General features: G+C 31.2%; 3 protein-coding genes and 1 pseudogene across 8 annotated transcripts; 2 read left to right on the forward strand and 2 right to left on the reverse strand.

Annotated features, from left to right (window-relative positions):
* Positions 1 to 1,137: 1,137 nt before the first annotated feature.
* On the reverse strand, positions 1,138 to 9,414 carry LOC126741541 (cytochrome P450 4d2-like). The gene is made up of 8 exons (XM_050447998.1): positions 9,197 to 9,414; positions 8,900 to 9,100; positions 3,660 to 3,845; positions 3,113 to 3,459; positions 2,985 to 3,053; positions 2,648 to 2,819; positions 2,390 to 2,563; positions 1,138 to 1,364 (listed from the first exon to the last, which is right to left on the reverse strand). The coding sequence occupies exons 1-8, from the start codon at positions 9,366 to 9,368 to the stop codon at positions 1,195 to 1,197; spliced, it is 1,491 nt and encodes a 496-aa protein (XP_050303955.1). The 5' UTR covers positions 9,369 to 9,414; the 3' UTR covers positions 1,138 to 1,194.
* Positions 9,415 to 9,865: 451 nt separating this feature from the next.
* On the reverse strand, positions 9,866 to 31,301 carry LOC126741180 (glutamine-dependent NAD(+) synthetase). 6 transcript variants are annotated; one of them, XM_050447526.1, is made up of 17 exons: positions 31,137 to 31,301; positions 27,297 to 27,458; positions 26,891 to 27,043; positions 26,320 to 26,422; positions 26,155 to 26,263; positions 25,837 to 25,998; positions 25,411 to 25,535; positions 22,230 to 22,433; positions 20,702 to 20,852; positions 15,825 to 15,993; positions 15,614 to 15,764; positions 15,198 to 15,345; positions 14,969 to 15,078; positions 14,464 to 14,657; positions 12,016 to 12,163; positions 11,871 to 11,957; positions 9,866 to 10,279 (listed from the first exon to the last, which is right to left on the reverse strand). In XM_050447526.1, exons 2-17 carry the CDS (start codon positions 27,440 to 27,442, stop codon positions 10,184 to 10,186), a joined length of 2,256 nt encoding a protein of 751 aa, XP_050303483.1. In that variant the 5' UTR covers positions 27,443 to 27,458; positions 31,137 to 31,301; the 3' UTR covers positions 9,866 to 10,183. The 6 variants fall into 6 exon arrangements, with proteins under 6 accessions (XP_050303483.1, XP_050303484.1, XP_050303485.1 ...); XM_050447527.1 differs by having other exon boundaries at positions 27,297 to 27,453; positions 31,137 to 31,299; XM_050447528.1 differs by having other exon boundaries at positions 27,297 to 27,453; positions 31,086 to 31,282.
* Positions 31,302 to 32,047: 746 nt separating this feature from the next.
* Positions 32,048 to 37,345, forward strand: LOC126741390 (uncharacterized). The gene is made up of 3 exons (XM_050447785.1): positions 32,048 to 34,298; positions 34,383 to 34,967; positions 36,774 to 37,345. The coding sequence occupies exons 1-3, from the start codon at positions 32,048 to 32,050 to the stop codon at positions 37,343 to 37,345; spliced, it is 3,408 nt and encodes a 1,135-aa protein (XP_050303742.1).
* A 12,952-nt stretch (positions 37,346 to 50,297) lies between these two features.
* LOC126741391 (protein mab-21-like) lies at positions 50,298 to 54,957 on the forward strand (annotated as a pseudogene).
* The last annotated feature ends 17,132 nt before the right edge of the window (positions 54,958 to 72,089 follow it).

Genomic DNA, 72,089 nt, shown 5'->3' on the forward strand with positions numbered 1-72,089 from the left:
CTATAGATACTGAAAATTTTGGATATACCAAAAAGCTAATAATGGTTTTTTAAAGATAATCTTTATCACTGTATATGGGTAATATATATTACTGAGAAAATGGACATTAAAGGTAGGTTTCTAAGTAAGAGTTTCTAGTAATTAAATCTTTGCATATTTTAAGCAAAGTACTGAACTGTCATGCACGTATATATGAGATACGATACATAAATATCCAGTCTAAAGGTCAATTAGAGAAGTGAACACAAAAAGAAGGAAAATATGTTTTACTTAAAAGCCCTATTTTCATATATGAAAAATAATTTGATGAATGATGGAGGTTTACTTCCCCATTAAAAGGCTTAAATTTAATTTATAATATCGTCTTGCATTAAAAATAGTACATTTTTTTTTAAGTTGCAAGAACGTTTCCTGGTAGGTGCTTTTGAATTTATTCTTGCTTAAATGTTTTAACTTATCTATCATTCTTATTGAAATAACTGAGATGATTTGATTATTATAATGGCTATTATAGTGAACATATCAGATAATGTTTCGCGCATATTTAGGGAATTTTTGAATGATTGATTAGGCTATAGTTGCAGAAATGAGGATTAATAAAAAATGAGATAGGAAAAGAACTGGGAAAAATGTATTGAAATTCTCTTATAAACTGCTACTGAGCAACTATATAAAACCGCAAATCAGAGCTATTCCTTAATACTGCGAATTGTATGTAAGAATGAAAGAAAACGTTTCAAGTTAGTAAAGGGAAATTAAATAGCCGATATTAAATAAATTTCGTTGAAGATATACTAAAAGTAAAAAAACATTATTAGATATACTAGAGATACAGATATACTAGATATACTAGAGAGAATTTTTTTTATCTGAGTTTAGTTTGATGTTATTTGTTATATCAGTTTACTTACATGCTGACCACGTATGAAAGGTATACTTACGCTACAAGCTATAAATATTATATGTTTCAAATATTATATTATATTTTCAAAATATTTCCTAGTAGAATCACTTTCCAGTTGATTTTTGAAACTAAATTAATGTTTATAATTTTCTTTATATGCCTAAAGTTAGCTTTATATTTCTAGAATGTTCTACAAATATATTAAAGCTTTTAATCGTTGATAAAAACAAAAATTTATTAACAATAAATGGGATTTGTACTTATTTCGGTTCTATAACATACAACTATTTTTAAATTGACTGTTGGTGCCTTTTTCTTATAGATATCCAAATTCCGCTAGAAGGGTACAGTACTAACTTTGGTTTAAGCGTTAATTTCTTCCCTGGTATTTTCAGTACCTCAAAATGTCTTATAATTTTCGATATGGCCGTCTTCATTTCTAGCATCGCAAAGTTTTTACCTAAAATTAATAAATGTGATAAGTCACGAGAACTGTTTATTAATATTAAGAATCGATAAATAAAGTATATAATAAATGTTTTGTCCTATGTTGGCATCATCATAACATACACCAACACGCTATGGATTATCACCTAAAGATATAGAGTGAAACATGTAGCTGCAATATATACTCGTGGTTTGTTTAATGGAGACGTTAAAATAAAGAAAAGCAGCACCAGTTAATCGCCGAAATCATTCCGGATCCCCAGTTTTAACTTAAAAACTCAATTCTGTTAATAAAATGAACGATGAAGACTTCTGTTATGCATTTTACTGTCTGCGTTTTAAAAGTGTTTACATTTTTTAAGTATTTATAGTCTCTTGTTACCTACTTTAAGATTTTTGAAAAAAAATAAATTTTATTTCAAAGACTTTAAATTTCTAAATCCCTGATATTTGAATCTATTTCTTTAAAGCAGTTGAAGTCATGATTTATTCCTTGCAGCTATTTCAGGCCTTTTCTTATTTGCTTCATATTTCTATAGTAAGTTCCAATTTTATTTCGGTCATTTATATTTATTAAATAGTTTCTTCCTGGTATTTAAAGCCTCTTTTCTAGAGGAATCTGAATCTGATTGTTACAAGCAGTTATTGTATCCGAGGACATCTAAGGTCATTTTTTATATGTTCAAGATATTTAAAGTAGTTTTCCATTTAAATTTGCATGAAATGCATTTAAAGTTATTTGCTCATGTTTTTTGATTCAAATGTTTTATATTTTTAAATGTGAGGAAAAACGATGGGAAAATGAGTAATTTAGGTAAATAATTTAAGCATCTTAATAAATTAGGCCTATTTGATGATACTATCATGAAGAATAAAAACTACAATTTCTTTACCACATAATAAAGAAACTTAAGTTAAATGACCACTAAAGTACGGTGCATTGATTTAGCTTGATTTATCAAGTATTTTCCTTTAGTTTATCTCTGCTTATATTGACAATTTATATATTATTCTACATTATCATAAGAGGTAACTTACCAAGACATTGTCGTGGTTGAACTCCAAATGGTAGGTAAGTAAATTCGTCAATTTTATTTTCATCAGCGAAACGTTCCGGAATAAACTTCTCAGGTTCCGGAAAATAATTTGGATTATGGTGTAAAGCATGAAGGCAAACACTTATATTGAGATTTTCCGGAATTTTTATATGACCTGTGAATGTTAAAAAAAGACATATAGTTTGCAGTGTGTGTAAATTAATATAAGTTCTATACAAAAATTGATTAACATCCTTACCAAATTGTAAATCTTTTTTTACTTTTCTACCTACAGCTGGTACAATAGTGTGTAACCTTAGGGTCTCTTTGATAACCATTTCTAAGTACTTCATATTATTTAGTAATTCATACGTAATTTTCGTATTATTGCTTTGTTCCATTAGCATTCGTTGTTCCATTAGTACCTTTTTCTATACATTAAGAGAAATAGAAAGCTTTTGAAAATACTTTTTTATTAATATAATCTATTTAGTCGAATTCTTTACTGAATTGATACATACGTTAACACATGCGAATGACGATCAAATAAGCTGAAAAATTCAATTATATTTATTAGTATTAATTTCTATACTTACTTGTATTGCAGAATTTTGAGCCAACTCATACAGTGCTAAAGCCATTGCTGAACTTGTTGTATCGTAGCCCTAAAATATGACTTTTATTTAAACAATTTAACATGGAAATTAATATTTAAACCACTTGCAGCAAACAAAAACGTGTTTACTTCCTCCCTTAAGTCAGAGCTACTCATCCTTTTTCCATCAATGTGCAATTCCATCATTGAATCTAATAAATCTTTATTATTATTAAAATTTTGTGCGCCCTTTTCCTTTTTTTTGTTTTTAATTATGTCTTCTAGCACCCTGTCGATAACTCTTAGAGCTGATTTCTCCTCTTGGTAATCTTTGGTGAAATGGTAAAAAAAGTCAAATTGTTTCGTTGCTGACACCATCCTTCTTTGTACCATATCGCAAATTGTTTCTATGCTTGTTGCGTAAGTCGAGTTGGTTAATTGTTTTTGAGAGTTTAGGGGAAACCCCATGGCAGTTTCTAAAAAATAAACTATATTAACTGAATATAAATGCTTTCAACTGAAAAAAGATTAATTTATAAATATATTGTCACTGGAGCTGGCAGTAAGGATCTAATTTATAGCGAAAGAGCAAACATCACTTTAACTTAAAAGGGGATCCTAAAACCAAATCCGTATGGCTTATTATTCTAAAATTCTTTTACTTCGGTATACTTGCCATAAATAACATCTGCAGTGAACTTTTTCATGATCGGATGCATGTCAACATTCTGGTTATCAAGCTTTTCTAAGACATCGATTAATACCTCTGTCTTTTCCTCAAAAATTTCAATAAACGAGCGTAGAACTGAAGTTGATGTAAAACTAGCAGTTAATGCTTTTCTTCTGGATAACCATTTATCTCCTGGAAAATTACAAAAAAAAACATTAGACGAGTGCTAAGAAGAATATTCTACCAACCCGTCAATTGGTGCTGTATGTCTGATACCTGGCGCATTCGCCACGGTATCAGGAATTAGTACCTGAAAAATACGAGAGAGGTTCCGGTACTATTTCCTAGACTCCTGTTGGGAAATAAGTGAATAAACTCAAAGGCGTCAAACTATCTAAAACAAGCGTACTAAGATACAATAGTCTATTACATCACAACTTAATCCTAGGAAAATACAATGTCTAACCGAAGGCATCAAATAATAAGATGTTTGAGGAAACCAAGGCACTGAAGTTCTCATTCAAAAACATTAATCCAACTTTCCTGGGTTCACTTTTTATAATGCATTCAGTCAACAATAATGTAGTTTCAGGTTAATATCGTACCTCCCTTGAGGATACTGACTACTCTCTGTTCTCACGACCTGAAAGGAAGACACAGACTTCTTGTGCAGGGCCTGACTCATCCTCCATAAAGGAAAATCTCGTCAAAGACCCTCTACCATTGAAAAGGAACAAACTGGGAACAATTATAGAGCTTTGAACGGGACACTTCAATATAATTGGTGTTATGAAGGAAAATTACGAAGGCTCAACCTGCCGCTTTTACAAAAAGGATCCGGAAGCTGCCAGACACATACATGAACTTAATAAATATACCTGGACTGCTAATGCATATGGCCTCCATACCGAAAAATGACTACTGCCTCGTGGCCGCCATTTTTATGTGGTTGTGTCCTTTTGATGTTGGTCACTTTGAACATTTCCAGTGTTGCCAAACAAAAAATATATTAAATAACGGTAACGAAGTTGACGACACTGACGTTTAACGTGTGAGCTGTTACGACAAGCTTGGGTTTATGGTCTGCATCAGGAGATATAGGTTCCTCCTTATTTAATACATGGATAATATATCAGCATCCTTATTTAAACGTATTTGGTTCACTGTTTCTTAAAACTATATAAACCTTTACTTATTACAAACTCTTATAATATCACCTATATTTTAATTTTTATAGATGGTTGTATTTATTAATGTAGAAACTCTGTTTATAGAAGGAAAGTAGAAGTTGTCAAGTAAAAATAGAAAAGAAAAACTTGTTCTTTACTAAATTTGTTAACACAAGCACAAGTTAAATGAAGATCATTTCATGGTATTAGGATTTATAAGATTCAAATTTATCAGAATAATAGAACAAATATTTTAAAGTGTATGTATCTATCCCAGATTAATTGAAATTTTGTCTCATTTTAGGAGAGCATTTCTTATCTTTCATAAATTTTAATGAAATTCTTAAAGTATAAAAAAAATACTCAGATCTAATAACGCAACTATCTTATCGCATCTATTTTTAACTAAATGAAACTTTTTATTTTGTTTTTTTTTTAAATAACCTCCCAAAAACGTTAATTGTTTTATTTTTCTACAATTGGCACACCTGAAATTTGCCAGAATGACCAATATCGAAAGGACACAATCACGGAAAATAGCGGTCACCTAGTAGTGGTCATTTACTTTTCATTGAATTGGAAGTCCAGGTATATTTATTAAGTTCGTGGACACTTATAACAATTCAGCAATAAATATTCGGTACACACTATATAACTCAGAATAAATAAATAACACAGTAGCAAAGAGCATGTATATACTGGCTAATGCAAGACAGCTAAGTGTTAGGCTAGGTAGAATAGATGGATAATGCGGTGCAAATATTTGAAATTATATTGAATTTTTGACTGTTTTTGTTCGACAATGTCAAACGTCTTTTATCTGTAAGATTGCTTGGTTTCATTTGCTTTGCCTTTCTAATCATATTTGTTAATCCATTGATGCTCAGTCTCAGGTTGACGTTATAGATATCAATATTCGAAGATTTTGATAGAATTGATCACTAAATTTTGTTGATTGAATTAAAACGCTATGGCTTTTCATCCAGGAAAATAAATTTGCTTCACTCAGGATATTTTGCAGCATATTCACGTGCCGCAATAGAAGCATTTACATTGCGCAAAACACTGAAAATACACGGCGAGCATGTCTTAAGCCTCGGCACTAGTGTCATTTTAACAATGTCATATCCTGAATTATTATGGATACAAATTCACGGTATAAATGACATTTACCCACGTCATATTTAACTTTCTGGAAAAAAATTAAAGGGGCTTCAAGTGCCTCGATATAATTTTGTAAAATTCTTGCAAGGAGTTCAAGAATGCTTACCCACCATTGGCTGTAACTGCCTAAAAACTACTTTTTTGGAACAAAATTCCATGTAAACTGTATTTTTAGTCTTGCAACAATTTTTTTTTTTCGTTAATCCTGGAGTAATGAATATATTCCTGTCCTGGAAAAAAATCCAATTGGACAAAAGTGTGTGGAACATCGGCGCCGAACATGTCAATATCTCCAGTAGACCATATTCCACGAATATCCCAAACAGTACGTGAAAAGAATATTCAATTTTCAACATTGAACCTACAGGCGATAAACTCTCCCTCCCTAACCCCATTTAACATCCTTATCTCCTTGAAAAGTAATTTTTACATAGATAAGCCTAATATAGATTTGAATAAATTTTTAAACTCTACTTTTCAGGCGAAATACTGGAATAGTGAATTTGTGACAAGTATATTCCCGAAAACAAAGAAAAACACAAAGTCACGGTCTCACAACATGTAAGACTGTTTTACATGTTGTGAGACCGTGACTTTGTGTTTTCCTTTGTTTTCATCAATTTTGTATGTTGGTCTCTTAGATAATAATGGATGAGATTTTTGGACAAGTATATTACTTTTCTCTTGGCAATAATTACAATTTGATAAAAGTGGGTAGAACTATGGCGCCCAACATAGGAGTATCTTGAATACGCAATACTCCACAAATATCCCAAACAGTATAAGAAAAGAATATTCAATTTTTGATATTGAAATCATAGGCATTAAATCCCCTCTTCCCGAGGATTGGATATCTTAAATACCAGTTCTGCGCATTAATGGAGAGAAATACTGAAGGTGGAAAACCTTTTAAGCGTCACAATACAACTATCGTCGATTTACGACTAAGCTATCTTCTCTACTTTAACTGATTACTTAATCCTATGATATATACATTTATAGAACAGATCTAAATATTAATAAATATGTCATATTAATTAATAACAATTATTCAGCACGAAATCTGAAAGTGCTATAAACCTAAGACCCTTGGAACAAAAGATGCCCTAGATATTTAGCAATAACTATACTGGTATATTGTTTATGCTAATGCATAAAATATCCATTGCCAAAATGCCATTTCGTTACAAACCATGTCAAACTACGTTTTTTTAATAACCTGCCTAAACCTGGTTAACTTCCCACTTTAACCAGACCAATACTTAATTTGAACAATACTTAATCTTTGATATTCTAAAAAATAATTTTTAACGTCGATTATCGATACAATTGCTAAATAGAACTGTATTAAAAATTTGCATCGTCTATACACAGTAATGTAGACAGGCACTAACGGCTTTTACAAAGAATGCAAAATATACAAAAGCAGTTCGGAATTACAACTAATAATGTGTTATTTGAAACCATGATGTGTAGATATATTTGGTTTGGAGGGAGTTCAATTTCATTTACTCTTTTTTAATCCTTAAAAGCGCTCTAATATTGTTAAAATGTCATTAATAGTATTTGGTAAATCTAGTTATAATACAACTTAAAGAAAGTCGAAACGAAACCAATGATAATCGCCCTGGAGGTTTTAGCACTTTAACAACAGATGAAAATGTTGAAACAATGAAAAATTGATTATTGCTCAAACATGGTGATCTTCACCAGATCTTGTCCCTTGAAACTTTTTTTTTTATTTCCGTTAAGTAAAGTTCCCTCAAAGAGCAGACGTTATAAAGCGAATCGCTAGAGAAATTGAAGGTTATACCAAAGACCATCTATAAATAACATCGAGGATTATTAAATTGATTAAGAAAAGTTGCAAAAAATTATTATTCAGAAGAGAACAACATAAACGTTAATAAATAAATCAATATGGTTGAGTGTATCAAAACTGACTTTGTTTATTTAACATACCTGAAGATAACTGTTTGTTTAAGAAAAATTTTGGTAACAACTAAAAACCCTTCAACAGCCAAAAGTATTTTTAAATTTAACCAAATCAATAATCACTTGTGTGATTATTAAGTGACGATTTTTAAAATTTTAATAACAATTTTTAATTTAAACGATGGAATTATGGACCAATTATTTAAAAAATTTCACGTAGTACTGGATAAATGTAAAAGTACTTCACCTTAAGCTCACATTTTTCGAAGAAACTGAGAATCGAATTATTGATCTTTTAATTACGGCCCTTAGTGGCCAAACTTAATTTATTTAATTTAACAAACATACTTTTCAGCATTTTCTCTTCACTAGTTTTATGATTTAAAAAAAAATCCAATGATGTCAGATTGGCAGTTCTGGAGATATAGCCGCGATCCAAGCTAATAGTTAAACAGCCTGTACATTATAATAACTTTGATTAGCTGTTAGTTGTGTTTAAAATTTATTTTTTGATTTGTATTTTGTTGTAGAAGTTTTTTTTTTCTTTTTGTTTTGGTTAAGTTCAGTAAATTCTTCAATTTTGACAAAAAAAGGGAAATTACCTTCTTTCCTTACCTTCCTTGGAAAAGTTAACATGATAACATTCTATGAAGGGGTTTTTCCGCCATTTTGCTGCGGTATGTTTATTAATTTAGTAATTTTTATCAGTTAACATGTAAAGAATTTCTTATATTGGGCAAGCTTCCTGTTGGAAATAAAGCCTTAAATTACAGGCTGAGGTTTACTCGAGAGCCAAAGCTGGACGATCCACAAGAAGAGAAAAAGGTTTATGTAAATACCAAAATAAAGTATAAAAATATTTCCTTTTTTGTACCAAGCGGTGGTTTTTATTTGTGGTTTTCTACGTTATTTTATATAAAGACTATATAGAGCTTATTATAGCGAAAAATTGGCCTATTTAATGGTTTTTATGCTTACCATCACTAGTTATAAGTCCTTCGCCAAGCCATCCTTTTAAATATTGATAAAATTTAGCTTTTCCCACGTACTTCTTATTTTGACATAAAAATTTTATAAATTCCTTGCTTGCCACCGCAATGCTTGGCTTTCTTGGACCTATGTATAGTCGAATAATACCTCCGTATTTAATTAAAGATCTGGTGATTTTTTTAAGACCCTCTGTAAGTTAAGTCAAGGGAAAGTAATACAATAAAAAATAGATTCTCTAATTACTATTACACTATAAACATAATTTTAAATTTAATATAAACTTACCTTCGGGATCGGCATAATCAAGAAGATGGCCCAAAATTGGAATGTAGGGCGGTGCAGGAATCTGATTCAAGTGAGTGTAAATTATGTAAAAGTGAATTATTAATAATATCACAACGCCGAATAAAATACAACATAGCCAAAAATATAAACTCATGCCAAATAGAGTCGCCATAATAATTTTTCTTTAACAATTTTTTTTACATTTCAATACTTAATAAATGGATGGCTATAGCTAGTTTTTTATATTTTAATTGGAAGTTTTTATCGGCACATTTTAGATAAAAGGCTTATTATTAATGTGCTTTTAGAATGCGCGTATATAGGTTGACTAATAATGTTGAACTAATTTTAAAGCCAATATAATTAGTTTTGTATTTTCTGTCATAAAACTATAACATTCTAAACTATTCTGTCATAAACTTAAACATTATTTCTTCATGTTTTTATTTAACTAAAATTTTTATTACTAATAACGTTATTGCGAATTTAATAAAGCATTTTACAATTGTTCTTTACGTTAAAAGCGTGTTAAAAAAATGGGAATCTATGGCAGAAACTTCAAGTAAACATATTTTCCTTTATGTATTATCCATCGGTAAAGATCTCCAAGACTTAAAAATTCAAGCTACTGTAAATTTTCCTTGGTTAAAAGCAAACTACTCTGGTATATACAATTGCAAATATTTTTATTTCAATTAATTGGACGTATTTTCACAAAACAGTATAATAGCACATATCTATAAAATATTATTAACATAATTAACAACGATATTAATAAGGATGTGAAATAGCAGGTGTAAAATACATACTCACTGATATAAGGTTACTATAAGCTAATTTTAGATAACAAGACTTAAATTACATTTTTGTACAATACAAGTGACTACATACAGCACGCATTTGGGTTACGTTATTTTACTTACAGCCATTATTTTAGTACGTATTTCATTTAGATTTTCGTATATATTGAAGCTAAATGTTATATTTTTATTTACAGTTTCTTAGAAGTTGCCGAAAGAAGAAGTAATAATGCTGCTTTCTTATTGATTTTTTGCCAGCAATTGGAATTGACCTTGATATTTTCTATAAAAGAAATAAAGAAATTGGTGCAAAGTTCTTATAATAAAATAGAAGCAGAGTTTCTAAAACTTAAAAAAATATATTGGCAAAGATTTTTAAAGTTTTCAGTATACTTCATAAAAATTAGATAAACACTTATTAAAAAAGAATTAAAAATCAGCAATCACTTAAAGATCAGCAATCACTAATGAGCAATGTCTCCGAAGACTTAATAAAGGTTAAGCAAAGGTGCGATGCTAACCTCCTATCCTTTAACGTTGGCGAAACTAAGCTATTAAGCTTTAAATTTACCTGTATCTACCAAATATAATTTTTATTTAATAATATAATAATAATTATGAAAAACACCACCATACTCAATAATATAATAATAGAAGCGAATAACCAGGAATTAATTTATTTAAGCATAGACATATTTAACCATCTTCCAGTGCTTATAAAGAGCGCTGAAACATTTACAAGTTTTAAAGGCTCAATCGGAAAATTCTTAAAAAGGAAAGTATTTTATAGTTTGTAAACTTTCTTCCTCTTTTTACATATAGTGTAAATTTGTAAGTACCTTTTTTAATGAAACAATTGTGTATCGCGAATTCCAATATATGAAAGAACTTTTACGTTTCAGATTTTTGACTTCGTATTTTTACTTTTACATAATTTTTTAAAATCTTTACTAGCCTTTGTCAATAAATATGATGTAATTATGATAATAAAGCATGTTTTGAATTTGAATATAATCCAGATGTATGTGTAAAAATGTTAAACAATATTGCTGGGATGTTTTTATAGTAACCTCAAATATACCCTGAACATCGTTGTGATATCCCAAGTCAGATATGGTATATACGTGACACATATAAATATGCCTTTTAAGAGCACACACGCAATGTGCGTTTCGCATTTTTCTTGAAAATTAATAGGCTTAGAGCGTACGTTATTAAGTCAAAAATCACCCTCTTAAATATTTACACTCAATGAAAAAACATCCTGTATTATTTATGTTAAATAAAGAAGAGCTACATGCGAAAAGCATATTAGTCATGTATTTCTTTCTTCATCTTTCTTTCATTTATTTCTTACTAACGATGTACTTATAAGTTGAGAATTTTCAACAATATTAAATAAAAATGTTATATTTTATTTACCTGCTGGCAAAAAATTAATATACTTATATTTAAAACAGAATTTTAAATAAAAAGTATGTTTTAAGCTTATTATTTAATATAATATAACTAAATATGACAAACTATTTTTAAATTAAGTTGAGGTCTTAATAAAATATGAATGCTGTACTAGTATTTCCTAGTCTTATCTTATATGTTGTCTCATAAGCAATGGACGCAATCATGGTGAACAGCAGATTCTTGAGGTTCGTTAAACATCTTTTAGTCCAAGAGTTTTAGGGAATGAATGTGTGTCAGCAGGACAGATAAGTTTTGTGCGTAAATTTGTTACACTAATTAACTACTTCAATTTAACAAAAATAAGTAACATAATCCATTATACACTAAATTTCACTAACCGAGCGGGTGCCATTTGCAGCGAGGTCAACAAAATAAACTTGTAATTTTATTTAAACAAAAGCCCTATACTATACCGTTACTCCAGTTCTTGATTTACTAGGTTTCTTTGATAAGTTATTGCTGCCTGAAGAGCTTCTCTTGACGCTATTCAAATATTCTAACTAAATAACAAAGATTTATTTCAGTAAAATAACTTAATATTAAAATATAATTAATTACCTGTTTATCAATAGCCCTGAATTGCCAAGACCAATTGGCTCTAATTAAGAAAGGTCTTAAGTCAAATCTGTTATCATCAGGGCTGTATGATTCCGCATGGTATGATGGTGTCAAAACGGTCATTTTATGTCTGTTAATGGCATAACATCTATAAAAAAAAAAATATGATTTTTTGCATGCTATTTATATTAGTCGAAGTCGAAGCCAGTAACTCGGTACTCAAAAATATCGTCAAAAATTGAATTTTTGGCAATTTTCAAAGTGCGTTAATTCCACCAGATCTGCTCATATTCGGTCATAAATAGGTAGCCAAAAAATTAAAAATCCCAAACTTGAAAGCCGGTTTCTCTACACCTATGAACGCTCTCTTCATAATTCCGATGGTTATCGCTCTTTTATTACCCGAGTTCTGGCATTTTAATAAGCTAATTCAGTTGATTGACACATTGTATAGACAATTAGCTGATAGGTGACGCTCCGTGAATAAACAAACCATAGGGTTAAGTCGTTAAGACCTCGAATCCATTAGAAAGATGTATGCCGAAGGATCTCAGAGCAGGAAAAAACTAGAAAATACGCATAACTAACAAAAAATTATTACGCATGGTAGATCCAACAAATTATTTATAGAAAATCGGCGTGATAGGGGTTGCGTTGTAGCTCTCTATGTGCGGCAAATTTTTAAAAGCTTTGTAGTTTTTACTGACCTTGTCTTTTCTGATTACTTGGAGTGTTTGTTAAGGTAAATATAGGCAAAACTATTTTTTTGTATATTATAAGCTGTTGCCTAGAAACTGGGTATTTCCCTGACATGTGGATAACTTCTTTCTTAAAACCATTAGACCAATTTTAATCATCCGATCAGTTTAATCTCTACAGTTTTAGAAAAATTTATACAGCCGCAAATTAATGACTTTTCAATTTCTATAAATTTTACTTCTGATAATTTTTATTTCTGATAATTTTTATCTTCTAAGCATCAGCTTCCAAAAACAAGTAATATTCTTAGCTTGCATCCTTTTATAGACGAGCAAGAAATTTTGAGAGTTGGAGGGCGGCTGTCCAACTCAGAATATTTAATTTCGAAAAAATATCCTATAGTGCTCTCTTCAAGTAATGTTTTATCTAAATTAATTATGCACTACGAGCATGAAGGGTTTATTACATGCAGGACCACAATTATTGTTGTCACACGTGCGAGAGACTTTTTGGCTCATTGCAGGCCGTAATCTTGCACGTAAAATAGTTCACAACTGCGTAAAATGCTGTAGATACAGTCCTCAATTCATTCAACCAATAATGGGCGATCTACCCACAGCAAGTGTTGCCTTTTATAAAGGTAGGGGTTGATTATGCAAGTCCTTTCCTGGTAAAGGACCGACGTGGACGCGGATGTAAGATCTTAAAGAGTTGGGTTGCTGTATTCGTATGCTTAAGTACACGTGCTATACATTTAGAATTGGTTTTGTCACTTAGCTCTGACTACCGCACTTATAATGCTTGACTTTTCCAAAGCATTTGACACCTTAGATTATCATTTGCTTTTAGCAAAATTGACTTATGGCTTTGACGATGTTTCTCAAACGTTTTATGGATTTTACTTATCCTACAGAAAGTAAATGGTGGTCTTGGAAGATAAAACTTCTTAAAATACCACATATGTATATAACATCTAAGAGTACCTTCAAGATCTGTTTTGGGATCTGTCTTATCTCTGATGTATGTTTCTGATTTGTTTAAGCTTGTAAAATACTGGCAGATCCAGGGTTTTGCAAATTTACCATTCCTTTCAAAGTGTTTGTGGGTATGCGCCTTAAATTACATGTTTCTACTGTCATTAAAAAGTCAGAATATACTTTAAAGCTTATTCACTTAAAAAAAATATGATAGAGTTTCTGTAAAAATATGTCAACTTGGCAGTTTTTAATCATAAACTGCTCCCTACCTGCGTGAAAAACTTTACCTTTTTTCTTTTAAAACAAAAAAACTTTTTAAATTGTAGGTATTTATTATTTTATAATTTATGATTATTATGGGCCTGGATAGACTTACTCTTATCTTTGTTTACTTTTTTATTACTAATAGTGTTACCAAATATACAAAAAAATAAAAATCTCAATTTTCGAAGGCTGATTTCTCGACACTTATGGGCGCTTTTTCCATAATTCCAACAGATTTTTTTAAATTGTTGTCCTTCTAAATCAAATAAAACCTTCCGCAAGGTAGTAGCTTCCATTAGCTGAAATCTGGCATCTTTAGAGGCATTCCTTTAAATCTACTCATAACCTGGTATTTTCGCACAGTATGAGACGCTAATATAGTTATAAAAATATTATATTTTTATATTATTTATTATATTATTTATTATTATAGTTTGATATCGACGAAAAACATTTGTCAGTGAAAAAAATTGTCCAAATAAACTGAACAAAAGAATAATTAACTTACCTAAAAAAATGCTTTACTTTATCAGCCACTTGCTTCGGTGAACAACTGTTCGTCCAAGTTTGAACTAGCTTACAATACATCGAATACGGCCCACAATTACTAATTTTTCTCAATCTACCGAACTGGCTTAGTTCGTCGTAGGTCATGCCCATATCTTGCTCGTCGGTTTGTGCGATTTTACCTTGTACCAATGGCTAAAAATAAGTTACGCTCGATACTGATTTAATAAAAACTGTCTCACTATAAGTATTTAAAGAAACTAATGGGCTAAAATATGTTTCTCAATTTAAAAAAATAAGACTAGTGCTTTTTTTGGTTAAAATAATCGATTTTGTGCCCAGCCAAATACCAAAAAAATATTAAGGGAAAGCTTTTTATTTTAAATGGATCTTTTAAAATATATGACAGTTGTTAATATTATCATAGAGTTAAAATGATGTGCCAATTAAAAATATATATTACACGGTAAAAATTAAAGGTAAATCAAGTTTTTTAAGTAAATTACCTCCAATTCTGCAGTAGGAGGAGCGCTATAAATTTCTCCCAAAACTGGAATATTAAAATTATCTTTGGCGTAAGAGATGAACTTTCGAAGATCAGTTTTAGAAATTCCTCCTAAAATTAGAACGGTGTAATGAAAAGATCAGAAAAATTTACAAAAGTGCCATACATTCCTTAAGTTCTGACTTTATCAATATTTTTTGTGTGTATATAAATAGGTAAAATTTTCTTACCAATAGGATTTATGTCGGCACTGGAACAATCATATTTTGTCATATAACCTCTTAGGGCTTCATCTACGTTAGCAGAACCAAGAACTAATAGACCTCCGGGTCTTCCTCTGGCCCATAATACCAATTGAGCAAATAGATAACTTAATACCTAAACGAAATAAAAACCGTTGAATTTTTTTTTATTGAAAAGATGAATTTTAGAAGACTCTGATTAGAAAATTGGAGGATCACAAAAATTGCTGAAAATTCAATTAATCTTCTTAGTATTATAGTGGGAAATCTCGAATGTATTAATATATTAAATATTTTTATATCATAATTAAATCACTTGTTCATTAAAGATAATAACTAAATATTTGTAAATTGTCATATTGATAATTAAAATCCTCTATAGATTGTAAAATAAATAATCTTACCATACGCAATCGTGCCTGGATATTCTGCAAAGCCATATTCTGTCTATCACAGCCACCATTTGAAGCAAATTTAGGAAACAACCCCGTAATAGTACTGAATATTTCTAGACAAGCGCTTACGGCTTTGTCGATGACTATATTAAGATGGTAACTAAAAACAAATTCCCAGTTTACGATTAAATCTCATAAAAGGTAAACCTTAATAATATACCTTCCTATGGCAGCAGCTAAACCACTTGCCCTACTTTTGGTTTCTTTAGAAGAGTTTTCGGTTCCCATATAGCAGGTCACTAGGATTCGATTGCATAGTTCTTGAGGAGATTTTGGATTATATTCGGCATCAGCTGTTATTCTTCTAATATCAGCCAATACTTTTGGATCTAAATAATGTTAATAAATATATTTTTAATTATTTTGTTTGACTGTTTAATAATAATTAATTAATTTAAATTAAGTATTCTTTTTTTGCTAGTTAAGAGGTATAGGCTGAATTTTTTATTTAGATTAAACATATTTAAACGTTAAATCCTAGAAACATATTCTACATTTAAAAGTACTATTACTGACTTAGCCATGTACCATGGTCAACGCGAGCTAAGTGATACTGTTTTTTTTTTTAATTTTCAAAATCTTTTAATTATTAACTTTTACATCAACGTTAGAAGTTTAGAGTATGGAAACTAAACTGCTTTTTATTTTCCAGTATGCCGTACTTTGCCAATTTCTCAGTATGCATTTATAGCAGTGTGCAAGACTATATAAAAATCAATAAAAATATTTTGGTTAGGGAAGATAATTTTAAATAAGAATTTATTGTAAATTATAATGTACTATAAAAGCTATTTATTATTTTTAGTAATACAGGAATATAAAAATATTCCTCAATAAAAAAAATTATATTTTAGCAGCTGTGGTTTGTTAATATAAAATTAGTCCTACTTCTTCGGTTTTCTATAATGTCCTTCTTCATATAAGTATGTTGTAAGTCTAACCACAAACATCAATTATTTTTTAGGGATATCAGTTGATTAAATTTATTTGCTACGTATATTCAAGACTTATCATTAGTTGGGAAGAACTATTAATTGTAGCTACTTCTGATCCAATATCCGTACCACATATTTTGGAGTACAACCTGGCCTTTTGCGAAATGTTCGTTTTTAAATACAAGGCCATACTCAGTTATTTAGAGTCTTACTTGGCGAAATATTACCTTTTCTGTCACAGTCTCTAAATTTAAAAAAGAAAGGAAATAGAAGAAAAAAATAGGAGAAAAAGAATAAGAAAAGTAGAAAAACGTTCACCATATTTTGACAATAGTAGGCCCATTTTAAAAAAAAAATCCTACCTATATTATGAAACTTAACTGATCACATATCTCCCTATGTTTACGTATTAAATTATAGATTTTAACCTAAGTATTTTTGTTATTTTTAAATGTTGTTTATAAGATTTTCATTTATAAAATAATACTGACCAATATATTTATGTGTACCTATATTAGTGTCGTACACCTGTATGTACTTCCTAAACTTTTATTTAATAAAAAGATTAGTTATTGGAAATATAACTATCCTATACTGTAAGGTACCCTAGAGTGAAATTAATAAGAATCGATCATTGAGAAAAACAGAATGATAGAAAGCAAAATGTTTTAATGCCTTGATTTACTATGTAAGGAAATACAAAATCTATCTTTTTTATTGCCAATACATTTTCACTACAGATAATATGTATTGACTTAGATCTTTAAAGTGAATTACTTTAAAAATATAAATTTAAAAAACTATAGTTAAGAACTGTAAGTTACTCTCTTTGTTGTTGTTATTTTGTTGCGCCAGTCTGGTGGCTTAATTAAAAATACAGGGTTATCCTGTATATCACAATGATATTTAGAACTAACTACATGGGCTGTTAAAGCATATACAAGAATATTACACAGTTACAAAGCATAAAACTTCTATATTTCAGGGATTGTTTACTTATAATACTATTTACTTTTTAATTTTATTCCCAATAGGATCAAGTCAGATCCATCTTTAACGACCTTTAAACGTAAATTTAAAAGTTAATGGTTTCACAAAGGAACCAGATGTATGTTAACGTGGCTGTCACCTTCTCGTATTCTAAAATAGTAAATTTCATTTCAGTAAACTAACTGTATTTTCTTATATTTTAAAATCATTATTTACTTCTATACCGGAATTTTATAAAACTTTATTTATTTTATACTGTTAGTATTAAGTTTCAAATAAATTATACGACTTAAAAAGCTGCTTCTGCTATTTACGCATTTTAAAATAGACTTAGCTATAAGTAAATTAAAAATGCTTTGTAAATCGTTCTGAAATTAAAATACTTTTATTATTTTTATTAATTATTTTGTTTTTATAATTACTAAAATAGTCTAATCTTTTACGTAGTAAATGTCCTAATAATAACGTACATTTTAATTGTGAAATAAAAGTCAGAACTTATTTTAAATTGAATGTTACTTATATTTTAATATAAAGCTAATACACTGCAATTAACCGTGAAAAACAATATATGGTAAATGGTCGCCTCGACTTTAGTGACAGACTCTTATTCATTTTCAGAAATTGTCAATTTTATTTTAGCTTTGGCCCAATACGCTAATAACACGTTTAATTTGGTTTTTCAACTGTGACTTTTTAATGATTATTAGTGTATACGAGTGATTTGAAGTAACCCCAAAGAAAGAAATCACAAAGCGTTAAATCGCACGATCTTGCGGGCCAGTTCTGGTCTCCATTGCATGACATGACACGACCGGGAAACATTCCTGAATAACAACTGTATGTGACATGTCGCATCAGCCTGTTATTACCACATGCCTTTTAGATCCAACTGAAGCCATAAAAATTAAATGACCATGTTACGATATTGTTCGCTGTTCACACTTATTGCATTTTCTGCCCAATTTTTTATGTTTTTTACCTATTGTGGTAAAAAAAAAGCCGAGCAATTGAAAATGTGCGTTCTTATTGTGCTATTGGGACACCCTATATTTGAAGGTAAATAAAAATCGAATATTTAAGGTACTTAAGAGATGATAGGCGAAAGATAAACGAAATTTTCAACTAAATGGTTAGCCATAAAAAGCATTTCGATATCTGATATTGTGTACAGTGCATCCCAAAAGTTATGTCTAAATTCATTTAAAATTCAGGGGTGTGTTTGGAAAAAAAACGCTCGGACCCGTCGATTTTTATTTCAAGTTGAGCATTTTTGTACGTAAAGTTTGTATATACAGGGTTGCTCAAAAATAAATTACGACCATCAAACTTAATTTTTTCAAATGAAAGCACTTTTTTTTAAATTCATCTTTGAATTTCGCGTGGAATTCTACGTATGTTTCATGCATCATACCTAAAGTCAACAGTTATCGAAAAAAGACGATTCATGTAACAAATAAAAAAAGAACAAAAATTAAGTTAAATGTTCAAAATGGTTGCCATTCACGGCTTGACAATATTCAAGGCGATCAATAAAGTTTCGTTGCACATTTTCAATCATTGTCGGAGTTATGGGGCGCACTTCTCTGCGAATTCTCTCTTTCAAGTCGTCTAGATTATTTCGCCTATTAACAAATACCTTCGACTTGAGGTATCCCTACAAAAAAAGTCCATTGGTGTTAGGTCAGGCGACCTAGCAGGCCATTCGATGGATCCCCTCCTTCCTATCCAACAATTGGGAAAAGTTTCATCCAAAAATGTACGCACAGTGGCAGCATAGTGCGGAGGAGCGCCATCTTGCTGGAAAATGAGTTCTTCGTCAGGATAGTCTGGGTCCAATGGATTTGGAAATAAAGCTAGTAATGTTGGAACTAATTCAAATTAGAGAAAATAGAGATACACTAGTCCCGTTAAAGTCTGTTCAAAGAAAAAGGGAACTATTACTCTTCCGCGCACTATTCCACACCACACATTTAGTTTTTGAGGGTACTGGGTGTTTACCTCCATCATCCAATGCGGATTTTCTGTTGCTCAATATCGAAAATTTTGTCTGTTCACACTACCATTCAAACAGAACGTGGCTTCATCGGAAAAAATAATATTTGTTACTAAATTATTATTTAGATTGCACATGTTTTGTAAGCGTTCACAAAACTCATTTCACCTATCGAAATCGTCATCAAATAACTCTTGCACAGGAATAACTTTATAGGGGTGATATTTGTGCTTTTTAACTATTCGGTGAACTATAGATTTCGTCATGTGTAAATTTGCCCCAATCTGCGACAGAGGAGTGCATGGATTTTCTTTCAAAGGAAGCAAAACGTCAAGTTGTTTATTTTCATCTGGAGCAGGACGACCAGATTTCAGCATCTCAGCAGATCTCTAACATGGCCGAATTCTCTAAATTTAGCCTCTATTCTACTCACAACCTTTTGACATATCGGATTTCATTGAATAAGTGAGCAGCTTTTCTTTGAGTACGTGTTCTATCACCAAACCCAACCATGCACAGAATTTCTTTTCATTCAGAATTTTTTTTTCGTTCCGTTAACTTTACCATTGTGAAAACCGCAACTTTGCTTATACACTTCACACTTGACAATATCTGTTTGGTGTACAACTGTCATGCAGTTTCTATGAAATAACACGGTCATCAGCCAACAATAAAAAAACACAAATAAATGGAATTTTGCTCTGTATAAAAATTCTCGGAGATAAGGTGATTCGTAGGTGAACTTCAATAATAATGTTTGTTCGTCTTTTTTTCGATAACTGTTGACTTTAGGTATAGGACATGATGCATGAAACATACGTAGAATTCCACGCGAAATTCAAAGATTAAATAAAAAAAAGGTGCTTTCGTTTGAAAAAATGAAGTTGATGGTCGTAATTTATTTTTGAGCAACCCTGTATATACAGACTTCACGTACAAAAATGCGCAACTTGAAATAAAAATCGACGGGTCCGAGCGTTTTTTTTTTTCGAACACACCCCTGAATTTTGAATGAATTTAGACATAACTTTTCGGATGCACTGTATGTATCTTACCTAACATAGTTAAGTAACATACATATATAAAGTTCTTAAATTAGTATACCCGAATACTAACCTCGGCTCTTTTGTATATTCTCCAAAATTAGTCTACACATGGAATATACAATCACGGCAGTACTTGACGAATCTATACCTCCACTTAATGGAAGAAAAAAACCACCTTGGCCTGATCGTCTTAGATAATCCCAAAGCCAACAAGCTGGACCCTAAAACCGAAATAAGTTCTGGTTTTATAGGGTTTATATCGAGGTTTTACTATTTAACTTAAAGACAATATTAGAAGTTAATTGAACAATATATGCATTAATTTAAAAATACACACATTTTTTTGATTTAGAGAAAGTTGAAAATATGATCTTATCAATATTTTGATGACCATATAAGTAAAAATATAATCATCTTAGAAAATTAAAAGGCTAGAATTAGTATTGCCGTGGAACTATGGGTCGTTTGTTTGTTTGCAACATCCCTGACACAATGATGCCTAATGCTTATGTAGAAATGGCAAAAAAAACACTCTTTAGAATATTATAAAAAATTGTCATTTATTTTGACAGGCGCAAAACAATACTATTCCTCTTTAATAAAATATGATAAATGAAATACTCTATAAAAAAGTCAACGACATTGCAACGCCGCTCGATCGTATTGTCAATTCCACCAATACAATCTTTACCAGTGACGTTGTCAAAAAATATTTACATGATAAATATTTATTATTAATAGATTATGTTTTAAATTATAAACAATATTACCGTTTATAATTTTTTTTTTGCATTTGTTTAACGTATTTCATTAAAGTAAAGCTACTTATCTAATAAAAATAATAATTGTTATAGAAATTAAATATTTTATATTTATTACAGATTTCTTAATAAGTTTTTGTTATTCTACGTTTATGACGACGGTTGTCCCTTGATATGAGGTTATGACAATATCGGTATTTAATTGTGAAAAGATCGGCTTAAATGGCCTTTTTCCATGGTGCGGCACAAGTTTTTACTATCGTAACAATTCACGAAAACACTGAAATGACTCAACCTTCTTCCTTTTTCAACCAAAAATTAAAGAAAAAAATACAGAACATCACAAATGCCGAATGTAAACACAAAGCCGTTTGTCAAGATGACATCAACTTTGAATTTTTTTTACATTCAAATTTTTTGCAGTGGTTTTAGGAATAAGAATGTTAATAATTTTTTTTGCTTTGAAGGTTTATTTTTGCGCTTAGAATAACATATATCTAATTCTACTTGTTATTTTTAATCCAAAATCTAACATCAATAAATTAAATTAACATTATGTTAATATATAGCTGAAAATTTCCTCTTTTGAAAATGAGTGTAAACTTGACAACAGAGAATCGATAAATATGTTTGTAAACAAAACACCCCTCTTGCCCCTAAGCACATGTTGAACTCAAACAAAGTTGTTGTTTACTAATTCTAGCCTTTCAAAGTTCTAAGATTGTCATACTTCACGAATATAGCTCAAGATTTTTAATTTATAAGTACTTTGTATTTGCCAAAAACAAATCATTATATGTATCTTTGAATATAAATGACCAAAGTATATTTAATTACCAACGCGATTTCTTCTTCAGGACTAAGAGAAATCAAGTCAATTGGTTGTGCAGTGGGTAGTGTAAAATCATTTTCCGGAGATAATGAGAAGTCAATTGATATCCTCGGATAACTTGAACTACCTGAGGCTTGATATGCGTAGGATCTAATACTGTTTCTGTAGCATCTGATATCTTCCAGGTCTATTGTAGCTGTAATAACTTCCTAAAACAAACTAACTATAAATTTCTGTTATTATTTTATTTCTTTTAATTTATTATTTAAGAATCCTCTTAAGTTTTTTTACGAAATATATGTTATAAGTTTTTAGAATTGAGAATTTATTGCAGACTCAAATTTCAGAAATACATAATTAAAGGGTGCAGTAGGGTCTGATCAGGTTATTTTGCCCTTAGAATAATTTCTAGAACTTTTACGACTTTTACGTGGCAAAAAATGCTTATCATGTGGAGTCATAATTTCGATATGGGATTTGTTTCTGGTGATCATGTGCCCATTATCTATTTAATACAGTATTTGTCCTGCAAAAAAGAGCACTTTGTAGAGTGAGGTGTCGTGAATCTCGTCGGCATCTTTTTGTGCAAAATAAAATGTTGACCCTATGGTGTTTAAAAAAGTACAAGCAGGAAATTGTAGGAGGCAGTTTGTTTAGAACTCGTCTTACATACACCCTTCAGTTTCCCATTGGTCTGAATGTGTAGACCAAGTGAGATGATGTTTTATTTACATCTTCTAAGAAAATGTTTAATCACCTTCCTCTTTGAATAAGAAAACTTAACTCATCAGATTTATTTATATATTTACCCAACATTGTCTAACAGGAAATTCCTAATAATAAGACATTTGCTTAACAGATAAAAAGTAATTATACATAACCAATAAATTGCAAAAACTAAATACTTTAGGCAGCTTGGGTGAAAAATAATTGATTTGACTCAGAAACAGCCGAAATTTTAAGCTCACAATTTCAGAGTATACCACAGGCAAGAGAGAATTAAATGGAGAGTTTAATGTATAGAAATATTTAATGGTTATAAGGTCATAATCATTACAGCAACTATTTTGCGTTTAAATGTAGCTATAGTATCAATAAACAGGTCAATATCATTATTGCTGTGTAAAATATTAAACCATGAGCAAGCTCGATATAAAGGTGTATTTCTTGCTAAGTTAGTAGTGTTTTCTAGTGTGTATAGGAGAAACAAAAAACTTTAAGTCGCTCAAAAGATGAGGTGCATCAATTTTATAGTTGCATAGTTTAAATAAAAAAAGCTGGCTACTCAGAATAGCGCAGTGTAGAAGTAGTGTATGGTCATACCCCCTTGGAGGGTATATTCCCTCAATTTTGAAGCATAGATACTTTAAAAACTCGCGCTGCACATATTCTAGTCTATCTATATAGACATTCGGCTTGGGAAACCACACCAGTTCTGCATAAAGTAATTTAGACTTAATTAGGCCAATATAAAAATTAAGACTGTACTACCGTTTAAATTCTCTTTTTAATCTGATTATGAAAGATTTACCAACTTCATCGATGTGTTTGTTGAATGTCAGTTTGTTATTAACTATGACCCCTAGATCCCTCATAGAGTAGACATTTTCTAGAGGAGTATTACCTAACCAAAAACTATGCTCAATTTCATTGCGAATATTTAAGAGTGACATACACTTACTTTTTTAATATTCAAAGGTAGTTTATTATTGTACACCAGTGGGCTAAAGCATCAATGTCTCTTTGCAGTAGATCACAAGCCTATTTAGATTCTATTATGCGAAATATGTTTAAGTCATCTGCAAATAAAAGGCACTCAGACATAATGAAGGGCACCACTCAGTGTGGGATAACAATTTGACTTAAAGCCATTGAATTTAACAAACTGGGAACGATTTTTCAGTTAGGAGACAAAGAGTTATACAAGGCCATGATGGAAACCCTTAGATATCATTTTTTCAATGATAAGACCATGGTCCAACCTATCGAAGGCCTTTGAAAAATCTGAATACACATCTAATTGTCTCCTATGTCCTGTAGCTTTGTATGTTTTTTGTAGAAAACACGTGACGTGAAAATTCATGACGGTCGACCTTCTACTGAAGAAACCATGTTGTTTTAAAGAAATATGACTTTTTTAGTTGAAGAAATAAGCTGTCATAGATACACATTTCAAAGGCCTTCGAGAAGTTCGACAGTATGGAGGCAAGTATATAATTTTCAATATTTTCTGTTGCACCGCCCTTATTTATTGGCGTAATTTTAGAAGTCTTCCAAACATCTGGAAAAGTGTAAGTTCTTATAGCAAGATTGAATATTAGGAGCAGGGGAGCTGTGAAACATTGTGCATGATCTCGAAGAATAAAAGAAGGGATCAATTATCACGTCTAGCTGTGTGTTTGTTTTTAATTTTTGCAGTGTAGTCTTCACTTCATTTTCAGTTATAGAGTTTATTAGTATGTTATGGGAGCTGGAATCCGGGCCAAGGTATGTAGGCACTGGATGCGACAAGTCTACGTACACTCTTAAAGAAGTCAGCAAAACCACTGACAATGCATTGGGGTGTTGTAAAAGAGGACCGACTCAGAACCACCGAAGCAGAAATTCGGGGAATGTTTTTCCTTTGATTAACGTATTTCCAAAATTGTTTGGGATAATTTTTCACAAATGACTCAGTTTTTTTTAATATAGGATTTATAGGCATTATCAATTTTAATTGAATGAAGTTTATTTTTCCTGTATATTTCATGAAGTTTTTCCTTCTTTCGCAAATTCTACGGTATTTTATTTTATATTTATTGTATTTAAGGAGAGGCACTGTTTGGTCGAGTAGGTCATATAGATGCTTATAGAAAAGGGATATTGTCAGATTGACATTAGACGCAGTAGTTAAAAACTACCAATTGGTCTCCGAGAGGACCAATTGGCATTTAAAAAGATATTTGTAATTAAGGCATATTATACTCAAGACGAGTTTTTAAATGATATGCTGTCCTGATTACCAAACATGTATGTATGATTAAGAAAAAAAATATATTGTAACTCTATTTTGCTTTCTGATATCTACTAATTCTAAGTTTTACTGACTTAGATTAAATCGGTCTTTCTCAATAACTCTGTTTATAGCAATAAAGCTACTTTTTGAATTTGAATTATAACAATTTTGTTAGTAGGTATAGTACTTACAACTTCATCCAATGAAAACTGTCTGGTTCTTGACAATATATCTCCATTTAAAGTAATTGAAGAAGTACCTTCAAAATATACTCTTCCACCATCACAGCCTCTCAAATTACTAAATACGTAACATCCTAAAATTGTAATCAGCTTTATTCCTAGTATAAATACAAAGAAACTACAAACATAGGCAAACATTGAGAAGAAAAGTAACTGACTATGGAGGTGTTAACTCTTTTCTTTGCTAATTTTTTGATTCTATATTCCTATGGCCCATTCTATACCTTTAAGTCTTAAATTGGTACAATAAACATACATTTCCGAGATGTCAAAATAGGGTAGGTAAATATAAGTATTCTTTTTTGTCAATATATAATATAATAGTATAATATATTTATTTAGTAACGTAATAACAAAAAATATAATTAGACTTACCTCCACATTTCATGGTGGCAGTTTTTACTAAGTCTGCTAAAACATAATTCTTTCTTAAAGCTGTGTGGCTTCCTGAGCCATTACAAATAATTTCGACTCCATCTAATGCCAAGGGTATATGGGCACTATCTGGGGACCAAAGTTCTTCACAAATTTCAAATCCTGAAATAAAAATTTGTATATATACAAGAAAAAAGGGCATTTTTAATCGCACATTTTGAACATCTTAACTCACATTAAAATACAATTGTTAATGACATATAACATCCAGTTTTACATATATCATCATTGTACCTGTAATAATTAAATTATATTTACCTATGCAAGTATCCAAAGTAGATATAACTGCATCACCGATAGGTACAACTTTTTGTCCCGTAATCTTTGAAATCATTCTGGGTAAATAGAAATCTTCTGTTGTTTTATCCTAAAATACAATAATGTAAGTTAAATGTATCTTCCAGTAAATGCCGGACCTCTTACTTTTTTCCATGGTGCAAACCATCTACCTTCTCTGTAGTTACCTCCTCCTGCCAAGGTTTTTTTTGGACGTATAAGTAAAATTTTTTTATTAAGGAAGATTAACCTGAAAGAAAATTTTAAAATTATTTCTTAAATAATCAAACCTAAGCAATAAAAATCAATAAATTTCCCTTAAACATTCCTATAAGGTATAAGGAAAGTCATGAACAAAACATAAATGTGGTTGACTTATGCCAATGTAAAAGTGAATTTCCTAAAAGAGTAATATGTGATTCATAAGTTTAAAAAAATGTTTTTTACATCTAATAATCATCTACAAAATAGTTTTTAAAAACCATTCACAACAAATCTAATAAGTTTAAATGTGAACTTACTGTTAATTAAATAGCCATATAAAAAATTTTAATAAATCACTTCAGAGTCAAAATACTGTGATATTTAGGTGTGTTCGACTGGTAAATTAAGTCAACGCTCTAATAGCTTAACTTTTCCCTTCAAAAATCAAAATTTAGTTACATTAGATAAATAATAAATTATTACACAAAAATACAAACATTTAAAAGAGAGTTACCTGCAATTATAAGCAACATTTTTATGCATGATAGGCATTCCAACATCAATAAGAATGTCTTTACATAATGGAGCAGTTAAGAGTTCTCCAAGTACTTCCCACGAGTGAAGATAGGTATCACTTTCGAAAAAATGATCCTCGCAATTATATCCACTAAAAATAAACCTTCTATTAATATATTCCCTTTAAAAAATAAGTTTTTAACATCACACAACTAATTTAATCTAGATAACTAAAACTGGACAATATAGAGTGGATTATTACATATATAAATGCGTTAGGAACTTATGAGTTAAGAAATTGTAAGCTTGTTCAAGTACTTTAATAATGATGGCAAGTTGTTAGCTTGTTTCTTATTTAAACATTTAAGTTTATAAGAGGTTAAGTTCAAGTTGGATTGCTATACCATATCTCCAATTCTGGTCCAGTTCTAAATGCAGCACCCATCTCCTTTGCTTCCAAAATTGATTGCAAAATTCTGTCCAGGTTACCCTCAAAATCCAGGGCCCATTGGTTGAGGGTGGCAGAGGCAATTGTCACTTTTCGCCCCATTTTACTGCTACCTTACCTAAAGATATTAATAATTGCAAATTAAATATACTTACATATGTTATTAAATTATAAATACATATCCAAAAGATACAAAGCAAAAGGATCCATGTTTTTAAGAAATCAAATAATACAATTTTAGGCTTGTCTATGTATTTAATTTATATTTTTGGACATGAATTGTGTACATTTTTAGTTGAAGTTTTGAAATTGCATTGTATTTTTACTATATTTTTTAACATAAGACATTTTCAGAAACCTTTCAGTTTTTTATTAATCCAACTTTATAATTTGGCTTCAAAACATTAAACTAAACTAAATTTATCATGTGTAAACGTCAGTGCAAATTAATGTTTTACTTTTTATCAAATTTTGCTTTGTTAAAGTTTAATTCATCAGGAGATGCATTAATTATAAATTTTAAATTATAAAGTGCACGAATTATAGAACTTTATTTAACATAATACACATGCAGTGGTTAGATCTTGTGGTGTGCACACTCAGTTATTATGAGGCATACAGGACTAATTTATTTTAACACCTTGTAGAACTCAGCAAATGCTTTTGTAAGGCTCTGGGTACCTAAGCATGACTTTGAAATTGGACAAGGAAGGACAATCTTGATTTTTTTTAAATTTTAATTCAGTTTTGAATCTACTTTAATGGAAAGATCTTGTGGTGTACACCCTCAGTTATAATAATACATACAGGGTGTCGACTAATCCCTTTTACACATCACAGCTCAACAATAAACAGTTTTTTCAGGCCAATTCCCTGGAGGAAGGTTTTCAGGTCCATCCCTTGTACACAGACTACTCTAAGACCTTTGACAGGGTCAATCACCAAGTAGTATATAAAATAAAGAGGATAGGTGTTAATGAATTCTTGCTGCTGGATTAAATCTAATTTGATAGGTAGAACTCATGTTGCTCAAATCCAACGTTATGAATCTAGAGAGATTCCCGTGCCATCTGTGTGTTACAGGAGTCACACTTAGGACCTTTGTTATTCAAATTTCAATGACTTCCCTCAATGTTTTTAATACTGTTCATTGCTTCTTTCTGATCATGACTTGAATATGTACCTGAAAATTGCCTGATTATTATGCTTGGCTGCAAGGTAACTTGAACAGGTTAGCTTATAAGTGCACTATCCTTCAGTAGTAGTCAATTATTATTGATTATTCTATATTAATAACAATGTCCTTAAATCTGTTTCACACATAAGAGACTTGGGGAGTATTTCTTAATCACTTTAGTCTAGACAAGCGCTTTGTTTACAACATGTTATAGAATAATAAAGCATATTTCATATCAAATCACTTTAAAGGCACGTCAAATGTTAGGCGTTATGGAGAGATGTTGTAGAGATTTTCAGAGCACTGAGTTCATTTGGCTACTTTATTATTCAATAATTCCCTTCTCACTTGAAATATTTTCATGTTCATTACAATATCCATATACAGAAAGATCAAGGAGGTTCAACACACATTCCTAAGACATATAGCATTCAGGATAAAGCTTCCTGGAATCAATTTGTGGAAATCTGAGAGACAAGATTTTGATGCTATTCTACATTCCTGTAACTCATATGTAACTATTGGAGAATATTGCAATCCATATACCTTCAAGGCAGACCATACACAAAGAAGCAAGTATGGCTTTAACTGAAAGAGCCAAGAACAGCAAAACTAGCAAACCAGCACTTAAAATCAAATCAAATATTTATTAATAAACTACATAGTATGTATTTGTACAAATGAAGATGTAAGTCTAATGGCTAGAAATAAATATAAAATAGTAACAACTTAAATTATTACACATTAAGATCAAAACACAATTCATATAAAAAATGACAAACAGAATACCTAAAGAGAACAAACTTTCATACAGAATCAGCAAATAAATGCAGGCAACAAAGTCAGACCCAAAAAAAAACATAAGAATGCAATCACAACATAATATCCTAATAAATAATTTACCAAATACATATATAAGTTTTATAATTTATATAAACATATAAGATTTCTTATATAGACTGGAATAATTAAAAAACTGGACCAATACCCCCTTTAAAAATATATATTATTATAGGAGGTATGGACTGCACAGAATAGTAGTCAGAGCCTCATCTGGTTCTAGAAAACCTGTGATAGTCTTTTATAATATTTCTAATATATCTGGTCTTGTAATGGTGTATATCTGAATAAGTTCTAAACTGTGAGATGTTTACTAAATGTCACTAAATGAATAATGAAAACTAAACATTGATAGATGAAGGCACAAGGAAATGTAAGTATAGAACTCCATGAGGTCTCCGAAGTACCGCCTACAACAATCCCTATACCCCAGCCTAACTATAGTCCCGATACATCTACGTTGAAGCTTAAAGATTTCCTGTGCATGTTGGCTCCATTTCAGGATTGCATAGCACACATTTGCAGAAAAGTACCACAGTAGCTAGACAAAATAGTGGTTAAAGATGTATTAGCTCTTAAAAACCTTTTCATGAAAAGTATTCTACTTACTCTGTCTGATCAGTGATATATATGTTTTCCATGTTAATTTATCATCTAAAATAACTCCTAGAAATGTCATGTGTAAGAACACACCTGGTATATTAAGTGAATTTCCTTTAAAGCTAAAGTTTAACTTGTTGATCTTTGATGCATTTACGGAAAGTCTATTGAATATAAACCATTCATGAATTTTTTTATGGCTCACCTATCATGACAACCCATTATGTCCAACACAGGATCAGAAGAAGAATACCAAATTGTATAATTACTATATACTAGTAGTGTCTGCTAATGTGATATTAGTATATACCTTTCTATTACATCACATTTGAATTCATGTAGGTAGCCAAAATCAGGGAATTTTTAATGTATGGATTAAAAATAATGGAGGGAAAGACACTCAGGACATGGGATAGTGTATTTTAAAGTATATCAACCAACATATTGGTGCTCCAGTAAAAGAATTAGGGCTATGGCTTTACTCATGAGGTGGACAGAATCTCAGCATGAAACTTTTTCTGCTATTACCTTATGCCCTACAGAACCATCTAACAATTGAAAGATTAAGAGTTTTGTTATCTGTCCACAGCTTCCTACCTAATGACTCTAGAGTTTAATGATGTTGAGTCGGCATTAAAAGTACAAGAAAGGCTATACACTGATAATACCTATAATGCGTAATGGCAAAGTGCCACAAAAAACATACATTTTTAATAAACTGCTTTGAAAAAAGTGATTTTTTTGTTTATGAGTTGAAAATTTAGTTGTTACTTTAAATTTCTAATATTAGTTTGTCTTCTTTTTCTAATAAAAAAGCTTACCACCTGGTTGTTATGTTGTATTGTATAACTTGTGTTATACTGACACATAGAGTTTACTTCATCTTAGGGTAGGTATACAATTGTGATTAAAATTAATTGAATTAATTCAATTAATTTTTTTTAATATTGTAATACTGAGGGTACTGGTAACTTCGGAAGCTTTAAAACTCTTGTACTAAGGCTAAAAAATGTACAGAAGTGAATTATGGATAATAGCCTATATAACACAGTGTCTCATAACTTATAGTCACTTGGTAAGACATCCCTGGGCCTGAGTCTAATGGAGACTTAACAACAAATAAAGTACCTTATTAAAACCCCAAACACCTGCACTAGAAGTATAAATACTGGAACTTACTTAATGATGTGTTAATTAACCGTTTTGGTACTTGATCCTGTAGTACAGAAATTCACAAATACTTTATACTGATATGCAATCTAATCTTAATAATATATAAACAAAATATTAAAATAATTTTTTAAAATTGAAATTGTACCACAAAAATGGGGTTATGTACTTGACAGCAGCGACAAATGAGACAAATCGAGGATGTCTTATGGTGCTTCTACGTGAAGCGATTTGCGACGGCGAATACGATAATGGCCAAATAAAATAATTGACTTAAAATAGTTAGGTACTTATATAAAAAGTTTCTCAATTTATTAATATGATTATTATATTATATAATTTAATAATAAGAGTATTAAATATGAGTTGATAATACTTGTCACGGACTCTTTATGAAATTTGTACTTGTAAACCTTTAAATACCAAAATCTAACTCTTTTGGGTTAAACGCGGCAACCGCGCTTCCCAGCCAGTTTCATACAGGCAAAATTTTGGCGTAACGATAAGCGTCATTTTTTGTACGTGTCTCACAATAAATCAAAATTTAAGTGGAAATCAGCTTGGTTTTATTCAAAAGGGTAAACGGGCATCCACATCTAATGGTCCTTCGGCCGTATGGTTATAATAACCTATGGAAACGTACTCTTTGGAGGTAAAAAATCGAAAATTAAATCGTCAAAGCCGGTTCAGCAGCGACAGTCGAGAGGGAAACAGGCAGCCATGTTGGGATGCAGCAGCAGTTCGGCCGCTATTTAGTATAGTCGTGGCCTGAACAAACTTACGATCAGCGAAACTGTAAGTCTTTTCCTTTTTACCGCTTCCTAACTCTTTGATTGTTGCTTTGCTTGTGCTGATAGTGTGGTAAGCTATCGTAAAATCGTAATTCACTGTTAATTTGTATCGATTAGCATTAGAAAAACATGTCTAATAGCGAGACAAATGGGGCTCCTGATGAGAGCAAATCGGATAATGTGGAATGCATGGAAAATGCAATTATTAAAAAATTACGTATAGAAAGAGAGCAAATTAAAGTTTCTCTTAAAAGATTTATCGTGTTTTTGGACAAGTTTAGTATCGACAAAATCGAAAACTTAGAAGTTCGTTTAAAGAGCGTAGAGGGCTCACTCTTGAGAGAATTTAATGAAATTCAAAGCAATTTAGAACTAAGAGATCCTGATGAGATGCAATTGACTGAGCGTGATGATTTTGAGGAGTTATATTTTGCGTCCGTGGGAAAAGCGATAAAATTAATTCGTGAATATTACGAGAAAAAAAATACTGTAAATGCCAGTGAGACGCAGAGCATGACGAATCAACCTCAGATCGCCCATCAAAGTGCATCGGCGTCAATGTCTCATTCCAAGGGTTTTCCGTCAATCGAGCTTATCAAATTTTATGGCGAATACGAAAAATGGAGCCAATTTAGAGATTTATATAAAACCCTTGTACATAATGATGAATCAATTGATAAAGTAAGGAAGTTTTACTATTTGCTCAGTTCTATCAAGGGTGATGCTGCTAAAATCTTGGAGTCTATCGAAATAACGGATCAAAACTATGATCTTGCGTGGAACCTACTAACGGAGCGTTATGAAAACAAAACACTAACTATAAAAAATCATGTTAAGGCCCTTTTTGATTTGCCCACGGTCTCAAAAGATAAGTATAGCCTTAGAAATCTAGTAGATGATTTCCAAAAACGATTTAGAGCGCTTAAATTGTTAGGTGAGCCAGTTGATTCGTGGTCAACACTCTTAATTTATTTACTAACAAGTAAGTTAGACTTTAAAACAGTAACGCAGTGGGAAGAATTTGTTATTAATAATAAAATATCGAATCAAGAGCTCAAAGATCTTTTAAATTTCCTCTCTGATAGGTGTAAATTGTTTGAAACATCTGATATTCAATTCAAAAAGGAGAAAAAAGATATTAATATTAAACCTTTCCTGCGTGATCGGGATTTAAATAACGATAAACGAAAGCACCAGGTATATACCGTTCAACAAAAAACGGCACAAAATGCAAAATATAACATAGAATGCATTTTTTGCCAAGGGAAGCATTATATATATCACTGTGAGAAATTCACAAATTTATCAATTGCGTCGCGAATCGAAGAAATTAAAAAATTAAAATTATGTTTTAACTGCTTGCGCTCAAATCATTCTTACGGCGATTGTATTTCCCAGGGTTGTAAGGTATGTAACAAGCGTCACAACACGTTATTGCATGAGGACGCAATACCTCAAAATATCGAAAATACAAATCCTACCGGGGAGCCTGGGCAAATAAGCAGAAAGTCTACGTTGTCGGTGAATCACAGCGCAAAAAATGTTGAAGAGGTTTTATTATCAACAGCACTTATTTTAATTAAAGATAATGATGGAAATTGGCAGCACTGCAGAGCTCTACTTGATAGTGGCTCGCAGTCCAATTTTATAACACGGGAACTAGCTGAAAGCTTAAAACTTCCATTTTGTAAAACAAATATCCCTATAACAGGTATTGGGGAGTCCTCAAAAAATATTTCACATCATGTTTTAAGTAAAATTAAATCGTTGGATAATAGTTATATCACGGACGCAGATTTTTTGGTTTTAGATCGAATAACAGATAAACTACCTTCACAGACATTTAACAAATCGATTGTAAATTTGCCAGACAACGTTGTGCTCGCTGATCAAACATTTAATGTTTCTAAAACAGTAGATTTGTTGCTAGGTGTAAGTATTTTCTATCAGGTGTTAGGTACAGTCAAACAAGAACTTGGTCCACAATTACCGATTTTATATCAAACATCTTTCGGTTGGATATTATCGGGACCTATATCACTTTATAAAAAAAATCCTAGTATCGTGTCCAATCTTACTACGGTAATGCAATCCTCTCTTCAAGAGCAAATACAGAAATTTTGGGAAGTTGAGGAATACCCCATTCAAACCTTTTTAACAGACGCAGAACGCGAGTGTGATGCGATATTCACAAAAACGTTAAAACGGGACACCGATGGCCATTTTATAGTGACTTTGCCAATTTTTCCAAATTCTGAAAAATTAGGTAGTTCTCTCCATTCGGCAGTGAAACGATTGTATTCTATTGAAAGAAAATTTAAAAAATATCCTGAATTTGAGCAACGTTATTGCGAATTCATGAACGAGTACGAACAACTTGGTCATATGAAAAGAATAGACAAAAATAAAATAAATATTGAAAACAACGGAAAAAATTTGTTTTATTTACCTCATCATGGAGTAGTTAATGAATCGAGTACAACGACCAAGTTGCGCGTAGTGTTCGATGGTTCCTGCCCAACAACAACTGGTATATCATTAAATAACATTCTCATGATAGGCCCGACAATTCAAGATGAATTATTTTCGATTTTAGTCAGATTTAGGCAACACACAATTGTAATCACCGCGGACGTCGCGAAGATGTATCGCCAGGTTAAGGTATCGGAAGAGCAATTGGATTTGCAGCGAATAGTTTGGCGCGACAACCCCAATGATGAAATTTCACATTTCCAGCTAGCTACTGTGACTTATGGCACAGCGTCCGCGTCTTTTCTCGCTACCCGGGCTCTTCAGCAAGCCGCGATCGAAAATCAAGAGATTTTTCCGGAATCGTGCAAGGTGGTACTTAGTGATTTTTATGTGGACGACCTATTAACGGGAGAAAACGATGTACCAGGGGCGATCAAATTAAAATCGGAAATTAGTCAAATATTAGAAAAATACGGTTTCGAACTACGTAAATGGGTTTCAAATAATCCAATGGTCTTGGGACAGAAACCCATTGAAAATGACATCAACGATGACGATAAATATTATGTACATGAAAGTGAAATCACGCGAACTTTAGGCCTTGTATGGCAGTCAAAATCGGATACTTTGAGTTATTGTGTAAAAAATATCGATACGCGTCAAATCAAAATAACAAAAAGATCAATACTTTCAAGTATTTCAAGTATTTTCGATCCATTGGGCTTAATCGCACCAATTGTTATTAGATCTAAAATCCTAATGCAACAAATTTGGCAAAATAAGGACGGTTGGGACTCACCGCTTTCTAAAGACATTAGTAATACGTGGTTAACATTAGTAAAAGAACTTCCTTCAATAAATGACCTAAACATAAATCGACATGCCTTAATTCCAAATGCGAGGTTAATCGAATTGCATTCATTTTGTGACGCCTCACAATCTGCGTACGGCGCATGTATTTATTTAAGGTCGATTGATAAAAATAATCAGTGTTCCACCCAATTATTATGTAGTAAATCGCGCGTAGCACCCTTAAAAACAATCTCAATCCCCAGACTCGAGCTTTGCAGCGCTGTTTTAGCAGCAAAACTTGTCGAAAAGGTTCAAAGATCATTAAGAATTAAGATCGACAACATGTATTTTTGGACTGATAGTATGATTGTTTTGGGTTGGTTATCGTTATGTCCCAGTAGTCTTAAAATTTTCGTCGCGAACCGAGTTTCTGATATTCAAAATCGAACTAAAATATCGCAGTGGAAACACGTTCCGACAAATGAAAATCCTGCGGATCTGATATCTCGCGGTACCACAGTTATTAATTTAAAGAATTGTAATTTATGGTGGTTTGGCCCCGAATGGCTAAGAGATGTTGATGCGTCGTGTTGGCCAAATAATCGTGAAATTCCTGAAATTATTCCAGAAATTAAATCTGCTAAAACATTTATTGTAATTGAGAAAGATAAATTTGAAATTTTTAATAGAATTTCAAAATTATATCGTCTTCAGCGGGTAATAGCATACTGTTATAGATTTTATCGAAACTGTAAAGATAAAAGTCATAAAAACATAGAGGCATTGACGGTTGATGAAGTTAAGAATTCAATGACTATACTTTTAAAATTAGGGCAAGAGGAAATGTTTCCAAGAGAATTAAAATGTTTTAAGAATTCCACCCATATCGATAAAAAATCTAAAATATTATCGCTTAGTCCTATTATAGGACCAGATGGATTATTAAGGGTTGGTGGGCGTATATGCAAAGCAAATCTCTCTTATGAATCAAAACATCAAATAATTCTAGCACCTAAACATCCCCTTACCAAACTCATTATTGAAAATGAACACCACAAAAATTTACATGCAGGAAGTTTATCCATATTATCTTCTTTAAGGGAAAGATATTGGATTATTCAGGGCCGTAGAACAATTCGTAGTATTTTAAAAAATTGCATAACTTGCTTTCGAGTGAACCCCAAACGAATGATTCAGAAAATGGGTAACTTACCTTTTGATCGCGTTACTCAGTATCGTCCATTTTATGTAAGTGGTATAGACTTTGCAGGCCCATTTTTCATTAAAGATGGTAAGCTGCGCAATCGTTCAATTATTAAAGCTTATCTCTGCATATTTATTTGCTTCACAACTAAGGCTGTACACTTAGAGGCCGTGGGAGATCTTAGTACTGATGCATTTCTTAATGCTCTGAAAAGATTTGTGGCACGCCGAGGTTTATGTCGGGCAATACATAGTGACAACGGAACGAATTTCACGGGCGCTAATAACGCATTAAAATCAATAATTGAGTCAATTCCTAAATTTGTCCAATCTCCCGATATATCCGACTTTTTGTTAAAAAATTCAATTAAATGGAATTTCATTCCAGCACGAGCTCCTCACCATGGTGGCCTCTGGGAGTCCGCTGTTAAGCGTGCTAAATATCATGTTATCCGTGTGATCGGAAAAAGTAGTTTGACCTTTGAAGGACTTACCACACTTTTTGCTCAGGTAGAGGCTACAATGAATTCTTCACCAATCACTCCCTTGTCCGAGGATCCCTTAGACTATTCCTGTCTTACCCCCGGTCATTTTCTGATTGGTAGTCCTCTACTATCTATTCCCGAAAACGACCTTACCAACTTACCGTCCAATCGCCTGAACCAGTTTCAAGAACTCCAGAAAATGTTTCAAATTTTTTGGAAGAAATGGTCCAAGGACTACTTACTTGGTCTCCAGCAAAGATCTAAATGGCAGGAAGACCCCGAAAACACACTGAAGATTGGTTCCATGGTTGTGGTTATGGATGACAACCTTCCTCCCCTACATTGGCGCTTGGGACGAGTGACGCAGACTCATACAGGAGAAGACGGACTTTTACGGGTTGTAACGGTTCGAACTGCTGGTGGTGACATTACACGTGTTGTGCAGAAGTTGTGCTTGTTACCATTAGACATTTAATCCTTGAAAGACTTTAGTTTTCAAGGGCCGGCGGTATGTCACGGACTCTTTATGAAATTTGTACTTGTAAACCTTTAAATACCAAAATCTAACTCTTTTGGGTTAAACGCGGCAACCGCGCTTCCCAGCCAGTTTCATACAGGCAAAATTTTGGCGTAACGATAAGCGTCATTTTTTGTACGTGTCTCACAATAAATCAAAATTTAAGTGGAAATCAGCTTGGTTTTATTCAAAAGGGTAAACGGGCATCCACAATACTACTAGTAATAAATGTAGTTAAATATTCTATTATGTACTGAAGGGTAAAAGAAGAAATAAATCAATTAAAATTTTAGTATTGTGAAACAAATGATTTACAAACTAAATAATATACCTACACAAGCACAGATCAGAGAAAAACATTAGTTCTATGTTTAAGTAATCACTGGGCAGATGAACTTGCTTTCAAAGTATCAATCACATTAAAATTTGAATTTTAATTTACTAACATATTTTTTCAAGTACAATACTCTTCATTATGATACCTTCATATATGTTCAAAATGCTATTGATGCCCGGCCTCTGAATTTGACATCCTTTTACCATAAAGCGAATGGCGAAAACTGTAGAATATTGTTGAAAAAATCTAATTTAATAGTGTTCTAATTAGCTCAAAGGGCATATGGTAGCCACTATGGTACTATCATATATTATACGAGAATTATTCTGTCTGAATAATTTTGCCTGGCTACAGTAGATCCTTGCTTGTCTGACCATTATGGAATATATATTGAGTTACAGGGTGTAAATCTAGTAAATTCATCAGTGATTAAATTTCAAAATATATCTTTGATGAACTCTAAAAGATTTAATTTCTTTCTTGAAGAAGGAAACTAGGATATTTTTATTGATACGTGTGAATTACCTGAATATTTAATTAAAATATTTACTGGACTTGTCGAGAAATATTTTTCATATCAAAACATAGCTCTCCCTAAAATAAAATCCCTTGCATGTTAATATGGTTAAATGGCGACTTACAAGGCCCAAGAAATCTATCTAAATTCTATCTGAGTCAAAGCTGGAAACACAACTTTGACTCAGTTGAGTCAGCTATACCATTTATCGTTAAATCTTCAGATTTTACAGCTTACAAAAACTATAAATATTTCTATCGTCCTCATTAGAAACTGCTAAGGTTGCATAAGGACCTCCAGTAATAAATCGAAAATATCCTGGAGCCTTATTAACTATATTAAATTATATGGAACCTAATTAAATTTGAATTGCTGTGGTATTTAAAATATTAACATAAAATAAATACTAAAAACTTCGGTGAGTGTCGTGTGTCCGCGGATGGCAATATTAATAAACACATTTTCTTCAGAAGGTGTATTTCCCGACTCATTCAACATAAGTGAAGTGTTGGTAATTTTTAAAAAGGAGATAGATATAATATAGATAATTATATGCAAGGTGACCCAGAAAAGAGTCCTTAAAACACATTTCCCTGTTTATTTTACCAAGGGCGGACTAGGTTGTACATTATAATGCTTAAAGTTTTAGCCAGCAGGATATACAAGTTGGGAGAGCACGCTACTATCTTTCAGGCTGCAATCTTCGCTGAAATGAAATGCACAAAGAAATTCCCAAATTGCGTATACCGCAAGACAGTAATATCAATCTCCTCGAACAGCAGGGCTACCATTAACCCTATTACGGCTGAAAAGGTCATACTGGAAACTCCAAGCTCGCAATGCAATGAATGCCTAAGGATCCTGGAGCAACTGATAAAGGTGGGCTGCAGAGTTCAGCTTGTCTGGGTACTCAGGGTATCCTGGAAACGAGGAAGCAGACTTCCTTGCTAGATTGGGATATGAGAAACATGTGGCAGGCACCAAACTTATAATAGATATAGTCATAGGCATACATAGATGGGTTCTCTTAACTGATCTACCAGATAATTATTGTGCTAAAACAAGCGAAATTCGACTAGTGACAGATCTCTTAACCAGAAATTGGCATTTAAAAGGTCATCTTCATAGCAGAGGTATTGCGAACAACCTGAAATGCCGATGGTGTTGGGAATAGGATAAAACCGCAGACCACGTTTTGGGGGAGTGGTGTTTCCAAAGCTATTAGCATGTGGTAACCCTTGGAGGGATACGACATGTCCATTAGGGAACCTATGTGCATAATAGCCCCCTTGGCAGCCCATAACTTCAAATTCAAACCAAAAAGCTGCCTATTTTTCCAGGCAACAGACAAAAAGAAAATTAAAAAAGCACCCCAGACATAGACAAGATCGTTACAGGGACCAGAAAAAACTCGAATAATATAGAAGCTAGATGATAATTTAAAAAAATATAAATAACATTTTACAAACAAAAGACTATCCATAAGTTTCGAACCCTCAAAATTACCTCCATATACAAAAGTGGTTGAAATGTAGTCAATAAATATAAGCCTATATCCATACTAGACAGATCAGCAAAGGTATATGATAGGAGTTTTTATTAACCACAAGGAAACTTTTGAGATAGCGGTCAGACCACTTTTACTTTAAAAATTAATGAAAATGGGATTAGGAAGATCGTGTGAAAGCTTAATTAGGACACTTACTTCTGACAGGAAATATTACAGTGAATGTATAGAAAGGTGACATACAGACCCTGGATATCAATTTAGCATAAGGCTCTGTACTCGGACCTTTGTGATGCAATCATTATACTAAGAAGTATGAAAATTAAGGAAGTTTATACAGACTATGAATATTAATAACTATAAATAAAATAAAATGGAATAATCATATCAAAAAAATCGGGGAAACAAATCCTCTTATACTTAAAAAAATAATTATAAATTATGTGTCAATAATAAAACATAAAATTTAATATACAATAGTTTTATTAAACGCCGTCTGGGGTACTTATTATAATAGTACACCAAATATGACAACATTAAACAAAATTTAAATGCCTTTGACTCTTAGTGAAACATAAATAAAATACTAAGGTATATGTATACCGTATACAATGCTTTTATTTTAAAATGACTATCCTTTTTTTTTTTTTTTTTTTTTTGGGTCGGTGGAGAAATTCTTTATGAACACTGGTTACGCGGCGCCGCCCCCAGTAGTGTGGGACTCAGTGTCGAGTCTGTCTCGTCCTATACCCACTAAAACTCCACCGCTGGGTGACTATCCTTAATAATTTAAAAAAACAGGTTAATCAATAAAATGTCTGATAATAATAAATAATTTTATCCACATCATACTTGGGTATGTCAAATGGCTATCCTCTAGTGTGATACATCATTTAAAAGTTCATACATCTACCACCCAACGGTGTAAAAAAAATAATAGTTTATAGGCTTATAAACAGTTAGTGTGTAGAAAGGTGAAAAGATTAGAAAATAAAAAATTTAATTAGTTCACAGAATTTTTTTTAAGTGCTCAAAATATACTCCGTTATTCTGTTTTAGGTCTTTTTTGAGATTCCTTACGAACCTTGGAAAGTGCTTGTCCGCTAATATCTCTACATTCGCTAGTAAATTTGATCCTTTACATTATTAATATTTTCAGGTGGGGTTTTTAACTTTGCTTTTTAAATACCCCCAAACGAAAAAATCTAGTGGTGTTAAGTCTGGCGACCGTGCGGGTCATTTAATTGCACCACGCCTGCCAATACACATCCAGGAAACTGTTCATTAAGCCACTCTCGAAGTGTGAAAGCATAGTGCAGGGGAGCTCCATCTTATTGGAAATACAAATCCTTTTCGTTTGGTAACCCAAGAACAGTTTTATCCACGCAAAATATTTGGACTCAATGAACTGTTTCTTAAAATACATTTTTTCTAATGAATCGCTTTAACTTGCTTTAATTTTTTTCGCAAACTAAGAAAATTGTTTGCAATTTAAAATAATGCGTGACACTATAAGGCAACCATTTGATCTACCAAAGTTTAAGTTTTTTGAACTTTGATGTCTTTTATTACCACATATTTTTATTTACTATTCGCTTATATGTCAACCGATTTTGTTTTTTGTGGTGCGAATAGATAGGAGATCATATGCCATTTAAAATTATGTATATCATACTTAGAATAGCCATGGGAAATACAAAAGTTTGAGGTCGATTAAATATCCACGTCAACCGATTAAATTTTCTTTAGCGGTGTTGAATAGACATTTTAATACTGCTTACTATGAAGTGGTGTATGAGGTGATTGTCGGCACATTCAAATATAATATTAAACGTCCCCCTGTATATCTAGATTAATGTGTTTTTGTTTAAACAATTTATTAAGGGTGGTTCGTTTTGAAATGAAAGCCCTGTATATCAGACTATTCAACAAGAAACAGAAATATATTACGAATGCCTCAGTTAGAACAAAAAGATGTCAGATCTATAGCAGCACCTTCTATCTATAGCAGCATACGTGTTAATATTATATTCAAAATAACTCAAAAATTTGTAGAAAATTTTAAAAAATGTGTTGATAGATTAGGTTGACTATACGCAAAAAAACGAATATTAAGTTGATGAAATTAGAAAATTATGTCAATACTGATTTGCAATTATATTATTTAATTTCTTAACTTATAGGCCAAGATACTAGTATATTGTAAAATGTTTAAGGGTCAGCAATAAAGTTATTTAAAAAAATATATCTAAGAATAAAATTGCATGGTATTGTTTAACGAGATACGTCACAAAAGGCAATCAATATTCATGAGCCTGTAAAACTCGATTTTAAATATATAAAAATCATAATAAGAGATAAAATATTGAGAATAATAATAATAATAAAAATACCGAATATAAGGTACTTAAAGACTTGAGTACCATCATATTTAGTAGTTGCTGGGTGCTTTAAGCTATCTGCGAAAGGCATTACTTCTTCTGCGGAACTCATGCCCGCGTATTTCGGCCATCGCAGGTTGTTGGCCTCGACGTAGTCGAGTACCTCTCTTCGTTTTCAACTTCCCGGTCTTTGACGGCCAACTTGAAAAACGTGCTTTCCGAAGTGAACGCCGCTGCGTTCTTGCAAAATAGGTCGACTTTACCATTATCATCATCATCATCATCGTCAGAATCATCATCGTGATGATTATTTCCACTTGAAGACACATCGCCTTAATTTACTGGTTTATACCTAATTGTCCTAATCTAGATCGTAAAATTTGAACGAAATATTATATAATAACTATCTAAGCTTTTTTTCAGGTAATAAATTAACTTTTTTATCTTCTATCTGGTATAAATACGATAATTGTAGAAAATATTTAGCAAATTTTAATTTATCCTAAACAATCGTTTAAATGATATCTTACCATAAGAGACTTTAAAATCAAAAAAATGTATGTTTTAAGTATGCAATATAAAAATATATAAAATAAGGATCTTTTGCAAAAGGATTACTTAAAATCATTTTAAAATATTGAGGAAAAAGTTTTAATATAAAATGGTGTAAATATGGGTCAACCATTTTCGTTGTTTTCTGATTTTAACTTAAGAAATAATAGCGCATTACATTTTTTTATATTTTTATTATGGATATTAAGATGACTTGCATAATTATATCCAAAAAATATGATTTCAGAACTTACTTTTCTTTAAGACACTTTCGAGTAACTTGGAATATGTATAAAAACTAAACTATTGTTTAGAAAATGTACCTTTCTGGCAGAGTTTGCATAATAACATTCACGTAACATTAATTAAGAAATAAACGTTACTTATTTAGACTAAGATCAGGATATCAATATACAATAATTAATTGAATATTAAGCTTACCCTCTTATTATTGTCTAGGTCATCTAGAAATTGTGTTTTTCTGTCATAATCTGCATCTTCATGATAAAAGAATTTAATTATGCAAATGTAATTATTTTTTAGGTACCCATTTATAACTTAAAATCCGACGAAATAAGAAGACCAATAACGAGAAACTCTCGCAACCTCAACCAATTTCAGTAAGAAAATATTATGATTTTTAAAAGAGTATAATTAAATATATCTTATACATTGATAGGTTTGGCAGAAACCGCATAAACTGGTGAAAATTGCAGAATATTAATGCAAGCTATTAGGAGATTAAAAGTCAAAAAGATATCTGGCATTTAGTCATGGCATTCGAAACTTAATTTTCTTTTTTAGAATTGATTGCCTACTGGTTGCAGTTACTTTGATTATTTATGTTTTTGTATAAGAATATTTGAGACTGATGCTGTCTACGCTGTCAGGTGACTTGATATTGAATGTTTTTTGCAAAATAACTGCGAGAAAATCTATGGAAGAACCAGCCAATCTATCTATTCTAAATCTCTAAGAATAAGTAAGGAATGTCTATTAGTTATAAACTTTATAGTATTCAAATTCAAAACTCCATATGTGCGATTTGGTGCTTTTAGGTATGGTGTTATGAGTACCACACTGGTCTGTCATGAGACTCATACTATTTCTTATCTATTAATGTCCTGGGTTTGGCGCAGGGGTACTTAGTTTGCACTATTCCGTTTGCTGATGACATGACCTAGTACAAAAGTTAAATCTCCCTTAAATATTAGGGAGCTAGACCTCCAAGAATAACATATAGTCAAACTTTATAGAAAACTGCCCAGTCTCTTATTTCTGTTTAGAATTTTAGATTTTTATTTAAAATTACCCCTTTACAAACCTTACTTATAACTTATCACAGCAATGTCATTCCTAACATGTGGATATTTGCACTGCAAAAAGTTTATCTACTTAGCTGCTGAAAGGGTATTATCCCGCATTATAACTGGTGTGGGCTATCTGATGGAAAACTTGAAATATTAACTCTGCCATCGGCGTACGTTATGCATTGCTTGTTTCATCTCCGCCAACACTTAGATCTTAATAGAACTCACCGATATTATGATAGTTACTAACTAGAATTTGTATTAATCTACTGCCAGAGTTTGGCTAATTTGAGTGGTCAATAAATGGAACCAGATACCTTGATACTACACCAACATTCTATAATTCTCTCTCGACCTTTTAAACTGCTGCAGTTGCAGAAACAAATAAAAGTGTACCCTTTAAAGAGTGCTTTCTATTCATTTAAGGAGTACTTCTCATCTAATTTTAATTTAATTTTAATTTTATTTTGTAAACTCATTTCATTTTTCATCAAATTTTGTACTGCCTCAAAGAGTATTATGTCAATTGCTTTGAGTATAGGGCAACATACATAGTTTTTATTCATGTGTTTTATTTACAGCTCATTTTGTTAATTTTAACATTTGCTAAATATATATTTCTATTATTTATGCTACTTCTTACTTAGGCAAAGTTTTGGGAAAATATATATTCTTATTTGTCTTGGGAGCCATCCTTAGTAGGACGCACAGAGGGTGGCTCACCAAAAACTTACTGCAAGGCATAACTATACATATTTCGAAAAAAGTCCAGACACTCGGTATCTTTTTTATTACGAGGACAACAACAAAAGCGGTAGGCATACGCAATTAAAAAAAAAATAGGAATATAGGTCGTGTGATATTTCAACAAAAGGTCCTTTAACTCACTACATATTGCCCTTTGTTAGTCGTACCTACTAAGTAAACCTAGTTTTTAAGAAGGGAAATAAAGCTTTTAATTGTTTAAAGAGTAATAAACATTTAAAATTTTGAAAAATGAAAATTCTCACGTGATTAGCGAAACTATTACACTCAACCAGTAACTGATTCACTTTAAGGTCGAAACTCTTTATTTCCATATTTTTGGGAGCCTTTACCACTCACCAGACTAATTTTTTAATAAGCAAGACTAATTCAGAATAATACTCAGTTTCTTTAGTATCTATTTCAATTTATTACATACGAAGAATACTTAGTATACGTGTGTGACAAGCAAGTCTTCCAAATTTCGTAAGTATTTTTTAAACAGACTGGGATAACGAATTCTCAAAAACCGAAATACACTTATGGTCCCGTCTGATACAAGAGTTCTACATGAATAAAATCTTTATTAGAACTCATTAATTTCATTGACTTAAGAGATCTTAGGCAAGGTTATAGTAAATCCATTTTACCATAATGTTTCCGTAAAAGTAGCACTCAAAAATTGACATTATAAAGGTCAAGGAATGAGTTAGTAACTGGCTGTTAGTGCATGACTTAATAGTTCATATTGAAATTAGGATTAAAATTGGCAGTAGCGAAACAAAAGTCTTGATAAAAATCTCGGAGATAAATATATGTTATTAGATGATGTAGAAGAACATAAAGTCAAGCTAAGAAACATCAGCCTCAACAAAATAGTTGATTGCTGGAATTCAAATTGAAAAAGAGGTTAGCTACACATTTGGTGAAACTGAATTATGACAAGGTCTTGCAGTTTGGAAAACTAATACCAATATAAAAAATTAATAAGTTGTTAAAGTGACTTAAAACGTAGTGCAAGAGCCTCGAGAATAAAGAACACGAACAAATAAGAATTCCTAATTGATGATTAAAATTAAACTAAATGCACGAATGAGAAATCAATAAGAATGACACAAAAATTTCTAAATTGGCTTGGAGAGCACCAGTTGACCAATATGATAAATAAAATACGCTTTCAATGCTGTGGAGAGTCTTAGATTAAAAAATAAATCGAGATATTAAAGGGAAAGAAATGATAAGGGCATGTGGAGAACTCTTTAGATGTTCTTCGCAGGCGTTATATGAAAAATTATATATTAAAAAATTTATGATAATAATAATAATTAATGATTAATAATGATTACTGATTTACATGAAAAATAAAAAGTCGGGATTCTAAACTAATATCTGGTGCTAAACTAAGTAAATTGATTTAGTAAATTGAGCGAAAAAACTTATAGCAAAAGACAATTATTTTTAGTATGACAATATCCTTAAGGATACTCGAAAATCTGTTACTTATAGAATACCTATCATATAGTCACTTGCAAAGTTCCATTGATGTCATAAGGATATTCAATGAAGAAGAAAGTTTTAGATAATATAAATGAGCAAAATATTTTTTGTGTCTAAGTAGGCTCTCGATGACTATAAAAGATTTAAATAAGGTTGAATTAGAAAAGAGTTGCGCAAGGGAAAAATTACAAAATTACAGACTCATGGCTGTCACAAACAGCATAAGTAAGGTTATTGAAAAGTTAGTAGGGGAAGTATTTTCTCCACAAATAAAATGCTAATCCTTTAATTTCAGGAGTGATCGCAAATACTAAACAATAACCTGTTATTGTTTAGAATTTGTGTATGTGTTAAGTAACTCAAGTCTGATGATGGCAAGAACACTTGCCGAAATGCATCACTTCTAAAATTAGAGGATTAGCATTTTATTTGTGGAGAAAAGGCTTCCACCACTAACTTCTCAATATTATATTGACTCCACTTTAGAATGGACTTTTTCCTTAATATAAGTAAGGTTGTAGAAAAATGTATTAAATTGAGATTGAGTAGCTATAATAATAAAAATAACTGACCTAATGCAAATCAGTATGGTTTTAAGGTCTGGCCACTGAGGATGCTTTAATCAGGGTAACTAATGACATAATTAATGCTTTTAACACCAATACAAAATGTATGATAATATTTCTAGGCCTGGCTAAAGCTGTAACTGATACTATGCCACACCGCATATTACTGCAACGCTTAGAAGCTTAGAGGAATACCATTAAATGTATTAAAATCATTTATCAAAAATCGTTACCAGCAAGTTAAGATAGGCAAGGTTTACGGCAGCAAAATTTTGATAGGATGTGGTATGCCACAGGCAACGGTCCTTAGTCCAATATTGTTCACTTTCTATCATGCACATGTACAAGTTGTGTGTTACGCTGATGATACCGCTCTGATAGTCAGGGCTGGCTCATGGATTGAGGTATTTTAAAAAGCCGAACAAGTCCTTGGTAAGCTCAAAAAATGGCTAAATTCTAGTTTATTATCGCTTAATATTAGTGTCTATTCCTGTTAAAACGGAAGTGATGGTAAACAATAGAATATGTCAAAAGATGCTCTTATAACTATTCTATCGATATATCAAATTTCATGTTGAAAAATAAAAAAGTTATTAAGTGTTCCCTTTTTTCTGTGTCACCCGGTATAGTTTCAAAGCCGTTTGTGGGATATAAGTGTAAATAAACAAGTAAATGCTTACCCTAAAACAATAAATTACTGGTAAAAGCAATACAAATATTGTTTTGCAGAACCTAATCTGTAAATAAAATATGTTCAAGACAGCTACAATTATATTTTTCTTAAGAACTAAAAACCTTTTAAAATTTCATGCATTTACCGGCTACTATTTAATGTACGTAGAAGCTGCTATTAATAATAAATAAACTACACATAAATATTCATGCGGGTCATAGTTATAACACAAACTTTAAACGGACTGCTGTAAAATCGCTTTTTTTGAATTATAGCACTCTTCTTCCGCACAGTCGATATATAGGCTTTAAATTTTAAACTAAATAGCTTACAATTATTTTATAATGTAAGCTACTAGCAATTTCCCTTTTAGATACTGAATTTGGTCGGGCTGACCTGCCTTAAGAAAACGGTTTATGTGATTCAGTTGTTTTCGCTGAAGGCGGAAGATTCGGTTTCGATCTCGCGCCTTCTTGTTGGTACTAAAGCCATGCCAAGAGGATGCCTTCGTGTGGTACCGTAAGTGACGAAAGTGATTCCGTTTCGTTTGTTGTTCCACCTGTGTCTTTCAATATATCACGAGGTCACTAGGGTCACTATGTGACACTTTAGTTTTAAGTACTTTTAGGTCTAACAAAAGTGAAATGAGTTAAGCCACTATAATTTAACTTAACGGTATCACATTTGAAAAAATTTAACGAGAGATACGTTATTTCGTATTGTATTGTTAAAATATTTTATTAGCAATAAAACCTAAAGTGGTAACAATTATGAATTTAAGAAATTTGCATTTATATTTTTTTTATTTTATTATAATTTTTGTCTATATATTTTTGAATTATTTATTTGACTTTTTAAAGCTGAGTAAATCTTTTACATATATTTTTTAGCCCCCAAATTCATTAGATATTTGACTTCTCACAACAACAGATAAATACATGAATGTTTTGAGATTCGTTAGACATCTCAGCAAAGTTCTATAAAGAGGAAAGAGTATATTGCTGACATGTTTCAATAAAGCATTCCCATGATATTTGAATAGCTGAATAATATATGCTGATCTATTTAATTATATTATCTTTAAGAATTAATTATTTAAAAGAGGCAAGATTTGTATGGGAAATAGAGTTCTTTATTATAATATATTATACTGCTTTTTATTTTTTATTTTAAGAAAATATTTTTTAACTCTAAAATTAATAAAATATAATAACTTATTTATTATTTTATTATTAGATAAAAGCCAAGAATTTACATTCTGTATAGGTCTATGAACTAAACAGGCCTTACAATATATTTGTCCGCGCACACACTTGTCCTCGTTAAAAGGAAGTAACCATTCACTGCACCACTTCCAAATAGTGTCTAGATCGGTTTGCAATTGTTGATGAGAAGTTAGGAGAACTGCATATATTTTTGTGTCGTCAGCAAACATTGATACGTAATATTTTAGCTCTGAAGGTAAATCATACGCGTAAGCTCGGAACAGGAGAGGGTCGAGGATGGAGCCTTGAGGGATTCCGCTGGATACTGGATGGAATTTATCATGGTGCCCCCCACCCTCACACTGAACTTTCTGTTTTTTAAAAAGTCCTCAATCCAATTTAACAATTCTCCTAATGCCAAGATGTTCTAGCTTAAAATGCCTTAGCAAAGTCGAGGTAGATGACATCTATTGGTTGGTTTTTGTCTAAGGCTGTTATCCACTGGTTAAGGCATTGAAGCAGGTTAGTAATCGTAGAGCGACCCCTTACAAATCCGTGTTGGATATTGGGTATTACATAATATTCAGTAAAGAATGTTTGCACTTCATCCCGAACAATGGACTCCATAATTTTGCAAACAATCGACACTAGGCTTATCAGCCTCTAGTTGCCTGCTGATAACTAATCGCCTTTTTTAAAAATTGGCGTGACCGATGCGACTTTCGACTGTTCGGGTACAGAGTTCTTCATCATTGAGTATTTCATTATTTTTGCAAGAGGCGCAGCTATCACTTCACTGCATTTTTTTGAATAGTTGCCGTTAATTTGTCCAAACCTGCAGACGAATCGTTTTTTAATTTTTGAATCTTTTGTTTAATTTTTTCCTCATTTATATTTATTGTTGTTAATGAGTTTAAGATACGAGGACAGTGTGGGGTAGGTAGTATATCTTGTTCAAGCTCTTTAGTAAATGCCTGTTCGAAAGTTCTCGCCAACTCTTCCGCGACTTGCATTTCGTTTTCACAAATGCTGCTGTTGCCTTTTTTTAGTAAAGGTATTGAAACCCTTGACTTAATTAAGAAGCAAATGTATTTAAATAGTTTTTTGGGGTTTTTGTCGTTTGCTAAATTTATTTTAAAATTTTGGCGGGAATTTTTGATTAAGGTTGTAAGCATTTTCGAAAAACTACGATAACTGACGAATCATCGTAGTTTTTCTAAAATGCTCAATTCATTTCTTGAACGCTTATATTTTGTCCAGAGATGTTTCTTCCGTTTTTATAAACTTTACTACAAGTCGCCTTTTTATTATTTGGGACACAACATTTATTAACGATAATGACTACGAAACCTCCTTTTTGTATTAAAAAATCTCATTCAATTTTCACAAAGAGACCAACATTCAAAATTGACGAGAATAAACATAAGGAAAATGTTTGTTTATTTACAAAGTGAACGTTAAGTGACTTAGATAATCCCGATGATGCTCTAACCAGAACGAAACACGTGTTGCCATGTATTATATGCTGTGAGACACTGCGGAAATTTTTGTATCAACCAACATCTATAAACATCATTTTAATATGTTTTGTCGCAAATAGTTATTACATTAATCCCTGAGTATGGACATATCTATGTCTGAAACTGGTAGGATATCTATTTAAAAAATAATAAACAAGTAAAGGATGATTTAGGGTGAACTTTTTACTAATACTTCCTACTTCAGTGCAAGATAAACTACTTCTTCAAAATCAAAAATACCATTACCAAAAATTATTTCTCGTAACCTCAATTTGTAAAGTTGATTACTTTTTTTTGTTAGATATGGGTAAAAAAAAATACTTACAGACGAACGATATATATATTTTATTAGATGTTTGTATCTATTTCTACAAGATAATCCTTAGGACTAAAGATTATCTTGGCTAATAATAATATTAATCGTAAAACCATAATAAGTAAAATTTTTTTAGATCATCGTCAAAAAAACAATAATTTCTGGCAAAGTTACAAAGATTACATTTTTACACATAGTAAAAATAATAATTAATATTCAATTAAAAATAACTTTCCTTCAGTGCAATTTGAGTATTTAGTATAAAATTAATTCTTTTGAAAAATTTATTAATAAGCTTTAAATCACAACTAAATTAAAAAAAAATGACACAATGTCAAAATTTTGTAAAATTTAAAAACCAAAAGGTTAAATGTTGTATTAACATGAGAAACATTCTATCACAGTGAAAAGACTACATAAACACCTACATATATCGGAGATCGTCTTCCTTAATATTAATAATTATAAAACCAACTTAAGCTAATTAATTTAAAAAAAAAATTAAGACTAAGTAAGAAATATGGAATCAATTTTGGTAATATCTTGCAGAACACTTATAGAAAATATCTTTCTTGAATTTAAAATTGGCCCAGAAATTTATTTAACTATTATGAGAAATTGTATAGTAACGCCTGGTATATAAATTATTTAAAAAGATTTATGAGTTTTCAAAAATCTGTCCAGAATGCCTCAAAAATTTTTTTTCTTCTTGAATATGATACTTAGTTTCCTGTAATAAATTATTTACTTTTCACTTATTTAATTAATTATTTAAATTATTATTTGCTTTTTGGAGACAAGTATATTGCTAAATAAAAATTATTAAATTAAGTCCTGAAAATGATTTCATAAAGATCGAAACATCAACTTAAATATATAGATCGATCATCTTAAATAGTTTTTTTTGACCTAAATCTAACGAAACGAAATGAAAGCATTAAAAAATAACTTTTCATTAAAATATGTAAATAGAAGAAAACTTCACTTGTTATTGAATTTTTTTTATATTTAATAAAAAGTTTGGATATTTAAACATTTAATTAGCAATAATATTAATTAAATTATTGTATTTTTTTTAACGTAAAAAGACATTAGAAAGATAAAGTAAACGGAACATAAAAGAAAGTTAATTGCAGTAGACGTTACGTTTCTTATCACCTATGAATTTAAAAAATTAATAAGCATAATTTCGCTCTTAATTTTTGAGTTTTTTTAACTGTGAGATTTTACCCTAAATAGCTCAATTACGTGCTCTATAAATAATTTCCAGGAACTGCCCAGGGTTGCTATTTATATTTTAAAGCTAAGTAGTAAGTGCTTTAGGCACTATCATGTTTCTATCTATAAGTTTGGCTCTTTTAACCTTTATCTTCTTCAAAATATTTTATTATTAAAATCTTCGATTTAAATCGATTTAAAAAAATTGAGTTAACTTGTAAACACTTTCGTGTGATGTCTTTTTATGACTTTTGAAGTGGATTAACTAAAGAGAATGCATCGATTAATTCACTTCTACCATTGGTGATAAAGCTCTATGAATAAAGATCATTAGTTGAACTTATTATGAATTTGAGGTATCCTTGGAGATTTATATGATGAGCATCAATAAGATATTGCATCAACCATTAGCTGTGAAAAAAGCTTGTTTGCGTTGAATCGCGTATAATTTAGAAAAAGCTGAAAAAGAGGCTCTTGTTAATTTGCACTAAGAAAAGACCAACAAATAAATAAAATCGCAGATCATCAAAAACTGCATTTTGTAGATAACATCAATGTCTTTTCAATAATACGGTCAAAATATAAGTTATCACCTTTGTGTATTAATTTATTTAGTTCCTGCAGTATCTTTTTAAATAATTATAAATTAATAATTCATTCTAAAGAGACATGATCTAAAAAAATATGCTTTTTGATGAAGTTCATTTATGTTTACTAATTCAAACATTTTTATTAAAAACTCTAATTTATATTTATACAATATGTTCAAAATTGGTGGTGATTCATATATTTCAACATCGGAAAGTATTAAAAAGCAAAAGGTTCTATTCAATTGTATTGGCAAATAAATGTTGTAGTTTTTTAAGATATTAGAAAAAACTAAAATAGTATATTTTTTGTAAAGTAACACCCAGTTTCTCTGTAAATATTCCATCCTTAAACTTTATTTACAACGTTTCGGTTTTACGAAATCATCATGTATAAAAATTAGTTTAAAAAAATGGTTAAAATACAAAAACACAAATCTAGAAAAAATAGCCTGTTTATACCATCCCAGTAATATAATAGATCAAGTTTCTTAATTAAATCATTTAAATTAATATTGTAACTTCTGAATCGTCATTTTAATTATCACACCTATTGATTTAAATTAACATGTTTTTTAAATTATTTTGTTTACCACTTTTTAATCTTATTTACTTATATTATTTTTACTAACATATTTGGATGGTAATGATACTCATTAACGGCTCTTTAATAGACTAAGAATTAACATAAGTAGACCCTATATATAAACATATTTATATAGCATTAAGAAATTATAATTTTAATTTATTAAGCTTTAGGGCATACGAAAACCGGGGTAATTGGTATTCAGTAAGGCACCTACTAAACTAATATGTTATTACCAAATACCGCTTTCCTGCGGAAGTAGACGTAACTTCTGGGTCATCGAGTCGCGGTTCGTGATGTGGGTTTTATAAAGTCTTCTGATCATTAATGAACTTGGTCAATTTGGTCAATATAATTATGAGGAAATTAATTTATTTTTTTGGAAAGGATTAAAAATCAAGAGGAACGAGATTAGAGACAGAAAAACCTATTGAAGAGCGTTAAAAAAATGAAAAATTAATTACTTCTCAGATCATCTCTCATGAGACGAAGAAAATGATAAGCGACACAGAAAACCTAATGAGGACCACTGACAAAAGACTTAACTGACCTTAGAAGTACACTGAGCTCAATAAAATATAATAATTGAGACATATTTAATATATAGGTTTATCCTCGAAAGAGCGTAACACAAATTTTGTAAGCAGTTTATGTAGTGTTAGCGGAGGACATTTTAAAGTGAGTAGAATCTTAGCCAAAGTAAAAAAAAAGGTGAACTGGTTTAACAATGAAAATATGTTCTGGTTGCTATGGATTACTTACAGTAAGTGTTATTTCCATATTTATCCTATATTAAAATAAGAAGAAATCATGTTCTAACTTCAGCGGTTCAGCTACCTTCCGACCAAAAAAGAAAAAACTTTAACTAAGAAGTATTTCAGTAATTTCAAAATTATTGAAATACTTCTTTTGCTGAAAATCAATAAAACCTGCTCTTACCCTCTACTTCCTCATCTGATGGATTAGTTAATATAAAATGGCAAGTTTCTATAAAATGAGGAGAGAATAAATAAAATAAACTAGGCTAATTAAATACACTATGATTCTGATAACGATGTAAATAGTATTAATTCTTTTAATGCTTAGACTATAGCTTACATAGAGTTTTTTAGAAAAAGATTTTGATAAATATAGGAAGAATTATATTTTATCGATATTAAATTCATTAGAGCCTTTTTGAGTTTTGAGTGTCCTTGGATTCCTAATTAATCATTCATTAATATATTGGAATGTATACTTTTGATGATCTAGGTATACTCTTCCCCTTCTAATTTTGTTTGATGAATGAAATATAAGGTGGTGCGGTAAATTATGTTTTCTAAAATTTACTATTGATGACAAATGTAAAACTTATCACTAGATCTTCATCAGAAATTAATCTGTGCTATCCTTATCTTGACTAGATATTAGCTCTATTTCACTTGTTCTAGTAAATTACTATCTATTAAGGTCTAGTGATTTCACCAAGTGAGTTCGAGGTGGTGCTCTACCTGAACCAAATGGGGATGTTTAACTTTGTAGATAATGGCACTTTACCTGGCTGTGCTGTTCTAAAGCTCAGTGATGATAGAAAATGCTCTATATCCTTATGGGTGGAGCTTATTACCGCTTTAAGTTACTTATTAGTGATAAAAATCAGATCGAGGTTTCAAAGTTTAGTCGCTCAAGCCTGAGATAAATGTTCCTACAGAAATTCCGTAAAAATGATCTCAGATACTACTGAAGTAAAACTAAGGATCAGAGAGGTTCATAGTGCAAATTACGCCGGCTTTTAAATGTTCAAGTGTATGGCCTAGATCTGCCGCATATTCCTTGGCCCCATCCCAGTTTAGTTGCCGAAGTGAAAACCGAAGGATTCGACTTTCTTAACAAGGAAAGTATTGCTGCCCAAAGGAAGCAATCCACCATGGAAGGTGACGCGTGGGTTCTATTTTTTTAGAAGCAGAGAACCGACTTCTGTAAGGGGGTTGTCGCAGAAGGTGCTTCAGCATCCTCGCCGATATTAACATCTGGACCTTACAGGTAATTCAGTATCCATTTATTCAAAGAATTAGGCAGAGTAGAGAAGCGGTTAATAATTTATGTTGCGAAGGAACGCACGCATGCGTATGTGTGAAATGCGTGTATGCGCGTTGTCATATAAGCACCTCTCTTTGCGTAATGGTCGATTCTCCAACCGGTATATGTACATATATTATTTGTTTTCATATAGTCGATTTACTCCTAAATAGGGTTCTTCTATAGAGTTAAATATAGGCATAATAAAATTTATTTTCAATTTAAATTAATTTATAGATAATAGCTATTGCTCCAAACTTAGCCTCGTCCGAAACCAGAAACGTGATAGAAAAGTTTTGATTAAAGGCATTTAATTATCTGAGAACCCGATTTAATATTAAGCATAATTTATTAAATACACAGATTATTTAATGGTAAAATTTAAAGCACTCTTCCTATAGCTTTATCGAAGTTTTAGGTAACTATGAGTTTAGTTGTTGCAGCAATAACTTATCTCAGTATACCTATTTAAATATAAAAATTAACTCAACAACTATAGAAATAAAAGATTGTAGAACATCAAATTAATTACCTTGGAGTAGTATATGACAATCACCTTAGATAAGATCATAATACTGAATATGTATCGAAAAAACTAAGCTTACTTATACCTACATCCATCTTCATAAAATTTATCTAAACTTTAACAAACAAATAAAAACTATCTACTATGAGGGGTTACAAACTGTCAACGTTTCGCAAAATGGGCTTTTAAAACAAGACAGACTTTATTTATCAGAATTTGATGAATCTAAAATTCTGAATATACTTTCATAAAATTGCAAATAAAAGTGTGCTTAATACCAATTAAAATTACAGAATAGGCATATTTCACTCAAAATGAAGCCAAGCTAGTGTCAGTTAAGCCTAGATTGACAGTCATTTATGCATTTGTAGTCTGGTTTTGTACGACTGATGCGTACATAATATTAGTTTAAACGTTGAAGTATTAAATAATAGGTGAAATATCAAGTAATGAGCTACAATCGTTTAATTGGTCTGAAGAATAATTAAAGAAATTTCTTGATAATTTTTTCAAATAATAAATGAAAATTATTGTAATTCTATATAAATAATTGTTGTTATACTTCATCATCATCATTACCATAGGCATCCTTCAGTTTCCAATGTTCTCGGTCTTGTACTGATTAAATCCAGTCTATATATGCTATTTTCTGTACAGCATCCTTGATCACTGTCCTAGTTTTAAATGTTTATCTTTTACTGTTATTTCCAACATCGATTTCTCTATGGCTCGGTAAGTCACTCAAATTTTTTCACAACTTTTTTTAGTAAATGTTAAAGCTTCTGTAGCATACGCAAGCACAGGGAGCACGCATTGTTCATAAACTTTTCTTTTCAGAGAAATAGTCACATATTGAGTTTTTGTACCGTTAATTTTTAGATCTACCTCATCTGATACTGCATTTAGTGTTCTTAGTACCCCTTGGGCTTCCGTAAGGTTGTCCGAAATCACCACGATATTGTCAGCAAGGCGTGGTGTGACAAGTGACTTTGTCGTTTAGCATCTATATTGAATTCTATATTCTCCCAACCAATTTTCTTAAATATGTATTCTAGCAGCATTGTAAATAGTTTTGGTAATCTGTTATCACCCTTATTTATTTATTTGGTGACCATATAATAATAATAATAATAATAAATCATTTTATTGTTCCAATTAATAATAACAATTTTGCAAATACAAGGCAAATATGTAAATGAAAAGGTCTGACTATAAGGGTCTTTATAGTCAGCTTCTCTCCAAAAGGAGAGGCTGTTAAAGCCGTAGAAAAATTCTAAGCCGTACTTACATTTAGTTACCTAACCTAAGCCTAATAAAACCCAATACATTAATGAAAAGCTAGATGACTCGGTCCATTATGTTAAGCGGTACAGAGTACATGGTAAAACTATTAAGCTCTGGTCAGAAAAAATTTTTAAAAAAATTGTATGTATATAATATCTTATTTTCTCTGAAATGCATATAAACGCCCATAAAAACTCACATTCACTGAGAAGCCGCTGTCTGAACCTTCTTTTGAAATAGGATAAAGATGTGTTAAAATGAGTAACTTGAAATTTATTTACTATTACAGAATATTGTGCTTGGGGATCGTAAGGATGTGCTTTCTACGTATATTTATATTATGAACATCAGTTCTGTAAATAATTTTCCTACTGAGATAGATAGGACACTGAAATTTAATGATGTTATAAAACAGACAAGCCGAGTGCAGTACAGGCCTATTGAACAATGACAACCAGCTAAGTTCTTTAAGCTTATAAGATACGTGTTGTCCACGTCTTATGCCACATATAAAACGTATGCATGAGTTTTGAACCTTTTGCACTCTCCGAGCCTGTGTTGTATCCAGAAAAGGACCATAAACACTATCCGCGAAGTTAAAGTGTGATAGTACGAGTGCATCACATAGTTCAATTTTGGTTTTCTTTTCTAAGTAATGCCTATGAGGAAAAAGAGATTTAAGGGCGCAGTAGAATTTTTTAATACAAGCTGTTATGTGTTCGGAAAATTTAAGTTTAGTATCACAAATTAAACCCAGGTTTTTAGTGGCATTTTTAGAAGAAATATTAGCGTTTCCGATACTTAGATCCAAGTGACTCAAGATACTTTCACGTAGTTTATCATTACAAAATAATAAAGCCACCGATTTCAGGGGGTTCAACCTCAGCATGTGATCCGAGGACACCTCACAAAGCGCCCGAAGATCCGTATTTATTCTAAGGTTAGCCCCTGTCGCATTTTCTGGCTTAAAAGAGTATAAAATTTGAGTGTTATCGGCATATAAATGATAATCACAATGGCGAATAGAATTAATAAAATTAGACGTGTAAATTGTAAAAAAAAGAGGGCCCAAGACACTTAGAAAAGATTAAATCATAGATTGGGCATTAAACCGAAAATCAATATAAACCAAAATACTTAACAAAACATCACGATTTAACAAGTCAAAAGCTTGTGAATAGTCTAGAAGTACCAAAACGCTCGCTTTGTTGTTATTCAATTCCCCATTAATAAGGTCTATAATCTCAGCCAACGCAGTTATATAGCTATGTCCACGTCGAAATCCTGACTGCTTATCTGGCAAAATATTATTACTTGAAATAAAGACAGAAATTTGCATTGCCATAACTTTCTCTAAAATTTTGAACATAGATGGCAGGATAGAAATAGATCTTAGCTGTCCATAGTCATTGGGCTGATTGACTTTTGGAAAAGGAATAGCAATTCCAAGCACTCGGAAATGTTGATAATCGTAAACAATAATTAATTACATGTTTAATATAAGGAATGATAAAGGGGCAGCACAATATTAAAATAGTACTGTTAATATCATCGCTTCCAGAAGCCTTAGATTTCATCCCACGCACAATATTGTAAATTGTATCCTCTGTTACCTCAGTAAAATAGAATTCCTGATTGACTTTTTTATTATTCTTGTAAAATTCTAAAAGGTCTTTGTTAGGAGCAGAGTTTGAATTTGTTGCTCTAACAAAATGTGAATTGATCTCGTTAGTTTTTTTTAAATGAGTTGGAAGTGAATTTATTTTTCTATTCACAACATTATTTTTTTTTTAATTCAGCCCACTTTTGTCTAGAGTTACAACTTTGGAATTTTATATCTAGGTATGCTTTTTTTTTGCGCGATATGCTGTTGTAAAAGTATTACGAAGCTGTCTGTAATCTTCCCAATGTTGAGGCAAACGTGTAAGGCGAATATAGGGCAATACAATAGGCTACAAGCCCAAAAAGGTATCCACAAACTTATCTTAACTAACTTAAATATACTATTTTATTAAGAATAATATAAAGAGTAAATGGTTAAGCACATAAATCAAAATAATTTGAATTTAAAAGACTTAAAAAATAATTTTTTTCAGCTAAATTTCTACAATAGCCTCATTAACTTTCAAAGACAATATTTCGCTTTAAAATATTTTTACCTATATTAAGTGACATGTTAAAAACGACTAATGAACGGCAGTACAAATTATAACTTTTTGTTATTCTAAATAATAGAGAGTTCTGACCATAATTTGTTTTCCTGAATGAAATAAAAAATAATTCGCTTGATCTGATGTTGACTCGAGGAATGTTTAATTTAAAAAGTGACAAAATAGGAGGAGTGTTCAGCTGACAATTCATTACATTATATAAGAACGAATCATCAGTTATCAAACGTCTGCCGAAAAGTGAAATCACGCCAAAATGCTCTCGAATTGAATTGACATCTTAAGATGAACCGAAGCGGGTTTTAAAAGAAAGAAATCTTAAAAATTTGTTTTGGATGCTCTTCAATCGATCAATGTATATTCCATACCTAGGGTTCCATATAATGCTTCCAAAGTTCAAGTTGCCAAGAATAAATACATTAAATAAACATCTAATAGCTCGAGAACTAGAAAATATTTCATATTTATGAAAAATATAACCCCGAAATCTAGAAGATTCTGTTACTATTAGATCAATAGAAATGTCAAACATCAGTTTAGAGCCGAATGTAATTTTCAAATCGCGTACGTAAGTAGTTCACTTTAGGCAAGCAAATATCATTAAATTTATATTGATAATTTATTTTATTTTTATTTCGTGAAAACGTTATACTTTGACATTTTTTAATGTTAAGAAAGAGACTATTTTTATCACAGTAAGCTCGTAGTCGATCCAGATCACTTCGAATTTTAAGATCATCGGCGTATAATAGAAATTTAGTGTAACGTTAACAAGATTTTATATTATTAATGTATATAATAAAAAAAGCCTAACCTTGTCGTACTTCCCGTTTCATTCTAAATGTCGGTGTTATTTTAGAATAAACTTTTAACACTTGCTGTTGTGTTGGGTTGGGGTCTTTGTGTTCTTATTTAGAGCAGCATGTCTGAGATCGACTCTATAATCAGCTAGAGAAAATAGTTTGTTTTGGTCCACTGAATGGAACGCTTTTTCGTAGTCCACAAATATTAAAACCAATGGTTTGTTGGGCTTAACTGTGTTTTCTACGAGCGTTTTTATACCTAATAAGTAGCCGTTTGTACCGTAACTCGACTGCCTTCTCTGTTCTTCATTTCTTTTAAGGCCATTCTAATTTCTAAGAATGAAATTTCTGGTACATATTCTAAGCCTTGATTGCAGATCTTCGGAATGTTTGTTAGGTCATTCCCAATGGTGTACTTTTTCATATTGAGCTATAACAATCTTTCTCTTTAAAGTATTTGTTCTTTTTCTGTTGCAATTATACCTGGTGCATCGCGGATTTTATAAGCTTCCACTGTCGCTTTTACCAGGCTTATTTTAAGTACTGTTATTCGATATCTCGATTACATTTCCGATTTGTATTTTCGTATATATCTCTCTAATAGCCTTTGATATTTATTTGCTAATTTATATTATATTCTCCTGAGGTATTTCGTTTGATTTTTCTTCGTCTCAATCTTTTGTGCGTTGACTTTAATGTTTATTACAATATTTTTAATTTACAATATTTTAGATTTCTTAAGTTTCTATATATTCTGTGTACTCAGAAAAAAGTCTTGGGTTGCCGATTTTGTAGATTATTTCTTGTTACTATTTTAGCCCTTTCCTCATACAATATTTATTATATATTGAGTTGTAAATCATACTAGGGTAGGTCATTTGAGTTTTGTTCAGAAAAATAAAAAATATTTTTTTTTCTAAAATTAATGCTATTTATTAATAATAAATCATTCTGTTTCTTTAAAGTCAATCAAACAACCTTAACCGTTTGTATTTTAGAATAGCAATAGAATAAATACATAACCGGTAATTAGAAAAAACTCAATCAAAGTATTCGATTATCGCAAGTATATTTTGACAATAATTTATTTTTTAATTAGAGGATTTAAGATGATTAACTAAATCTAGTTAAGTGGACTGACGTAGTCGGAAAATTTAATTAAAATCTAAAACCATAAAAGAATAAATCAGAGGGCCATTTCTCTAGGTGTGAAGTTGTAAAGATTATTGGCATATTTTTTAAATTTTTTACTTCATTTGGCGCTTCCTTTCTTCCCGTTTCCATAATTTTCATTTCATTTTCTTATTGGTATTTTTTTATTGTTCTAACACGGCGACCTCATTAATTAATTTTTAATTCTCTTTAAATCTTTCATCAGCATTACACATAATTTCTCATCTATTAGCTTAGTAAATGGCTGAGTGAAAAAAGATCGATCAAAGAAGGAAGATCAGTCTAGTATCTTTGGAATTTTTTACTTTATTTACTTATTTTCTTCACTAATATCTTTATTTTATTGCAAATTTTCCTGATACTTAAACTTGAAAAAAAGTCTTAAATAGCACGGAGGGATAAATAGTAAAAGAATAAGTTTATCGGGATGCTCCGTAAGACGGACATCAGAACAAGTAAAGATAGTACCTACCGACACGTGTTTCTGCTTTTTGGCTTCTTGAGGGTAGGGCAACTAGAGAACTAAAGGAAAAAGTAAGGAAAAAAAAACATAAGGAATCACGAAGAGAAGCAAACAACCAATTTGTTTAATCAGCTCTATTAATTCCGGTCTTAGAGCAAAATGCTTCCCGTCTTACGGAGTATCCCAATAAACCTATTCTTTTACTTAAACGTGAGTCTTACATCACGTTTTCCATTCTTTCTGTCTTTTGCTTTAATTACATTTATTTTAAGTCAAATTAGCCAAATTTATCTAAATTCAATGATTTATAATGAAAAGTATTTTATTTTGTAGTTTTAAATAAATATGTAGTTGTAGTATACTTATACACCAAAAATGTGTAATTTTTTAACAGCTTCCGCCTCAAATCAAACAAACCAAACCACACATCCGGTAAAATAATACCGGCAAATTAAATACTGGTAACACAAAAATAAACGTTCAATACAGATTTTGGGTTTCCATAGGCAAATAGATCAAATATATTGAATTTGATGTTCCCACGGCCTACTTGCACGCAGAGGGTGGTATCCACCACCGGCGCTAAGAATACGCAGGTAGAAAAATTCACTTGCTTTTGTGAAAAAATGCTCCTCCTATTAAATGGAGCTTTCATATGCCATTAAAAATGTCTATATTTTCTGTATATTTAGAGTTTAAAATTATAGACCTGAATTTGCTTAAATATCAAGTTTACTTGTAATGAAAAGTAACAGATTTTAAGAACTATGGTGCTTAAAACATACATTGTTAACAATGATGAGAAGGAATAATACATATGTAAGTTGCAATAATAAGTTTAATTAACACCCTGTACTAAGGAGTCTTTGGACAAGGGACGGATAGGCTAGTAGAACCCGCCTCTGTGGAACACCCACATTACACGTCAACTCTAAAAGGCCAGACAAATAAGGTCAAAGCCATTGGTAAAATATACCCCGAAACTAATATGCCTCTAAGTTTTACAGTAATACTTTATGCTCATAGTCGAAGGTTTTTGACAAATTATAAAATACTGTCGTCGCTACCTCTCTTTAAGTTAAGTCTACGATAACAAAACTCTAAGAAGTTGAACATAATCAGTACCAAAACTTGCCTAAAAGCGAACAGGCTGCTTCCGTTATCAAAAGACATATTGCAATTTTCATAGAGTTGGTGAAAATTCCAATGGAAAATGAGAGATATGTATTTTACCCCTTTAACAATTATGCTTTTGTAGAGATTGCTGGACTTTTTTTTGACAAAACTGTGGATATAATTTCTTTCTAATCGGTAGAATGTTTTCAAGTTAGTATCGTCACCCTAAAGTATTTCCTTCCTGAACTACGCCGTATGCTATAGATTTCTAAATTGTGGAGTTCGAATGAAATATATCATTTATTGTTCTTCAAGGGACCAAATAAAATAATATAAATAAAAAGTGTATCAAATATTTATTTTAAGCATATTGCCTAATAATGCATTTTTAAAGGGCAAAACACGAGTTATTTATTTTTTATTATATGTGTTTGAGAATGGAACTTGACTAAGAAGAAGTAGATCTCTTGCCAGATTCTTGATGTTCAGACACATGTTTTTGATAACCTGCCGATATTTCCCAACTGTTATTCTACTACCGGAGTCTGTATCTGTTATCAGTCCCTTGTATATAAACTACAATTCTTGTCAAGTTTTGAGTGATAAATATGACATATAATTATTAAAATTATTAAAAAAGTCGTATAACATTTTTTAGAAAAGTTGTTAGTTCTTCTGGTATTTAAAATTTTTTCATTTTATCAAATTTCTTTGTTTTTTTCCATATAAATAAGAATATCTCTGTTATTCTTACCACCACATAAAATTTAGATATGCCATCTAAAAGAGAATTAAATTTACAACAAGATAGGTATATTTAAGTTTTTGAGTAATTTTTTATACCGGGTGTTATCAGAAGTTGTATTATTATATATTATATATTATATTATTATTACATTCATATGTTCCTTGAAACAATTCATATTTTAAATACTGGATAATCGAACCCAATTTGATATAGTTCATACTGATTTCTAAAAAAAAATTCAATCCGATTGATTTATATGTCATTTTGCAAAAACTCGAGAAATTAGGTTTTTGCGGAAAATTGCTCGCATTACTTAAATTTTATATTCTGTATAGGCATTAGAATCTCAAAGTTGAAGGTCATAAGTGTCTGGAATATGTGATTTGGCCGCAAGTTCTTCAGGGTTTCAACTTGAGGCCCTTACTCTTCTTATTTTTTATAAATGACCTGGTGTATTGTCTGATATGTCTGAAACTCTTTTTTGCCGAAAATTTGAAGATTCATATCAAGATTGCATCAATTCTCGATTGCGAGTCCTTTCAGAATGGACTTAACTACATGGCGCAATAATAACAAACTCATCCGTAATATATCCAAATGCTTTGTAGTTTCATATTCAAGCAAAAATTAATTATTAACTATACTAATGAAATAAATTCCTACGATTTAACTATACATTTATTATTTACATAGATCGATTCAAGCTTATGTGTCGATTAAAACTTATATAAATATTGCACTACTTTTTTATATATATTATTAAACAATAAAAGCAATTGCATCAATTTAAGTAATCAGCAATCACTATTTATTCCCATGCTTAATTTACTAATTGCGAGCGTCCTAATAACAATATATTAACTAGATCTCGGTTATATCAGGTGTTACAAAATTTGGTGCAAATATTTTAAGTGTTTAATTATTATTTATTTCCGTTTATTGGGTGCTCTTTTCATTTTCCGTCCCAAAAATGGTGTTAATCCAATTTTAGGGGATGATTCAGGAGACCTTACCCTCCTTTTGATGGCCCCTATCTTATTAATCTAATAAAAAAATTAAAAATCTAGCAACACCGTTTAATTAGCCATGGAAAAATCTAAAATTTTCGTCTCCTGCGATTTTTTGATATAATTAAGCGTTTTCGAGAAAATCGGTGATAAATGAAAAGGGAGCATTATTAAACCCAATTAAACTATCAAATTCTAAAAAACGAAGTCGATCGTGACTGCTTTAATTTTTGTCAAATCAAATAAATTTTCTCCAATTTTGGGATAGAAAATGTCAAAAAACACCCAAAAAAATTGGGCAAATTTTGAAAACATTTAACGCATAACTGTAGTTAGTATTCCAAATAATCGATGATCTTCAAACAATTTGCCCGGGCTATAGCTCTGAGGGGTTGCATTTTAGGACAAAATGCATTCTAATTAGAACTGTTAAAATATTTGCACTGAATTTTGTAACACCCTGTATGAGTAAGGCTTTTTACGATAATAATAGAAATATGGATATTTTTCTTATATTCAACTAAAATTGTCAACTACAAACTAATTTCAACATTTTATGAATAAATTTGGATACCATAATATTTGTACTCTGTTGGATTTCAATGCATAAATGCATTTTATTCAATTTATTTATTATGTTTATAGCACTAGACTTCTTTTTTCTGTTTTCACTATTTAATTTTTATTATTTGATGAAGTTATTCTATTAAAGGAAGGTATGTTTTCCTGTTTACTTATCCATTTCTTTTAATTATTGGAACTGATGTAAGATTCTTTATAATCTATTGAAAATTTATTCGATACATTTTAATAAATTTAGGTAAACAAGAAATTTGTAAATTCTTCTATATCCGGTAAGTGAGAAACGGTTATAATTTCTTCCTAATTTTATTATAATTCCAAGTATTTAGGTGCTGAGAGATTTGCTTTTTATACAAAAGATCAAAATAGGACTCTAGATCCTGAAAGCTCTTAGCAGAAACCCTGCTATATCTTAACATTGCTCTGTAATGATAGTTACTCTAAGCTATCTCTGCACTCTATTAAAATAACTTACATACTGGTATCTTCATTGCGCAAATAGACAAAAACTATTTCTTATTGTTAGAGATTGTGCTAGTAGTATTTTGGCTTATCCTTTGACTTATATTATTAAGTGAATCCTGTTCACAGGTTAAATTCTAAGAATATTACTATATTAAAATAGCAATATTAAAAGTCAATCTTAATACTTCGTTGTTTTTCAAAATTATTATGTATTAATTTCTGTTTAATCATGTCAAAGGTATCCAGCATGAATTTTTTAGTGAACAATCTGCATTGCAACCTTGGCCTATCAGAGCAATTGACATTTTGATTGAAGTTTTTGATCAGATAGACCATTATATATATATTGTTAAATCAGGAGGCATTTTTAGCTAACTAAATTAATAATTAATTTACTTGTCGAGCCTTTAATGGTACCTTTGGTGTAAAACCTAGATTCACTATTTTATATTAGATTAAATAACTGATTAAACGACTCACATTCAATAGACTAAGATTTGCTGATAATTCAAAGGTAAACCCTAATATATATAGCTTTGAGGATTGCTTTTTTTTAGTTTAGACTGAAGGAGTTGCAGTGCTAAAACTTGACCAAATGCTGCTTAAACAGCCATCCGGCCAGTTATTTTAGACTAAAGGTGACCATCATCTAAAATTATTCTATTAACTTGACTTAATTGGATGAATGTTCTTGGATCAGCAAATAAAACCAATGTGAACATTTATACAAGAAGTATTATGAATATAAACTAAGGACCAAATATGGTGCTTCAGACAAAATTAAAACATCATTGTAGAAATGAAATGTATAGTCTTTAAATTTTTGACCAACTTAGTACAGGTTAATTAAAAATAATTAACTTTACTTTACTTTAAATAAAATTTTAAAGCCTTAAGCAATACCATTACTATGAAAAATAATCACACTCTGTCTATTATTATTTACCAAAAGGACGTAATCCGGCATAATAATTCTCAAAGTTCTCGACGGCAATATGGTTACTCGGAACTGTTCGCGTTCATTTCAAGAAATGTATTGATAGAATAAATAAAAGCCACAGAACAGCATATGCATGAGGGAATATAAAGGTGTAGATTGCGGAATGAGAGAGGTAGCATTTACCATCTGGTATACTCGTAAGGTCAAATCACTTCTTCAGCTGGTTCGGCTGCCAGTTAGAATTTAGTAAAAAAAAACAATCGCTAGAGAGCCCAGTTTATGTTTTAGTGATTTAAATCGAATTCAAAACAAATTAAAGGTTTTTTTAAAGAGATTTTTTTATAGTCTTAAGAACGTTTTTTTTGTGATGGTAATCTTTCCAGACTATTGAAGCCTTATTTCAGGACTTTGAAACTATTTCATAAAATCATATTGCGTTTTTTCTGGTATTACAACTCCTTTTTTTAGATGTTTCAGGTTCTTAAATAGGTTTTTAATTTTATTTTGGGCATAGGTATTTAAATGGCCTTTCAAATATTTAAATACATTTTTAATTTCATTCAGACTATAGAAGTTTTTGCCAGGCTATTGAAGCCACTTAAATCTGTTTTCTGAAATAAATGCCCATTTAATATAAAAGTAAGACAAAAGGTCTCAGTAAGTTCAAATTTGGCAGAAAAAATAAAACCTAGGAATAGGAACAGTTTTTTCTAGGAATATTAACAGTTTTTCATATCGTACTATAAGGAGGAAGATTAAACTTTAATAATCAAGGTCTGGGGCAAAGCCAAGCACCTGCTTTAAATAGACACTAGAATAATAGTTAAGTGATGAACTATGAGCTGTAGATTAAAAACAAAAATAGTAGAGAGAGAATAAAGAGAATGAAAAAAATGAGTAAAAAAACTGAAATAATGAGTAATATTCAGCAGTGATGCAAGTCAAGGAGCTCTTAAAAGTTATTCAAGCCATTATATTTAGGACCCCTAAGAGATTACCAGTTTGTATTAAGATAGCTTAGGTCTAGGATTATATGCAGGACTTCTGCAGCACTACGCTTCGGAAGTTTCTATATGCGAAACTTGAGAAAACTCCTCACTTATAATTCTTCGACATCTGTCTTTACAGAATACGTGGAATATCCAGAGAAGCAATCGACAAATTTATACTTTTACATATTAGATTAAGTGCTGTAAATTATCGTGAAAAGAAGAACACGCATGAAATTGTAAAAAAAGGTGACTTTTATTTGACATCAACATCTTAATTTGCCAAATTTCATTTTATTGATCATTGAGTTAATTCAAATCACAGAAATATTTTACTACTAACTATGACTCTTCATTTTATTCTGGACATGTGTTTCGTTAACGATGCACCTTCGGGAGAGAATTAAAACTGATTAAAAGTTTTAAGTTTATTCCTGTGGAACTCCCTGTGACATCCAAATATTCAGTCCAAGCATAATTCACTCGCATACTTTGATGCTTTTGTAATAAGTAAATTTCCTAAAGGTTAATGCTAAATTTATGGAGTCCAAAATATTTCAAAAAACAGAGCGATCCAGGATATCAAATGTACGACTAAATTCTAGCAGCACCAATATCTTGTTTTTTTTTTTTATCACAACCATTAAAAATATTGTCACAAACTAAATGAATAAATGAATGAATGAGATTAAAAAAACTGCTTGAATGAGAACTGTACTGATACTGTGATTTGTAAGAAATCCTGACTGTGTTTTTGGTGGTAATTGCTTATTTAAGCAAAATTCATCAAGATAAACGTAAAATATGTATAGTGTGTCAATGCGGTTGAGGTAGCGGTTAAGGATTTCAATCTTATTTAGAAAGATTTTGGATTAATTTAAAATTTTTGTTGAAAAATTGCCATTTTGTCATTCCTCATTGGTGATGCTAAGAAATTTCGAAGTTGTTTATATACGGCCCAAATGCTGCATCAGTTTTTGTTTTTTTATATTTAAAAAGATTCTTTTGGCTTAATTTCATAATGAAAATTAAAAATTGTTCTATAATTTAAATTTGAAAATGACATAATTTCGCTTACATCATTTTAGCTATAATTGAACGGAACTATAACTATACTGAATAGAATGTAAGTCGAGAAAAAAATTATCTAAAATAAAACCCGAGTAATTGCAGTAAGTACAAAATGAAATCGGCACATGTGACTTTTCCAAATGCAGAATTGAACACACTAAGTGATGGTCTGAAATATCTTTCATGCTAATATTCTAATACATTTGTCGTATATTTATTATTAATAAATCAATAAAGGTAGGGACGGATCCAGAGGTCTGAAACATCCTGAATAATTGTTAAACGACTCTCAGGGTGAGTTAACTTCAATTCAAACGAATTAATATAATTTCATTCTTAGTGCTCAAATCAATTTTGGGATTAGCTAAAATTTTGAGTATTAATTTATAAAAAGAAGACTGTGATTTGAGTAAATGTATTGAATTCGCGAATGATATCCATGATGAAATAAAGGACATGCGTACCAAAACACAGGAAGCAATCCGAGAAATTTTCGACTCAGCGACATACAGTGCTGAATCGATTGATACCGTGCTGACTGTGTAATAAAGTTTCGAGATTTTGTTTTTATTTTAGGGTAATATTGTATAAGAGTACGCACTTAGTGAAAACTCTAAAATAATTTGTCAGTTTTGGGCGAAGTGTAAATTTTTATTATTTTATAATATAAAGTAATCACAGTCAAACATGTTTTGAACATGTTATGCTATACATTGTAAGACAAAAAGGAGATATTCAAATTTTTTGAAAAGTCTTCAGATGCGTGCTTTTATGCACAAACATTCATAAGAGTACGCACTATATCTTTCTCTAAAATATGATTGCACGTCATGTTATATTTAATTGTTTACTAATGAGATGAAAAGATTTCATATAGAAAAGGTAAGTTTATTGAAAGTAATACAAAATTAAAAAATATTCCTTAAAGGAAAATGAAAAACGTAGTATCTGCTTAAATTCGTCATTCTGAACAATTAAAACAAACAAAGTTTCCCATTACATATGTGGTGCAAGATTCATGCCACCAACAAGATTTTGAGTACAATTCTCCACATCCTAGGTAACGTTCTTCCTTTTCGACCCCTTTATTAATTTTCTTTTTTACCTTTTTTGTTTTCTGAGATTTTAACAGTAACAACTAGTTTTCTCTTTGCTGCTTCAATTTTTTTCGGAAGAAAGTATTTCGGATTTCCGTGATCTTGATCTACAGCGATTTGGTTTTTCTTTTATTAGCGGCAAAGGTAAAATTTCTGAAGTTAAGATCGACCGATTTAAAGCCTCTTCCTCAAAAGTAGATGAATTCTTTGATATAAGTACCCCGTCTTCACAGACTATATCAAGGCTGGCAATATCCAACGGTGGAGGTGTTGCATGTATCGGAATACTCGTGGAAGGTTCGGGATCATCTATTTCCACCACAACTTCATCATTGAGCTGGCCATTTTCTGTATAAGTGGGTGCGTCTGTCGTATTAAGGGGTACGTCTGTTGTATTAGTGGGTGCGTCTGGAGTATTAAAAGGTGCGTCTGTCACACAGGAAGGGGCAAAATCATCATCGTTAAACTGATCCGCATTATAGGGATATAGTCCGGAAGCTCTGATAGAGTTTTCTGATTTTCCAATATTGGCGACGCTGGTGTAAGCTTGGTTAAATAGTCCGGCAACTTGCATCTGCGTTATTACCTTTTTAGGGTTACTTACCATCCACTTATCACACTCTCTATTGTAAGCACACTTTAATGGGCCAAAGAAACCAACATCCAGTGGTTGCATCCTGTGGCTTGCATCAGGTGGTAGGGAGAGTCAATCAATATAGTTATCCCTGCAGAAGTTTATCGCATCTAGATCACGGTGAGAGGAATAATTGTCGAGGATCAACAGTACTTGATTTTTGGCACTGGGTTTGCTGTAGCTCTTGAAATGCCGCAACCACTGACAAAATAATTCTTTGTTTATAATCCCAGAGTCCGATATCATTTTGCAGGTACCAGTAGGTGCATTTTAAAAGAGCTCATCTTTCATCCTTTTTCTGGGAACTATCATAGCCAGAGGAATATATGTCCGCGTAATGCTAAAACAACATACCGCTGTAACGAGCTGTCTCCGATCTGCACTAGCTACTTTTTCGACCAGTTTTTTGCATTTGCTGGATAAAACCCTTAGGTAATTTATTAGGTACTGTGGATACCCCTGGTTCGTTTATGTTGTATATTGAATTTGGTAGGTAGTTTCTTTTTTCATAAACAGTCTTAAGATTTTTAGAAAACCAATCTACCTGGCTTTTATTAAAACCCATTATTTGACCCATTAAACATTTTTCTGACTGCCGATGTACTATTTTGTGTCTTTGACAAAACCGTTTTACCCACGATTTACCTGCCATTTTTTTTATATTGCTGAACCTGTGCTAAAGTTTGTTAGCTTCAGCAAACTTATAAGCTGCTATTTTCAAATCTTGCTTGGTAATCCCATAAATTCTAAAATCTAGGTCCCTTACTTGTTGGGCTAAATCAGCCTCCATATCTAAAGCTATATCAGTTTTGAATCGTTTTAAGGAGCTGGGGATCATTCCTGCTTTTAACCGTTTTCTTAGTGTTGCTTCAATTATTCCCATTTCCCTGACTATACTTCTTTTACCAAAACCATCTGCAATTTTTTGCCTAATCTCTTCCATATTCCCTTCGGTGAACACTAGCTTCCGCTTACTTTTTCTTTTGTAACGGCTCATATTTTAAATTTGTTAATCTGAAAAAAAAAGTTGATTTCTATGCTATATTCAATAGAGCTTTATTACTTATAAGTCTAAGAGGACGCACGGCGTACTCTTACGTGCATATGTTGATAATTTTAGATTTTGCTTAATATCTTCATTATTAACCTACTTCTTGCTAAATTTTAGCCACAAAAACAACAACAATATTCTAAAAAAACATACAATAACGTGTACTAACCTGTAACGTTCGCAGGTACCTCACAAAATACTAATTATCAAGTACCAATAATTAGATCGCCAACCCACGCAAAAAAAAAATCACGGCCATTTTAAAACAGGTGTGTTCATAATGTATATTTCTATTTTTGTATCCAGTGTCGTATGCTATTTGGAACATGACTGACTGCATAGATAATTTAATAGATGGCGATATGTAATAGAAATAAGCCTGCGTACTCTTATACAACAGTACCCTATAGAAATTTGGGTTAGTCCAGGAAGTATTTTACCAGAAATTTTATACAGGTTTGTACCGTTAACCTCTTATTCCGAAATGTATAATTTACCTAAAAGTGATGTGTATATCAAAGCCTTTAAAGAGGTTTCTAGACCAGATTATATCTAGAATATGTTAGACTTTAGATAGGCTGTAATCAGACCTCCATACGCTGTCCTGTGATCCCTAGCCCTCCTTATTTTCAGTCCTGGTTATTCATATGACAGTGAGAAGCAATGAATGCCTAAAGCCAACACTTTTTTATCACGAGTGATTTTCAGTTATCCCTCGACAAACAGCACGTCAGAAAAATCTGGACAACTATACTGGAAATTCTAAGAAATTCTAAAGAATACTATAGGAAACTACATTTTATTCTTGGCCAAGTACTCCAAAGAGCTTAAACCGAAATTCTTAATGCTGCGAAATCTGCTCTCCAAAATACAAAATGTTATCCCAGCAAAATGTGCAGAAATTGAGTTGGACAAAACCATCTCTGTTTTCAAAGAAGTATATCCAGATGAATTTACTGAAACTACCAAAGAAATAAAATTCAATTTCAAAATGTGAAAACGTATTTAATG

The sequence above is a fragment of the Anthonomus grandis genome, chromosome 10 (assembly GCF_022605725.1).
Source record: "Anthonomus grandis grandis chromosome 10, icAntGran1.3, whole genome shotgun sequence".
Taxonomy (NCBI): domain Eukaryota; kingdom Metazoa; phylum Arthropoda; class Insecta; order Coleoptera; family Curculionidae; genus Anthonomus; species Anthonomus grandis.

Excerpts from the sequence above, each read along its gene's own strand:
- LOC126741541 (XM_050447998.1), bottom strand. The coding sequence starts at position 9,368 with ATGGCGACTCTATTTGGCATGAGTTTATATTTTTGGCTATGTTGTATT. Across the intron at positions 9,101-9,196 it reads TGATTATGCCGATCCCGAAG|AGGGTCTTAAAAAAATCACC; the intron begins GTAAGTTTATAT and ends CTTAACTTACAG. Across the intron at positions 2,564-2,647 it reads AAAAAAAGATTTACAATTTG|GTCATATAAAAATTCCGGAA; the intron begins GTAAGGATGTTA and ends TAACATTCACAG.
- LOC126741180 (XM_050447526.1), bottom strand. The coding sequence starts at position 27,442 with ATGGGGCGAAAAGTGACAATTGCCTCTGCCACCCTCAACCAATGGGCC. Across the intron at positions 14,658-14,968 it reads CTCCTACTGCAGAATTGGAG|CCATTGGTACAAGGTAAAAT; the intron begins GTAATTTACTTA and ends ACTTATTTTTAG. Across the intron at positions 10,280-11,870 it reads AATCAAGAACTGGAGTAACG|AAAATATCAAGGTCAATTCC; the intron begins GTATAGTATAGG and ends TTTCTTTTATAG.
- LOC126741390 (XM_050447785.1), top strand. The coding sequence starts at position 32,048 with ATGTCTAATAGCGAGACAAATGGGGCTCCTGATGAGAGCAAATCGGAT. Across the intron at positions 34,299-34,382 it reads GAACGAGTACGAACAACTTG|TTAATGAATCGAGTACAACG; the intron begins GTCATATGAAAA and ends ATCATGGAGTAG. Across the intron at positions 34,968-36,773 it reads TAAATATTATGTACATGAAA|CACGAGCTCCTCACCATGGT; the intron begins GTGAAATCACGC and ends ATTTCATTCCAG.